Source organism: Rhopalosiphum padi, chromosome 3 (genome assembly GCF_020882245.1).
Source record: "Rhopalosiphum padi isolate XX-2018 chromosome 3, ASM2088224v1, whole genome shotgun sequence".
In the NCBI taxonomy this organism is placed as follows: Eukaryota; Metazoa; Arthropoda; class Insecta; order Hemiptera; family Aphididae; genus Rhopalosiphum; species Rhopalosiphum padi.
In genome coordinates, this window is record NC_083599.1 from 12372726 (window position 1) to 12444814 (window position 72089).

Below are 72089 nucleotides of genomic sequence, written 5' to 3' on the forward strand. Positions count from 1 at the left end.
TTTTGATCCTCAAACCCCCATCCCTCCGTTAGTACAACCATAACATAAAACATGGTAATAAAATTATATATGTCACACTTATAACAATATTTGACTTTATAATATATAAATATACATAATATGGTGTATAATATCATAACCTCATTCACACAACTACACGACACATATTATTTGAAAAATATTCAAACAGATAAGATGACCACGTGGGCGTACTCGTTGGGGGGTGGGGATTTTATATTAATATTATCTCATCATTGTGTCAGTGAGATATATATAAAAGCACGTGGATATTGTGTCTCGAAATTTATTGCATTTCGCGATCGTCTAGTGTGCTTCGACGGATTAAGTTTACTTAAATCTACAACAATATAGGTATGTAAATAGTATATTAATTTTTATTATGCATTTCAAAAATATTTATTAATGGTGAAACGTATTTTTATGCGAATCTTATATAATATAATAATAATATAATATATTTATTTTGCAAATAAGGAACACAATATTTTAAAAATAAGACAAATAAATAATATGCAATACTCCCTGTAAGCATAGCTTGTATCTGTGACCTTTGTTGTGGAGCTAAAATAAACTTGTATACCTATACGAATTAATGAATTTTTTAAAATGCATATTTCGTTTATTTTTTATTTGAATAATTTTCAGTAGCGTCATTATAGATATTCGTTATTCACAATTAATAATTTTTAAATACTTGCCCAATTTTTATTTTTGAGGTCAACTATGTGACACTTATTGCCGTCATAAAAACCACTCTCTCTAAGTTTAAGACTCTTCATAAGTTGTTTATACTGATACCTAAATATTTTATAAAATGTAAAAGCATTTAATTTAAATTTTAAGCAATTTTTCTTTTATAAATGTTAAAAGTTAAAGTTTAGTCAAATAAAATAACTGCTTTATGTTTATTTTGTTGTGATTCAAAAATACTATTCTTGGAACCTTATAACTTTAACATTTATTATTATATTTAATATAGGTACTACACAATGACATTCTTAAAGTATTTATATTAATTTTAAACAATTGTCTGTTTATACCATAGCCTAAGAACTTATTCACATTGTTCGACGGTAAGTCGGTTTTGACTTAAAACTTAAAAGTTAAATCAATTATATGATATACACGTAAATATCATATAATATTATGGTAATTAAATATTAATAATACAATGAATATGAATGCTATATTTTCATTGACAAAAAATTAATATAACATACCTTATTATTTATAGTTATTACTAAGGGTTTCTATGCATTTACACGTTTTTTCCTTAAGTCCAAATTGATCAGTTGTCAGATATGTCCACGATTTGGCTTATTCTTGATTAAATAGTAAAATTTTTTTTGCATATTTTGAACATAATGCATATAATTGCATATATATACATTTTTGAGAATCTTGTTAATTTGGTATTTATTTAATGAACGTCTACTATAATTATTTTATTGGTTTATTTGTCGAATTTCCGTAAAGGCGATATAATTGATAATTTCATTAAAATATTTACTTATATGTATTACTAAATAATAATTATAATTTAAGATATATGGTGGTGCCGTGATACTTTCACACACTTACGCAGCTACGCGTAGCACGTCCGAAATAATAAATAATATATGAATACTGATCAATGGTTAAATTAATGAAACTAATTTACACTGAACGTTACAATATTATCGTATATATTATCGTCATTATTCCACGAGGCTATAATATAACATCGATAAAGTCTTATCAACAATTTTACAGTAAATTGCGCTACGGTTTGTTTTTTCTAATATATCAGAGTTTAATAAAAATATGCTATCTATTCGTAAAATCGTAATCTACCTATTATAACATTGAAAACATGACAAACGACTGACATCCGTCTTCTCATCGTAACAAATATATTACTGGTGTTATTTATTTTATTCGTTAAGAGGACGTTATACCCGCATGTGTTGTCTCTGTCGTCTTACTAATGTAGGCCATAGCAAATTTTCGTTCAGCAGAACACATTTTTTGATGTTAGCTTTAATATTACGGTAAATTTACCTATTATCAAATTTAAAGGTAATAATATTATCTAGGGCACCTCATAGGCTTTTATTGATATCTTAATTTTTAAGTGAGTTATGGTTATGTAAAATATTAAAACTTTAAAATGCTCGTGGCTCGCTTAAAAATTAAAATATATCAATAAAAACCTATATGAAATGCCCTAGATAACATTATTACCTTTAAACTTGATAATAGGTAAATTGACTCTAATATTAAAGCTAACATCACAAAATGTGTTCTGCAAAACGAACATTTGCTATGATCTACTGATCTACATTAGTAAGACAGAGACAACGCATGCGGGTATAACGTCCTCTTAATGTAGAGCGTATATAGTCAAGCGTTAGTTTATTGGTTATATATTATTTTCCAAAAAATTATATAACTAAGATTTTCGGGGATTTTTAACGGAATATTATACGTCAAAAATGTGTGAGTTAAATCTAATAATTATTCCGACCTGTGTATCGGTTGTGCCTGCAGTATAAAAACTGTATTAATTTTTATTGTACAGCGTTTGTAATACATTTCGTTTTGGGGAGAACATCATCATATGAGTAAAAAAGGTATAAACGCATTGCCTCTCAACACATCAGCGATGAAATTCGTATATTTTAATCACGGGTTCCAACCAATTATTAAATAAATAATAAATTATAATATAATATACATAGTACTTATAATAACGCCGTACCTTATCAAGTATTTTATATCAGTTTGGTAGAACATATAAAGCCTAATCGATATGGTAGGTATATAATGTATAGACTTTGTAGCATAGCCGCGGGTTTTTAATAACCGCGATGATGATAAACAACGGCTTGTCGGCCAAGAATCGAAGAAATATGATCATATTTTTAATATTGCGTAATATATCGTTACATAGAAAAATAATAATATCAGAGCCCGTGAAAGCAATAATTCCACTACCTAACGAATACAGTGGGACGCAATTCGTTTATAGCTTTTTTACCGGACGCCACCAATGTGCCCCGCCCCGTTAGGTTTGATCCATTTTTATGTTACTCTCTTCATAAATAATATTATCTTACGGTTGTCGATTACATAATTGTTTTTCGCGGCAACTTATACGTTGCATATCTAACAGAATAACGCACTAATCTGACGGCAGAAAAAACATCATGACCAAATTATTGTACAAGCCGTCGACAATTTTAATTTTGGCATTTGTAATTATATTATTTATATTAAACTATACGAAGGTATAATTAACTACGAATATAAAATGATACAATAATATAATATAAATTCGCGTATGTTATGACTGTAAAACTCTTACTGAACGATAACTGAAACACGTGCTAATGTTCTAGGAAACCACTCTTTATCTATTTTTTTTTGCCTAGCAAAGTCAAAGTTAATACAACTACAGACGAATTTATTGTCAATATTGCATTAACTTGGTTTTTTTTTTTTTTTTAGTTGATTTTAAAATAATGATTATAAAAATCTATTAAAAACATCAGCGATTTACAAGTGAACTAATATTATTTTATATAGGTACACTAAAATCGAAGTACAGCGATGTAGCAGTGTAGCACCACGATTTCGATCGAGCGGAAAAGGTTTTACGCCCATTTCCGATTCTATATAAGTTAATTAACAGTGAAGTTATTAATTTTTTAAATAATCTACAAATGCGCACATAAATGTACAAAAGGAATTTTGCCAATTGGTCTGTAAACGACGAGTATAAATAACGAATTGAACAAAGTTGAACGTACATAAGAGGCTTAATTTTAATGGGCAACGAAGTGCACGGGGATAACTGCTATGTTGTTTTCTCCCGCATAAGCTCAGAAAACTATTTATTTTATACATATATAGACCTGATCATAAATACGAATAATATAGTTTACAAAGAAATATTAGAAAATCGATAACAACTTTGAACTTTTGAGGAATACTTTTTAACAAATATTTGGTCTGACACCGGTCATCCGTGCGAAAAAATATTTTTTTAAAAATGCTGCTTTTAAATAGTCAAAAATATTTGCACAGGCAACGCTGAGCGAAACAGCTTTGTAAAGTCGATACGCCGGAAACTCAGAAATATCGTGTATACACCAATACACCAAAAACAATTTTTACATACACGCGTTACGCTAAATGTTATTATTAGGTAACAAAATTTAACATGGATGCATTTTGTACGGGAATATTATATAGTATTTATATAAAAATCATGTACAAGTATTTTTTAAAAAAACTTAAAATAAACATTTTTAGTTTTTAAAAACTTCTAATTTTAAATCGAAAACACATGAAATATTATATATATATATATGTGTGTGTGTTACGGGAAATTTGGAATATACCGGTCAATGTGAACTGCAAGTACAAACATAATAATATTGATCATTTTATTTTTATTATTACCTATTTATTTGTACCACACTTGCATTTATATTTGTTTTGCAAAGCTGCGCACAACTTTACTGTACAAGTACGCCGATTATATCCTTGTCCTCCTAAATTAGAAAGGTTAGGTAAAAAGGATTTTAATACGTTGCGATTAGAGCAAGCCGCACTCAATTAATACTACCTACGCACGTACGAATTAGTGTCTTGTAAAGTACAAAATCTCGATTGGTTAGTTGAAAATATCAATGATTATCGTTCATAAATAACCTATAATCACGCGTAAAATTAACTCGGACACTAGTCTCCTAGATTTTTAGTCCAAGTGTAGTGTAAGTTAAATATTTGACTCGGACCACAAAATGTTTCGTTTTTAATTTTAAAATATGTATATTTTATTTCGACTATAATTCATTGCATGCCTTTCCGTTCGCCACTTTAATTGTACGGTATTATCAATAATTGTTACTTATTTTATTTAATTGTTGTCTTTAATATCTACTAACACTTGTGTGTTTTCTTTTTAAACTGCTGTCATGCGTAGAATTAAATATAAATATATTGTTGACTAGTTATATCAAGATAGCCATTACAGTATAGAACATCAATAATCCGGTCTGATTGTAGTGGGTAATGAAAGTGCGGATTAAACAAAATAACGAAGAATCGTAATTATAAATTTAAATACTTATTAAGCAAATTCTAGCTAGACTAGTCTAGACAAATGGGGTCAAATGAGGTTTTACTATACTTTTATCATTCCGATATGGCCATATGGGAAAACCTTAAATAGTATAATTGTTTCAAAATATGCGTAATATGTTAAAGTTTAATAAAACAAATAATTAATATCAATAATATCATAGTTTATTACTCTGTTTGTATTCGCGGTGAACATTGCCCGGGCAGGTCCACATTGGCCACATCGGCCGACGGCCGTAATATATTATATATACTTATAATAAATATGTATCGTAATGGTTGTGATAAACTGTTATGAGCTGATTGGACAGTTAAATCCTACGATTTTCAATCGCTATAATATAATAACAGCATTATGTAACTTCGGAAAACAAAATTAAATTAAATTTTATAATTAAAATCATATCTCTACTCTTACAGTAGTTCATAATAAAACAAAAAAATAAATTATTTTTTATATTAAATTTAAATACCTTTTTATAGTAAGATAAGGTATTGACTTGAATGGTTATAACAATGTTATGAATAAATATTATAACTCGTAATAAGACTGAAATATTAATAATATAATAAATACAATTTACACGGCAAAGATTAAATCAACCTACCATAATACTAGTAATTAAAATAAATTAAATACATATATAGATTTCTGGTCACTGTAATATAATGTAAAACGAACGAGCGGATAACGCTGTCAAACTCGCCTATCTTATACTCCTTAATGCTTTTACAACTAATCTCTATCGTGACATAAACAAAGTACCTAATCGCAATGGATATATTTTGTCAGTAGAAGAAAGAACGGAACAAAAAATTGTCTAAACTAAATTAAGTCAAAAGAACTATAAAAATCTGAGCATTCCTTGTTAACACTCCAAAAAAGTATATAACCCAATAGGTTATATACGCATATATATTCAATGATTTATAAATTTAAAAAAAGTAAGTAAGCGAGTATCACCAACTGTGTGCTAAAATTTAAAATTTAAAGTATTGTCACGTCCAATGGTCGTGGATCGATTTTAATTTAAAAATTTAACTTAAAAATATAAAAACGGCAGGCAAGTGGGTACCGTAGGTTTGCTGTACATTAAGTGTTGATTAGGACACTATTATGGCCATTATGGGCGTGTTAAATTCGAATTCAATGATAAATCATTGTATACGAAAAACGATTATGAGCGGAGTCAGACTGTCAACAATAATATCACAAACTATGTTTCATATGGTTTCTTGGTGTATCTACGTAACTATTTAAATAATTTATTTTATTTTATTTTATTTTTAACAATACGGTACGTTGATATAAATTTATCCAAAAAGAATGTATTTATTTTTTTATTACCTAATATTATTATACATATTTTTACCATATTATATAAACTTATAAAATAAAAAATGTAATAAAATATTTCTGTAAATACCGTAAACGGCGTAAACCAGTAAAAATAAGTTTATACTATAAATAGATAATATCTTAAATAAATTAATAATGTCATTGCGTGTAGTAAAATATATAATAATATAATATACAAAAAAAATTGATTCTCACAATTATGGTTTTAAAATTTTAAATTAAAACAAAATAATTAATATCTTCATTTACTTTTAAATAAGCAATTTCGTTCAAGTTTTAACTTCAAATACGTATAAAAAAATTGTGTATATTTTTTATGATTTTGTCAATATTTATTGAAAAAAAAAAATTGAAAATTTCTCATGCCTTTTTAAGCTTTTCGGTAGCTACCATGCCTTTACATAGCTTAAAAATATTGAAAATATTTTAAGAATGTTGCCGTAAAAAGAAAATTCTAGTATAAACATTTGATGAAAATTTCAAGTATATACGGTTTTTTGTTTTTGAGTTACGCTAAAGGTTAGATCAAACAACATTTTGTTGAAAGTTAGAAAAATTACTGAGAATTACTTCGACCGACCAAAATTGAAAATGCCGACAGCTAGTTCCAAATTTCTACCAGAATCAACCCCTACTTTTTAATTTCAAATCATTTTTATTATCCAAAATGTGATGGCAGATAATAGTTTAAAAAAAAAAACATCATTGCAAAATAAATGCTTTTGTCGCTCTATTCAGAATCTAAAACGTATCATGAAGTATACTTAGTGATATATGTATAAGTTGATAGACCGTCTCAGCTTATATAATCATTTTTCATGTAAGTGTTATTGGGTATGATAAATAATTATTGTAATTATTGTTAGTCGCCCAACATTCAATAACCCACCTACACCAAAATATAATATAAGACTTAGTATAATTGAACAAAATACGAGTATATACGAATCAGAATCTGCCGAATTCAAATATTATATTTTTAAACATCATATATTATTACCGGTAGATATAGCGGAGACCCATCAACCACACGTACTGCAAATTCGTCTATAAGAAATGACAATATATTATACGTCATCGTCAGCACTTAAAATGACCGATCAACCGGTCTTAGTGATTGAGTAAGTATAAAATGTTAATTAATAATTAATAGTTATTGTATAAGTGAGTAATATACAATATCATCATTACATCTCATTACCCATCACAGACATTATAATATAATATTACTATAATAACATACGATGATTATCATGATTAACTAACTAAAGGTATGTAAGCAACTTTACCGTTTCTATATAGTATATTAATACGCGAACCCAGATTATTCTAATAGAACGTGACGTCGGCCGCCAAGGATTTTATTTTTAGCGGGATTGCGGGTGTTTGGAATGTATTGAATACTGATAACGAATCCTCGGCGGATGACGTAGTACGCGACGCGTATCATTTGATTGCTGACATACCTAGTTATGATGATTATAATATGTTATTATAGCAATATATATGCTTTTAAGATATTTATTGAGTCGAAATATTATTAAATTATACAGCATGAAGCATGATGTATAAAAAATAATCATATAAATATTTGGTGAAAACTCAAAGTATTCGTTTTGCATTATTCGAGTTGCACAAAAAAAACCGAATTTGTTAAAAACTGAATTTGCGCAAAAATTCCAGTTTTTCCTTTATTCCATTTTTATGTTTTTTTAGTTATAATAAAAATTACTGACATTTTTTAATTTTGATTTCTTTAAAGAATAAACTAGAATCTTTATCTGACTTACTGTACAAAACCACTCTCAAAGTTGAAAATCAAAGAATTTTGTCTACTACTTATCGTGTATTCATACGTTAATAAAAACATATTATTATAAATTCAATACAATTGCTACGCAAATCGATTATATTTTTTTGATATATTTTAAAACGAACAATATTAGGTACTCAACATTTTCACCAAATGTTTATGTCGCTCTCAATTACAGTATAGTAACTCAATATTTGGGCTGTTATAAAATTTTTAATTTGTTTTGGTTTTTTTTTTTCTAAAAATGTAAATAAAAATTTTTTGCTGAGCCAAATTTCTATAATATGTCATATAAAATTCTTCAAAAATAGTTTTTCAACTAATTTAAAAATATCGAAAATTCTTTTTTATAATAAACATTTAAGTTAGAATTATGTAAAACATATAAAATCTCAAAAATTTGCAAATCATTGTATAGATAGAAAATCATAAAAAATGTATTTATTTCATTTTATATCTAAGATTACGATTTAAAAAATTAAAACAAGATAGAAGATATATTTTCTATTTTTTCTACATATAGTATAATTTAGCTATTTAAAGGAAAGTCCCATTAATTTTGATAAGCGTTTGAAGTTCAAATTTTTACATGGATTATTTTCTTTAAAAAATTATTGATATTTTGTTGTGATTCAAAAATGATTAAATGTAGAATCTGTAGATACTTGCAATTTTTACAAAATTCGTGAATATGATCAATGATCATTTTTAAATATTTTATATTAAATTTTTTTAATTGTTATAATGGTATATTGATATGTTATGAGAAATCTTGTACTCATTTTTTTATATTTCAACAAAAATTTATCGTACAGAAATTGAATAAAAATCGAATATCTGTTATTAATAAATTAATATTCATCAGTATATGTATAGAAACCTACTTACATCAAATATAACATTTGTTTATCTTAGACTAATGGATTTTCGTTCTGTTTCAGAAAACCGACATGGTGGAAGAGAAGGACGAACAAGGAACGATATCTGACCGTCGCCACCGCGGGAATGCTATTGGCGTCCGCTTTTCTAGCTTTGACCATGATGTACTTGAACCACGGCTGCAATAACACGGGTAAGATGAAAACAATTTAATGCTTAATTAATAAAACCCTGCAATAACATAACAAGCGCAAACAGTTATGGCGATAAAATAAGGTTTACCCGTGGGCTGTGGTTTAAAAGGCGGGTTTCCATTATACAGAGTAGCGTTCGCGTGAACGACCCCCCCCCCACACAAACATTTCACAATGGTTAAATTAGGTAACTATATAGTGTTATATTATTATTTATTTATGACGTGTACATAAAAAATGTTAAGCCAAGTTCAATAACACAGTAGCGTGGTTACTGGTTAATCGTGTGTGGTTAAATTGTATAATCACTCTGTTACATCTGCAGAGTTATCCGTGGATACCAAACGGTCACAGCAAAGAATTTTTATGTACGTACACGAACGCGTAAAGTGGAAACCCCCTTTAATACCATTAATCATTATTTCCCAAAAATCGTTATAAACTTTAAACTTTAAGTACCATTGACAAGTTACCGATTTTATCGGCCACGTTACTTACAGTCATATTGCCTACTCGCTAATCGTGTTAAGTAATAATTATTTGCATGTCGTTTATACTTTATTATTTTATTTGGATATTAATATTACATCAATAATTATTGTAATTTATTTTTATTATATTAAATTCAAAAAAATAAATAAATAAATATTTTTGAATTATTGTGATTAACAATTAACATTATTTAAATATAATATACTTGGGTAAATATACATATTTGGTATTAAATATATATAACGGACGGAAGACTACCTCTTGATATTTTTAATAATATACACATAGCAAAGGACATAATATATTTATATTGTAACATAGTATTTTACCATAACTTGGTTTATTGCTGGTGTATGTGTTGGTTGTACAAGTAGGGTCGAAATTGATAAACGAATATATGAACGAAAGTTCACAAATAAATATAAATTCTTCGTGTACGTATATTATATTTTCTTTTATTCTTTAACTTATCTTCACTCTCGTTTAAGTCGTATAATATTTGGTATTATTTCTGTTGAACCTATTTATGATTTTGTAAGTGCCTTATATTTTCTGGTTTGATTTACCATAAAACAATAATCTTGTGAATCATTTAATATACTACAAAATAATACATTTATAATCGTAAACAATATTCGTCATTAATAATATACATGTTTGAATCTTATCGATAATAGTATACCTATACAAATATTTTGAACGCTTTTTTTTTGTTGTACAAAATACACAGAAACCGGTTAAACCTCTATAGTCTTTATAATACATATGTCATATACATTTCTCAATGAAACATTTCATGTTTATTATTTTATTAAACAATAATTTATAACAATGCCAAAACTATATGTAATTATATAAAGAATTATTTTATTTTATTTATACAATTCTATAAAAAATATAATTTAGAGGTGTTAAAATCTAAATGTAAATATTATCTTTCTATTTTATTAATTAATTTCTAACTTCTATTCTAACTTCTAATTAACTTTTAACCCGTAGTGGTTCAAACTTTAAATCTTGAAAACTGATCATCGAAACTTATTTTGTACTTATTAATTGTTTGACTTGTAATCTGTATAAACTTTGGTAGGTTATAATGTAAAACTTGATTAAACTTGGGCGTTTAAATAATGAGACAAGTAAAGTTTGTAAAATATTCTACATAGGTGTTTTATATTTGAATTACTAAAAATAATGTTTAAATATACATATACTATAAAATTGTTATATTTTACTCATTAAGCTTTTTACCATTACATAATAATATTCTATAATTTCTATCCGTGTTACACTATTAGTAAATACAGGATTTTAGGTTTTTAGATTGTATTACCACTATTACGAAACTAGATTATGTAGTTTTAGACAATATAATTTTATGATTTTTTTTAGGTTATCATATTTTGAATTTTTAAAAATCTCAAGATACCTATTCAAACAGTACTTACTTTAAAAATTGAGCTAAGAATTTACTTAAGTGAAGTATTTTTTCAGTTTTCCAATTGAGATTTCATAAAGAAAACATAAAATATAGAATCTCAATGATTGTTTAATAAGCTTTGCTACACTTGGTTTTAGATGTTACTGTAATAGCTACTTATTAAAATAATAATAGTTTATGGTGAAATGCAAAAAGCAAAATATTTCCTATACTTTGTGCATCTGTGTATTTCACTATATAGGTAATATTTATTTTAATTTTTTAATTAACTTATTGCTTTTGCACACACACAAATATCATACACCATACATAATATGTAATATATTATATTATTATTACTATTTATTATCTACAGTTGAGACACAATAAATTACACTAAATATAAATAATTTTTTTTAATATGTTTATATTTATTTATACGTACAAATACGAGTGGTTGTTTAAAAAAAAAATAGAATTAATAAGGTTAGACGAAGAGTATAATACCGTGATGTAACAGTTTTCCATTTTTCAATAAAAGAACATGAGTATATGACGAACAGAAAAAAAGGAATTAAAAACAAATGAAAATGTATAAAATATAAATAAACTGTATATTTTTAAAATTTGAGTTTAAGTTGTGAGAAACATTGTAGGTAAATGGTACCTTCAATAGAACCGTTCTAAGGTGTGTTGGTGTGTTTGTTTTATTATTTTATAGAACATTGTATTTTTTTTTTTTTTAATTATTAATCTTTAAAAGATTTTGTTAAATATTTGAGTATTAGTTTTTCATTATATTTTTTTACAAAATAAAAAAATGTATTATACAACTATAATATTTTTTACTGATTCTATACGTCCGCAGAGAGCCTTCCGTCAATATCAGCTAAAAATAATGGTATCAATCGCAAAACAAGAAGTCTGTACGAGAATAAAGAATACGAAATAAATAACACCATTTGTGTCACCGCCGGCTGTGTAAAGGCTGGTAAACATAATTTATTTGCTATAAGATTCGATCGATTACGAACTTATAATAAATTGAACACATACAGTGTTTTTATTATTAAATTGGTAAAAATATTTCTATAATATGCTTTAAATGTATAACTTTATAGCGGCTTCTGTAATCAAAAATATGGATCTATCAGTAGATCCTTGTGATGATTTCTATCAGTTCGCCTGTGGTAATTTTAAAAAACATATTGCTATCGATTCCGGATTAACGTCACACTACACAAGGAACGACAACAATATGCGGAACAAGCTGCTAATGGTCATCACCGAACCCATTTATTGGAATGAACAGAAACCGTTTAAAATGGCAAAATTACTGTATAAGTTTTGCATGGACACAGGTAAAATGACGTAAAAATTAAAAAAGTTAATATTAAACAGTTGTTGGATTCACTTACGGTGACTAAATGTAATCGTATTTTTCATGAAATAGATATTCATTTCATATACGATATACCTACTATGTGTATCATATCGTGTAAGTCAAATTTAAGTTCATGAAATAGACACAAATTGTGTTTTACATTTTTTTGTAATTTTTAAATTTATTATATCATCAAATAGATATTTTTTCTTTGTATCGAAATAATAACATATGGAAACAATTACACGATTCTAATTTTTTTTTTGTCATTATAATTTGGAAAGTAAAAATATGTCTCGATTGTAACCCTTGTGACTCATTGAGATGTGATTTTTGGTAGCAAATTGAATATAGGTAATTGGTACTTTAGTGGGTCGGATAAAACAATTGTCCAGTACATTTCTTAATAATCGGGAAAATAAAAAAATAAAGAACAAATACGTAGTTACGCTAAACGTGTTTTTGAGATAATTTTTTTCTAATCGCTATAAAATGTATGTTAAAAGAAACCATAGAAGAAGATGATTTGGAATCGATCAAAAAAATAATAAAAAACCTCGGCGGATGGCCGGTGTTGGAAAGCTCAAAATGGGACGATACTAAGTTCACGTGGATGGAAAGCGTGTACAAGTTCAGAATGGTGGGCTATAGTATTGACTATTTTATAAGCTTCTACATCAATGAAGATTTAAAAAACAATACGATGAGAATTATTGAAGTAAGCTGGTTTACTTAATAATACAATATAATAAAATAAAATAAAAATATAGTATCATTATTTGACATCAAACAAAAACAATCATTAACGTTATGTGTAATAATGATTAAACGGATAATTTGTATGTTCCATTATTTATATTGCAAAAATGGGGGAAAAAATAAGAAACTTTGTACAGCCAAGTAAAAATGTGCATTTTAGAATGTGCAAACTTTTTACCATATAAAATATAATATGTTATGTATATAATATGTTGCTCATCATTACATTACTATAAAGTATATATTCATACAAATATGTCTGAATTCATGAAGAAATAACGTATGGAAACTTGTTGTTTATTTAATTTAATATTTAAATATTTTCTATTGGCATATTATTTTAAATGTCTACAGTTAAAATATTTCACAATCGAGTTTTCTCTGACTGATATAATTTCCACCACAGGTTACTGATTTCAATACATACACTATTATATTATGTTAAAAATACATATTTGAAAAATATATTAACTATGGGTATATTGGGTTTAACAAAGATTAAGATATGTAGAGAAGATATGTATTAATAATTAATGGAAATATAAGTGCAATATTTGAATTATTATCATGTTTAAACTTATATATTATGTTGTTTAAATTTTAAATTGTTCTTTGCTTTAAACTATTGTATAGGGCTTCGCCCGTTTATATAAATATTCAAATAAAAATGCTTACAACATAAACAAGTTATAATATTAAATACTTATAAGTTATAATCAACATTAGTAACAATAATTACATTTTTTTAAATTTAAATATTAAGAAATTACAATAACAATAAGCTTTTTGGGTTATAACCAAAATCATATCTCCTATTTGGAATTAAAATAGGAACTATTAGAAAACAAATAATTTTTAAATCTCATAGAACTTTATAATATTATTACTTTATTAGAAATAACATTAATAACTTATTACTTATATTAATATAATTTTTCTTGGCTTTTGACTGGCTCTTAAATTTTAGTATATACTTTATACTATATGTATGGCATAGCACAAAGTGGTCCACGTTCTGCAATCTAAATTTTTATCCTACCGTAAAAAATGTACAATACGTGACCTAACCTGATTTTTTAATATTTTTAATGTACCGTACAAGTTGACCTAAAACAATAATAATGGGTTTAACGGTATCTTTTGCATCTTAACAATATTTCAGCTGGACCAAGCGATTCTGGGTCTCCAACAAAAATACCTGGTGATGGGCATCTCGAACAAATTCGTGAATGCATACTATGAATACATGGTTGACATTGCGGAGCTGTTTGACGCTTACAGGCCACAGGCAATCACAGAGCTGAGAGAGTCATTGGATTTCGAGATAGAATTGGCCAAGATATCGCTGCCATCGGAAAAGCGCAAGAACGCCACTGAGCTTTACCACCCGATGAATATCTCCGATTTACAACAAAGGTTCCCAAGCATACCATGGCAAGAGTACCTGAACAATATTTTGAACCCGATGACTATACGACAGGACGAGATTATAGTTGTAACCTCGCCGAAATATTTGTCGGACCTCGAAATTCTACTAAGTAAAACACCCAAAAGGTAAATGTTATACAAGCAATAAGTTAGGTTTTAAGTTGATTTAATAAGGAGTAAAAATATGCTTTATTTATTTTTTCTTCGTATTACACATATATTGACATATTATTGTAATGATAATTCAGTATTATTGGATCATTAAAATGAATTAAGGAAGTAATATTTCCAAATATTTACTGTAAGAACTGTAGAAGAAAGGTAAAAACTTAATCAATCACAGCTACTTAGAAGAAAAGAAACAATTTAAACTTTCAAGTGGTTAATCAGTTCTTCGAATACGATATTATTTGTATTTAAAATAATATAAACGATAAAGTGGTTTAGAAAAAAAAAAAATTTAATTTTTGTTATTTGTTTGTAAATTCATATTAAATATTATTATATTTAAAAACAAATATGTGTTATTTTCTCCTAAGTAGTATTCTCATTCAATTGTATAATGAAAGCACTAATAATCAATTATCTACGCGTCAAAATATTTGAAAATAATTTCTTCTTCTTCTTTGGTTTCATATCAAATCATATTGCTAAATAAACATAGGCACTGCCAACATCTATCTTTTGCTATTTTTTGTCAACGACTATTTGGTTTCATTGTCTCAGCATCTTTTTGACGCAGTCTTCTCCTCTTAATCGTGATGTCTTTCCTACTGGATTTTCCTCAATAATTATTTTATTACCAAACCATGCTTTCTCCGGGCATGTACTGCCTAAACCAATCTTCTTTTTTTAAATCTCTTTCAGTATATTTGGTCGCTGAAAAATTAATCACAGTTCGTTGTTGTGTAGTTTCCGCCATTTATTTGTCTGAGTATGCCCCATAACTATTGTAATAACTATGAAATAGTGAATAATAATTTGAATAAATATTAAATTGTCCTCCAACATTTTATAAAAATATTCAATATATACACCAATTTAAAAATGCAGGAAATACCCCTTAACCGTACAGACTTAAATTTTATTTTACCGTCAGGGTCCAAGCAAATTACGTGTTTTGGAGAGCTATCATGGATTCTGTCTCACTTCTAACTAAAAAATTAAGAAAAAGACAGTTGGACTACGAGAATACAATAAACGATGGCAACAGTAACACACAATCCAGATGGAGGGAATGTTTGGATATAATTTATGAATATTTTCAATTTCCTGTTATGTCGTTGTACGTAAGACAGTTTTACGATGAACATTATAAAAACAATATTTTAGAAATGGTGAAGGGTATCAGGGAGGAAAAGTACAAAATATTATCGTCAATTGATTGGTTGGACGATGAAACGAGGTAAATTTTAACTTTAAAATCATAATATTTGTATCATTTTCGATAATACAAATGATTATGACAACTTAATAATTTTTTTTTTTGTTTTCATTACATAAAGAAAAAACGCGATAGATAAAGCAAAATCGATAACCAATCACATTGCATATCCTGATGAATTATTGGACGATAACAAGTTAAATGCGTATTATGAAAATGTAATTTATTATATAAAATCTAACTAGAACTAGAATGCATAGGAGATTATTATATGTTATAATATTATAATTAAACCTTTTAAAAATTATTTTATAAGCATTTAGTTAATAATTATGTGTGGTTATTTATTTCTTAGCTTGAATTCGACAACAAAGACTTTTTAACATCAATATTAAAAGTTTGTAAATTTGAAACCGATTTAATAATGAACAAATTAAGGCAACCTGTTAACAAATCAGAATGGATATCCCATAGTGATTTGGCAAATGTAAATGCGTTTCACTATTTTGAAGAAAACAGTATCGGTGAATACAATTTTTATTTATATTATAGTATTACGCGTATACCTTCTTAATTATTCAGTGTGAATCAGTAATGTCTAATTATTGAAAATTCAAACATAAATTTTAAATAAAAATCATGCATACAAATAATTTATTCAAATATCTAAAAAATATAACAACAACAAAGTTTAGTCGCAATTAAACAATTATTTTCTTAGTCCATCCGCAGTTTTTGATAGGCTTACTGGCTTATCAGGAACAAAGTTTACAAAACGGTTTATTTAAAATATGAAAGAAAACGTTATAGAGTTTACTAAACTTAATATGTATCGGATTTAAAAATAAATAAATTGTTTATACCTGATATTAAATACAATTTTATCACATTAAATTATATAATTAACTATTTGTGTATTTTAAAGAGATTTTTTTTGGAAAACCAATAGTTATAATTTATAAATTGTAATATTATACGTACATGATATGAGTACAATAAGTACATAAATATAGAAATTATTACAACCACTATAATACTGTAATATAAACGATTTTAAATTTGTAGAGATTCCCGTTGGTATCTTGCAAGACGTATTCTACTCCAGCGATCGTCCTCAGTACATGAATTACGGTGCAATTGGAACGATAATTGGGCACGAGATCAACCATGGTTTTGATACCAATGGCAGAAAGTACGATAAGCAGGGTAACTTGGTGGATTGGTGGACGAAGGAGGTGGAGAATCGCTACTTGGAGAAAGCGATGTGCATCCAAAATCAGTATGGAAATTACACGGCTCAAGAAGTCGGTCTCAAGGTACGTCTAATAAAAAAAGTTTCTTAAATAATGAAAGATAACGTTTTTGTGTCGAACATAACATTTCAATATATTTATCGTATATAGACTTTATCTTTTGGTATCTCGAAACCCCTTTAAACATAAATTATCATTGTTATTTTTTTAAATGACCTGAGACTTTATTATTTAAATGATCCAAAGAACTTTATAAAATATATTATTTTTAACAAATTACTATTTATTTTTACACATTAAATATTTAATAATATATATACAATACACGTTAATGAAGACGCGCTTCTAATGTAGTGGCGCCTGACGATTTCTGCGAATTTCATCGTCATATAACTGCATACAATTTCGTAATGGAACCGTGGATCCTTCATGGATCTCAGCCATTGTCACCTCGACCGTTATTATTATATATACTTACAATATAGAAACGACGAACATTTTCCGCAGTTGAATGGCAGCAATACGCAGGACGAGAATATCGCGGACAACAGTGGCTTCAAAGAAGCGTACAACGCGTACAACTCGTGGACCAAACAACACGGCGTTGAACCCCGGCTACCTGGTCTACAAAAGTACACGCCGAAGCAGATGTTTTGGTTGAGTACTGCTAATATGCGGTGCAACAAGTACTCACGGGAAACACTAAAATATGATGTCATCAACGGCAGTCACTCACCCAACCGTTTTCGGATCATCGGCCCACTTTCCAACCTGGAAGAATTCAGCAACGACTTCCAGTGTAAGCCAGGCTCCTACATGAATCCAGTCAAAAAGTGTCAGATATGGTGAAATTGGTTGGCCACCCTCTGACCGTGCGGATATTATAATTATTGTTTTTAAAGCGTTATTTGAATAGTACTTATGAGCATAAATAATCTGTTACATAATTATAATATAACATAATGTGAATTTGTATTTTTTACACATAATGAAAAGATTAAATTAGTGAAATTAACAATAAAAACAAAATATTGACATAATTAAGAAAACTTTTTTGTGATGATAACCTTAATAAGATTATATATTTTAATATTTACTCACGGCTTATTATGTAGCTGGGAATACTCCGATAACTTATTCGGCTGTTTTAAACCACTAGCCGTTGGACTTTCTGATGTGTATACAACGTCGTTTAAAACAATTACATACAACAGCAACAGTTACTCCAATAGCCAGTAGGTATGTCCCAAGATGAGTGAGTTCATACACATCCACACGACCCAGGTAGCAAAATAATAGTATTATAACATTATAATAAAGTTACAAATGTAATAAATAATATTACTCAATAACTATTAATTGAATATAAATACATTACAATAATATAATTGTATTATTATAGTATTATTATTTGGCAGGTTTGAAAATATTATAATAACATTTGAAATATATCATTTTTATAATGATATGAAAAAAATCATATTTTTAAATTTCAATTATAATATTTTTATAATGATATAAAAAAACACATATTTTATATTTTTTTTTAATATTATTATATTGTTATTCTTCTGACAAATATTTTAATAGATGCCAAAATAAAAACTCTTCTTAATTATTTTATAATTATTTTCTTCATATTTGCAATTAGTACAATATATTTTGTTGATAATTTATAATTACTAATTTTACATTACCTAGAAATATTTTGTTTGTTGTTTGAAGTACCGATTATATTAATAGTATTGATTATAATATCAGATATATTTAAATATAATAAGCATACATAAATTTCCTGTGTATTTTGATATGTATTATAATTATTGAATAATTTAGAATAAATAAATTCAACCAAATTTGAAATATGTTAACTAATATTTCTTTTAATTTTAGGTATTTCTTTAATTATTATCTTTTTACAAATACATTTTTTAAACATATAATATAACATAATTTTTTTACTGCCCTTAGTAAATTTATATAAAAAAAATAAAACAATAACAAATATAATATTATTTTTTTTCTAAATGCTGCCCCAGCTAAATATATTTTTATTTGCATTTCAATATCTGCATTTGTTACGTCTTGAAAGTTTCTTATTTTTCGTATGGCTTCTAAAAAAATTCAATAAAGATTATTATTTTAATAAACTGACTTATTACAATATATGATATAATAATGCTATCAGAGAAGAAGATATTTATTACAGGATAAATCACTAACAGAAGTATAGGTGTATAAATATTGTGGACCTACTATTAGAACTATATATGTTACCCAAAAGTACACGTAAGTATTAAAAGTAAATAGTGAACACAAAATGAACTTGTTTATCATATATTATTATATAGAGCCATATAGGTGTACATAAACGTCATAAACCACTTGTTCAAAGTATGCATACATTAACAGTCTCATTTTGTGGGAGTGCTGATAACATTTTACTCCCCATATTACTGACAAAAAAAACTTTATCATTTACATTCAGGTTTTAGTTGTTTTAAATTTTCACTTATTTTTATTTTAAGTTATAGCTACATGCTATATGGTAAATACATATCAAGTATATTTGGGACCAGTAGTCTATTTTAAAAGGAAAGTTACAAACATATAAATAAATTAATATTTCTTAAATTATTGATTGAGATGTTGTGTGGTTTGAATATTTAATAATCATGTTTAGCTAAATTAGTACACAAATTGACAGACTGTACATTATGATAAAATTGTTTATTATAATTTAGGAAATTAAGAAGAACGCAATCACATTTTATAAAATCCGAATGCTAATTTAAAAAAAAAGTAGATTACAAGAAAAATTTAAGATTTGTTAACTACTATTATTTTTAACATCTTAACTTGAGTTAATTATTTTCATTAATATGACCACTTTTGAAAAAATATTATATAACTTCAGATAATAAGATCTAATTAAAATATATATATTATTACCAAATATAATAGCACATGAAGCTAATGAAGAAAATATTTTTATTTTTCTTCTGACCAACATAACTAAATATTTGTAAAAATTCATCATCAAAAATAGTTCTCATCATTTGTCGTACTGTAGAAGTTAAAGATTTTTTTGCTAATCTTTTGAGACCATTAACCTGAAATAATAAAATTAATATTTAAATATTTATTTATAGCTGATTTATTATCATTTTTATTTAATATAATTATTAATATGTATTTATTTTAAAACAAATTAAAGGAAAATCATATAACATTTTATACGAGGAATATTAAGTGTCAATGATCAAATTTATCTTTTTAAAATCTATTTTTTAAATAGTACTTACAGCATTTTAGTCGACTATGATTACATTTTAATAATAAATTAAAATAATTGAATTATCTACATCCGTTGCTAATACATATACATGGGTAACAAAAATGGAGATATTTCCGATTTTTATAGATTATATAAGAATAACGATGGTAAAATAATAGGTAGTTAAATAATGTAATATGTAACAACTTTATAATTTAAAAAAAAACTCAATAAAATATAACGGTATAAAAATAATAATTCATTAACTGTTAGTGATAAAATATTTATCCGCCGTTAACTATATATAAAAAAAAGTTTTTCTAGTTGGCAAAATAAATATTTAAAGCAAATGTTTACAAATTTATCTGATTTAATTCTGTTGGTGTTTGCTTAATATAACAAGCAGGTGGACGGAGGAAAAGTTCTCGGAATACAAAATCGCGTTGGGTCATTTTATTTATAATTTTTTGTATGTAAATGTACCTTCAGATGGTCAATATAATATAAACTATTATTATTATAGCAAACCATGCAAATTCATTAAAAAACTTAATACAGACGAAAAACGAATTAACGCACTTTAGCTTAGTAATACTATAGTATTTGTTTATTCATTTTTTTTTTATCATTATTAATACTGAAGTAATGTTTAAATAGAATATGTATATTTAAGGATAGTTTAAAATGATTCACTTAGAGTCTTAGACAATTAAAATTAAAATGTTGTATGTAATTATTATGAAAATTCAAACTACAAAAAACGATTATAGTATATGAATTCAACATCTTAAACACAAAAGGTAATGGCATTACTTTCTTTTCAATGAACATTCAATCATTTCAATCAGAAAACATTTTAATGAATAATTTCATTTCAATCAGAAAACATTTGAATGAATAATTAGTGGTTTAAAGTTCAGAATATATTGAATTTTATGTTATCTGAAACATGGCTAGGTACTAGTTAATTATAGAGGGAACTTTGGTAAAGGTACAAGGTTATAATTGTAACAATTATTACTATCGCCCATTAAATTTATTTGATGGAATTATTGTTTATATCAAAAATTTAATTATAGTCTACACTAAATGTTGTGGAAATATAAATCACTATATTGTTCATTAGATTTCTCGAATTCTTATGATAATAAATATATTAATTAAATTAATAACTTAGATAATTTGTTTTTAAATAATTACCGCACACTTTAATCCCATACATCTGTGGAGATATAATTATATTATATAAATTTAAACAGGAAAAATAAAGCTCTAATAACGGCAATTAGTTATATTTATGATAAATTAGATAGTGTGATATCACCCTACAGGTGACACACAATTAAATCTACTGCCATGCGCGTTACCTTCGCACCTACTAGCTATTGCCATTCTCTAAAATAATTTAGAATGGCACTGTTAACTCGTTAACTGTTGTACAATGGTATGCGCTTGTCAATGTTTACGTTCGTTCCTAATCGGCTGGAATGGCTCAAAGATTACAATGTAATCTATAGGTATATGTCATATACCTTGGCACTATTCAGTTTTATTAAAACTTCATTGACACATAATAGTACGTATATCTCGGCGCTGTTCCTATCAAAGATAAGAACGTAAAAACGACTGAAATAAAAACTCAGACTTGGGTTTATTAGTCGGAAACACTTTTACTCGGGCGTAAAACAGACGTAAAATTTACACTAATTCAAAAACACTTTAAATGCACGATCGTCGCGCCTACGTCCTCGCCGAATCACTCAGCGACAACCGGGGCTCATGCCTGCGCGTGCGACGGCGGTCTTATTATAAAGCAAAATCTGTTGTTGCCTCGGCACATTTTGCTTCACCGGCCTGACCTATCTTAAAATTAATATATTCCCACCTATTTTGCATCTACATCAAATAATAATATTATACTTGCAATAACCGTCTACAGTATACGACAATTGAAATAAGCAGTTATAAGAATTTTGCTTTAGATATGTTAAAAAAGCCTTTGATTCCATAGACCATTCAATATTGCATGTCAAACTTAAAAAATAAGGTAGATATTGAGGGAAATGCAAATAATATATTATTGTGCTATTTTTTTAGAAAATGGTAATCAACAAGTAAGAGTCGGTAAATGGTAGGTGATTATCTAATTTCAAGTCACGAGATACCACAAGTAGGTATTGTATTGGGTCTCTTCTTTTATTGTGTATTAGTTTTTAATTTTCTGTTTTTATGATAATAATATATTAATTATTATTAATGATTTAAATAAAAATCATGTACATAATAAATCTACTCATGTAATCATGTATAATGTATATTAAGTACCTATCATTAAAACATGGAAACATGGTTTGATAATAAACTTTTTGAGTTAAATTTAACCAAAACTCGCTTTGTGAACTTATAAGTATAAATAAATTATCATTCTTTAAAACAACCACCTTATTAAGGCTTACCAAAAAAAAAATTGCAATGAATAATATAAATACAATGACCGCTATAAGAAATTGCCATAAGTGTAATTACCTACACTTCTATTTTTCAGTTTAAATAGTAAAATATCTAAGTATTACTATTGATGCTAACTTTAAATGGCAACATCATATTAATAATTATACTACTGATCAGATCAGATTATTATTAAATAAATATTTAAACCCCTTAGACATACTTTCAACCCACAACGCTGATAATACTTTTCATAACTCAATCTATCTAATATTCATACGGTATTAGGACTTGGACAATACTTACAGTATAATATAACTATAATATCACCATACATTTTTAAATTAAAATACCCTTTAAAAACTGTATACTACGAGAACTGCATTATTGTTATAATACAGAGAATGCAATTTATTAAATTTAAAACAATTATATGCGTAACATACATCTATTGTGTAATATATGTTTTTTTTTCTAAGATATACAAAGATTTAACTTTAAACATGACTATTGTACAAGAACGAGTCAATTTAATATTATGTATTTAATCTCTTGATATAATATGTACAGCAGAATTTGGAAAAATAAATCCCGTCAATGCTGACATTAAGTTAACTAAGCTAATTAACTTTGTTTACATTACTGTCGATAATTTGCGAAAACATCACAATTAGCATTTTTCTTGATAAACAATAAGACTGCAATGCGATATAACACTACGCATATAACCTACGTACAAAATTAATAAATTATTCCGACGCCTTTTAATAACTCCGTCTTATTGTTGTTGTTTTTTAATTAATAATCAAGAATTTTACTGCTGAGCAAGCGGCAGTCATAAAATATCAAAATGATTCTCATGTGATATAATGGTGCTGTAGGTGAATATGAAATAAATAATTCGTTTATCGCTTATTATATAATATAGTACTAATATAGATTCAGATATTATAAGTTATGTATTGAACAAAAACAATTAATGTAATTTCAATTTTAATTATTATAATAAAAATAATAATGTGTTTATGAAAAATCACATTATGATATTATATCTAGCTATAACCTATTACCTATTTAAGTATTTAACCTTGATACACGTGTATTTTATTGAAAGTTACCTACATTAAAGATAATAGTACCTAACGATTTTTTTTTTTTTTTTTTGATCTCACAAGAAATATTTTAACTGATTACAATTTACAAATGGTACTAAGTTACTAAACTTTGAAGCATGCCATTCATTACCGCTCAACCCAGTCTAGGGCCTATAAGTTTATAATATGTAGATATAGTAAATTAGCAACTAGTATAAGCGCAAGCTATTCCATAATAATAAACATGGCGATACCTATGAAATATATAAATACTATAATAAAGTTAAACTTTCACTTTAATTTTAAGTGCCAACATTTATATTATACTCAATAATTATTAAGAATATAATGTTTGAAAATGTTTTTTTCAATGACTGCAGTATATACGTTTATAACTGTATATATTCCAGACCAAAATATATTTCTTAAATAAAACTCAAATATTGTGTTTATAAATATTACGGTTATTTAATTATTACAACAATATATATTTATATTGTATTTTATTATTGTTATTGATTCTTGAGTCAATATCAATTCACCATAAAACAGATTGAATATATTCATCATACATTTAGGTATATATAATTATTATCTATAAATATTTAATCTACGTATTTTGAATATTTCGTAATATACGAGTAGGAGTACGTAAAAGTTTTAAGTTCTAGTTGTTAGTGTACACGATAAACGTTGATAACGTTTTGAATAGAAAATTGTTTCTAGTTTGTACTTTGAACAAGTCAAAATTCAAAATTCCTAATAATTTTGAAAATAATTTAGAAAAACAAACAAAACTAAGGAAAAACTGGAATTTTTACGCAAAACCAGTTTTCAACAAATTCGATTATGCTTTTTTTGTTTTAATTTAAAATAATATATTCATAAATACATTAAATTTTCATCAAATGTTTATATTATTATTAAACTAAATATATTGTAAAATTTTTAAAATGTTTTGACTCTATTGGAACTATTATAAAGGCATGAGAAATATTCGATTTTTATTTCAAAAACATTGATTAAAAATTATTCACAAGATAGAAGTGCTTTAAAATCTAATACAAATCATTTGTTATAAGTTCTCAATTTCTCAAAAATATTGGAAATCTATGCTCACAATATTTTTTTTTAAGCGTTTAAATATATAATCTCGAGGAAATTCGTAAAAATTTTGAAAATAAGCAAATTATTTTGTAGTTAGTAATTCATATAAAAAAATCTTCAATATTTTATAATATCTAAGATTTCAAAATTGTATACAAGTTTCTTTATTTTTTTATCTAAATCTATATATATATATAAATTTACTTTTTATAAATATTTGAAGTTCAAATTCATTCCTAAAATAACTATTTAAAAAAAAAAATAACGATAGATACTTGAAATTATTTTTACGAAATATTTAAATAATAATTTTTTATTAAATGATAAGATTTTCAGAATATTTTGAATCTTTTTGGGGTATTTGTAGACATTTGAGATTTGAATTTTTTAATTTAATTTTTATAAATGTTAATAAACATTATTTTGATAAAAAGTTTAGAAATTTAATAAAAAATCTAACATAAATTTTTTTATAGCAAGCTTTGTTAAAAATATTTTAAATATAATATATTATGCATAGTTCATATGTTTCATATGGTTTTTTTATGTATACCTACGTAACTATTAAAATAATTTATTTTACTTTTAATACTACGGTAAATTGATATAATTTTATCCAAAAATAATATATTTATTTTTTATTAGTATTATTATACATTATAATTAATATATATTTTTACCATATTATATAAACTGATAAAATAAAACATGTAATAAAATCTTTCTGTAAATACCGTAAACCAGTAAAAATAAGTTCATAATATAAATAGTAAATATCTTAAATAAATTAAAAATGTCATAAAATATTTTAATATTTAAAAAATATATTAATATAATAACATTATTTTTTTTTTTTATATTTATTTTAATATTTTTATGTAGTAAAATACATAATAATATAATATACGAAAAAATTGATTCTCACAATAGTGGTTTTAAATTAAAACAAAATAATTAACATCGTTATTTATCTTTAAATAGGTAATTTCGTTCAAATTCTAACTTCAAATGCGTATAATAAAAAAATTATTGTTAGTCGTCCAACATTCAATAACCTATCACCTATCGGCTGTAGCATGTAGGTACACAAAATTGTTATTAGATTTATTAGTATTGGTGAACAAAATACTTGTATATGACTCAGAATCTGCGGAATCAAATATTATATTTTTAAACATATATTATTAGTATATTATTTGTTACAGATAGATAGCGGAGACCACGTACTACAGCTAGTCTATAAGATATCGCAATATATAAATTAATCGTCATCGTCAGTTCTTAATAAACAATCAACTGACCTTGGCAAAGTAAATATAAAACGTTAATTAATTGTTAGTAGTTATTGTATAAGTGAATAATATACATCAGAATATATCATTATCTCAAACATCATAATATAATATTACTATAATAACATATATTATAATGATTATATAATATTGGAGTATTATAATACAAATTCATGCCATCAATTTATTAATGTAATAGTACAAAATCGTATGTTAATATCTTAATTTAACGATTTAGATATTGAGTCGAAATATTTTTTAAATTATACAGCATGAAGCATGATGTTTAAAAATTAATCATATAAATATTTGGTGAAAACTTAAAGTATCTATTGATTATTCGTTTTCCATTATTTTAGTTGCACAAAAGAAAACCGATTTTGTCAAAAACTGGATTTGCGCAAAAATTCTAGTTTTTCCTTTATTCTGTTTTTGTATTTTTTTGGTTATTGTAAAAGTTACTGACATTTTTTCATTTTGATTTCTTTAAAGAACAAACTGGAATCTAGATCTGACGATTCTGAGATTTGAATTGTTTTAATTTAATTTTTATAAATGTTATTAAAAACATTTTTTTGATCAAAAAGTTTAGAAATGTAATAAAAAATCTCACATAAAATGTTTTATAGCAAGTTTTGTAAAAAATATTTTAAATACTCGTACATATTATGCACAGTTCATTTTAATAAGCCTTTGAATTTGAAAATTTTGTAAAACCAAAAAATATGAAAAATAGATAATTATCATTTTTTTATATAGACATTTTATGTTTTAATAATACACAAAATTACATGGTTAAACTATGTATAGTGACATTCATTATTTTTTTTTATATTTCAAAAACATTATTTATTGAGAAGCATATAATTAGTATATTTTATAAACCTACAATGAAATTTTAAAATACAATGTTTTCGCAAAAAATAATTCAACTGAGTGTAATACTATTATGTAAAATAAATTACGTTGATAGCAATATCAAAAAACATATCATGAAACATACTTGGTAATATAGGTTGACAAACTGTCTCCGTTCAGAATTGTTTTTGTAGATATAATTATATAAAATTAAATTCAAATTTAACACATCCATCACAGTAATTCACTCGACACCCACAGTAGGTAACTTAGCCGAGTGGTACCCTCGTGACCACCTTTTTTTGTTATAGAAAAATATAATTATAACTATTAATTCATAATAGGTATTAACTAAAAAAAACAAGGACAAACATAATATAACATATTATAGGTTACTAAATAAATTATTTATACTTTTCTTGTATCATAATACTACCCTTATAACTGTTTTGTTTAATATCCATTATCCATAATAATATACATTCATCATATCATATTCTATGAATATGCAATTATTGTATTATTATTTATTAGTAATAAATTATTACTGTATAATGTATATAGTATACATTGTACCTTTACTTTTACAATTGTTTTACATTATTTTCTGTAAAAATTTATAATTGTACACGATATTTTGATCACTACTAACTATACAGTCCAGTCCAGTAATAGTGCTAAATATATATACTCGCTATTACGGTAACTTATTATATATTATTAGTAATGCCCGGATTTCAATGCAAAGTGCATATTTTTTTGGTTGATCTTACACAATGCTTTCTAAGTACATAATTCATTTCATGTAACGAGGGTTTCAAAGCTACAAATTGCATTTTGCATTTTTAGCATTATTGGGTCATTTTATTGGTTTTTAATGCATATTTGTTTAATATACGATAAATAGAAGATCTTTGGAGTTTGAACATATTAATATTAAACAATATATTATTGTTCAATGCAATGCTCAAAATTTAGTAAGTACAATAGGCTCTTAGAGTTTTAATTTTACATACATTTTAATCTATATTTTGGTATGTTTAGAATGAATAATATTTCCCTAAAACAGCCAAAACGTAAGCGTGTCAGCATCAAGTCATCATTTCAAATTTTCGGTTTTTTTTTTTTTTTAATAAAATAATAAATAATGATTATAGCTTATTTATAAATTAAAAATTAATTAAAAAAATATACGTAATTTTAAGGTCATTTTTGTGGTAAAATGGATTTTTTAAAGGTATTTTTGGCTTTCTATATCGTATTACTAATAATTTATTAGTAATACGATATAGAATAAATACATTTTAGCCGAAAAAAATTGCACTTATAATTATAATAATATTAAATTATTACAATGTAGTATAATATATTTATATCATATACCTATTATTGTTATTAATTGTTGAGTTAATGCCGACTTACCGTAGAACGGTGTGAATATTATTTTTAATAATAATTTATTGTATCAACATTTTTTTACATTAATTTTTACATTAACATTTGTTTATGAAAAATGTACGATACCTAATATTTTTATATTTTTGTACGTTAATTTGTTTGTATTTTCTGTACACGTTGTTTTAAAAATTGTAATTGAATTCATGTCCATATATTCAAATAAAGTTTTGACTCTAAAATTCAATCATCAAAAAATCATAAAACAAAAAAAATGAAAATAAATTTTAATTACAACTAATTAACTAAAATTGTTGTTCATGCGTATCACGTGTGAACATTTAAGATGGAAATTGAATTAAATTTCAAACATTAGCTATAAACATTGAATATTTCATAAAGTAAAAAAAAAAAAAACAATCATAAAATAGTTTATATAAGTTTTCGTAATTGGATATAAAAAAAATTCTGCGATCACAAGTTTGTTATGATAAAATTTGAACTTTAGAGGGCGTCTCACCCGCATGTGTTGTCTCCGTCTTACACACGTAGTACGACATAGTAAATTTTCGTTCACCAGTTTCAATAGTGTGCTTTTAGTTTTAATATTAGAGTGAATTGACCTATTATCAAACTTTTAGTTAAGAACATTATCTGTGTTTTCTCGTTGGCTTCTTACGATATTTCAATTCTTAAGCGATTCATGAGCATTTTCAAATATTTAACAATTTCATGCTCATAACTCATCTAAAAATTAAAACATCGTAAAAAGCCAACGAGAGAACACAGATAATGTTCTTACCTAAAAGTTTAAAAATAGGTCAACCCGCTCAAATATTAAAACTAAAATCACACCATTGAAACCGGCGAACGAAAATTTACTATGCCGTACGTGTGTAGGACGGAGACGACAACACACGTGTGGCTGAGACGTCCTCTTCAATGTAGGTGTATAGTATATTTTCTTTTAATTACCTGCGCAAAACATAATTAATAACAGTGCAACCAACGTTTTGAAATCAGCATTTGATCTTATCGTGTCAGCAAGGACTGAGACGTATGCTAAATAATCACGAGTTACAGTGTAATCAGCGAAATGTTTTGCGTGCTTTATCGTATAGTGCCTAATATTATATATAATGCCATGCGGATGTATTTCAAATAGTGTAGTGCATTTTGCGATCGTCATGAAAGTCGTGTACTTCGGCGGATTGACTTAAATCGACTACTCTATACTTTTTAGGTATGTAATATTATATTTTTTTTTTATATTTTTATTTTTGCATTTCAAGAATATTAATTAACTATGAAACGTATTTTTGTGCTAATCCTTTTCCCGGGAGCTACAATACTATAATATACTTTTACACGAATTATGGTAAAGTTTTTAAATGAATGTTTTTTTTTTTTATTATTATGATTTAAATAATCACTCATCTTAGTGCGCACCGTTCTATATTCACAACTGATAATTTTTACATATTTTTCCACTTTTGGGGTTTTGACCTCATAAATTTGCTGCCCCCATAAACCACCCTCGTCATTAAAAAATCAATACATTCGTCACATACATTTCGTCCGTTCAGAATCTAAAATTTTAAAAACACACTGAAATATATTCATTTTTTTTATTGAACAGATAAATAGTTTTTTATTACCAACCTTGTATAACATTATGCTTTACAATCAATATTATTTACCGTTCATCGATATAATACAAGTATAATGGCACAGAATATGCAAACAAAAAAATCAACGATAATATCTTTATTATTATGTTAAATTTTAAATATATTGTTTTTTTTCCCCATTTGTTTCATCAAACAAATCATATAAAACATAATTTATTATATTTTTCTATAATTCATGTTTAAATATTCTTTTAAAGCAAAAAATAATCTATACATATACAAATAACGTATGTGCTCTACATTTTGATACATAAATTAATACATTAGAAACGGTATTGGTTTAAAAGTGAATGACAATATTGAATAATATACATATTAGGTAAATAATATAAATAATAAATGTATTTCTACTTATGTAATAATTTAATATTATCAATATAATGGATGCAAAAAAATTAATTCAATTTATACCGTATTACTATAATAGTAAAATTAATTACTTTAATAGCAATTTAATATAATATCATAAAATATTCTTCGTAATATAGGTAACCTGAGAGATAGTTTTCGCTCAGAATCATTTTTCGTTTACAATAATTTATCATTCAATTTAAACTTAACTCATACATTACAGTGAGTTATTCTTCAATACCGAAGTACACTCCTCCTCTACTATACATCAGAGCGATTACCTATTTTACACCTTTTTTTTATTGAATTAAAACAAAAAAAATTGTTATACCTACTACATTTAAGCAGAGCTTGTGTTAATACAAACTTAAATTACATATATTACAATAGCATATTGATTATTAAAAATTAATTAAACATTGTATAATATAACGGTGTAAAGAAAAAAGATATTATAAATAAAAATAGGAAATACTTAAGTAACAAATTAGAATACATTTATTAACTGAAACATAGGATTGTTATATATTAAATATACATTAATTATATTTCTTGTATAAGCCAAATAGAAATAATTATTTTGTGATTTGATTTAATATTACATCTTAAAGTTTTTTTTTATATATAATAATATGAAAGGCATTGAGTTAAAAAAAGTAGGTCCCAAGTAGTCAACGAAACTTTGTTCAATATTTTTATTAGTGTAATTTATTGAGATGTTATATGTTCTGTTACGTTTTGAATATATTTTTTTATTTATGGGAATCTTTTTAACAATAAACAGAATTGCAAATTGTTTGTATAAAGTAAATTAATAAGTAGAACGCCAAAATGTTTATAATTTAGTTTAGTTGATCCGACTAACGTGTTTTTGTCAAGACACATACGAACGATTTTATTTTGTTGGATAGTTAAAGGTTTAATAGCATTTTCATAGGTACCACTCCAGCAATTATACCATACTGAAATATAGCCTGATAAAGAGATAAATACACGATACGCATAATATCTAGTGAAATTATTTTCCTCAAACAATATATTTTGTACTTATAATGTTCTTAGGCGCATTGTCACGTGGTTTATGTAGAGTTGCCATTTCATTTTTTGGTCAAATATTAGGCCTATGTATCTCACCCTAGATACTCTTTTTATTGTACAACCATTAGGATTGTGTAAATTATCATTTTAAATTATAAATTTACATTTGACTTAAGTTTAATCGGAATATTTATGTTAAGAATCATTTAATGAATAATTTAACATTATTAATATAACAGTTTATTCTCGTAAGAATAACTTATGAGCAACATTGTATTAAATTTTAAAACTTTAACTATAAAAATTAATGATTTTTAAAGTAAAAAATACTTCCAAATAATTTGTATATTTTTGTAATTTGGACTAATGTTAGTTTGAACTTCAAATGCATGTAAAAAAAAAATTGTGTCTATATATTTTTATGCAGCTTTAAAAATGTGTGTGGGATCTTGTATTCAATTCTCACACTTTTAACCCCACAAAAAGTTTTTATCTAGCTCAGATTCTAAAATAGAACTTATATATTATCATACTGAAAATATACTTGCACTACCTATAATAATATATGGTAAACGGACAGTTTGTACTATCTATTGTTTGAGTTGTATATCGCGTACACTTTGTACGGTGATAATAAATTGGTAAAATTCGATTACGGACGTTTTGTACTGTATGTAAATAATGGTGTTTTTATTTTGCATGTTTTTGCATATTTTGGATAAAATGAATATTATTGCGAAAAATGCATGTTTTTTAGTATATTTCGTAATTAATATTTATAATTTAATATTAATATTTCGCATTTAATTCTAGCTTTGCTGATTAAAGTTTAAAACTTGGTATTGTCAAACATGAATTTTCCAATTTTTCAAACATAAAATTAAAAATATTTCCACTATTGAATGTGAATTATAAATTTTATTTCTCAATTATATTATATTAAGACCAAAGCAGCCAATCACTGATGTATTTCAATAAATAAATATTTTTTTTGTAACTATATTTTTATGTTTATCTTATAGCAATTTAAATGCATATTTTTGCATATTTTGGTAAATAAAATGCATATTTTACAATTTTTTATTGCATACAAATCCTAGCCCTGATTATTATTTTTATTTACGTATGTTAACATTGTTAACTACCTGTGTTTTGTAATAACAAATTATGTCTAACATTTCATGTCTCAACATTTTTTTTTACCTAAAATAGTACAAACTGTCCGCAGTTTTCATTTTTTCTGGGTGACCGTACAAAGAGTCCTACAACCTAATATATATGTAAAAATTGACAGTCTGCTAAAATGTGATTTAATTAATTACAATCACATATTATTTGATAATAAATGATAATATAATATATTATTATTATATCTATGCATAACAACAATACTTATAAGTTATAACTATAAGACTAGGATTTCTATGCATTTGCATGTATTTTTTTTAAGTCCAAATTGATTGGTTGTCAGATATATCCACAATTCGGTTTATTTTTGATTAAATAGTACAATTCGTACATTTCGTATTAGTCACGTGCTTCGATGGTTTGAGTTAACTTTAGATCTACAGCTGTTATAGGTATGTAAAATGTAAATGTAATATTCTTTTAAATTTTATTATACGTTTCAATAATATTAATTGATAAAAAAGCTTATTGTACATTTGTACACAAATATTCACAAAAAACTTGTTTATGATTTCGAGAAATTTGTAAATACCTACATATTTTTAATTTAATTAAATCGCTCTTAATATGCATTCTTAAGTTGATTCAAAATTAATAATTGCGTAATCATTTTCAAAATTTATTTTTTGTTTCCCGAGTCGGATAAAGATTTAAATTTGGCACAACAATATTAAATCTGTAAATAAGTCAGCACTTTGACTTTTATAAGTTAAAGATACCTCATAAGTCTCATCCACTGACACCTGACCATAAAAAAAAAAATATAAAAAAAATTTTTTTTTAGAAAGTTTAAAATTTAAATTTAACCAAACAATAATAACGATATAGTTATATACATTTTATTGTGATTCAAATCTATTATTTGTTGGGACTTAAAACTTTATTATTTATACAAATAATATAATATTTGTGTAAACAATAAGATTTTCAAAATAATAAGATTAATTTTAAGCTATTGCCTATAGGTTTTTGGTATAACCTATTCGCACTTTTCTTACATAATTTGGTATTGATTTAAAGATTATAACAATGTAATATAATAGTTACTACAATAGTAATAGCATAACATAATATGTACTATGATTAATAAATACTAATAATTTAATTAATGCAATTTTTTGAAAACATTTATTTAGCGATATAAACTAAAATTTTCATGAAATTAGATAAAGTAACAGATATGCGCATTTTTTTTGGATACTAAGTAGCAGAGGCGGCTTTAGTTCTTTTCCTGTGGGAGGAGGGGGCAATATTTTTTACATTAATATTATACAAATTACACATAATCAAATCAATGAAAATATTTGAGAAGATAAAGAGTAAGATGTCTTGGGGGGGCATAGCCCCTATGCCCCCACCCTAGAAGCCGCCCCTGCTGAGAGGAACGATGAATGTTTTCAATAATTGTGAATAAAAAATGTTTACAGTTCAAAAGCTTAAAATGTAATAAAAATATAATAATAATTTATATAGAGAATAATTTATTAGAGTAAAGGTATAATAAATAATTGTTTGTCAACAAACACCCAATCACTTGCACACTCGCCAAAAAGCAACACATACTATGGGACATAACAATAAGATATTTTGCACTACTGCCTGTTATAAATATTAAATATTTTATAAACGTTATATATTATTATTATTAGGTAGCGAAAATCCATCGACCGTTTTCTACAACAAGTTTATTATATTATAATATTTTATACCGGCAGCTCTCAAAATGACTAATCCATCCATAGTGATCAAGTAAATATAAAATGTGTATAATTAATAGTTTTGTACCTATAAGTAGGTACTGGATAGTATATAACATATACAGGGTGATTCTTTTATTATTAAACACTCATTATTTCAAAAATTTCAAAATTCATAAAAAAATAGCCCTACTACCTATTTTATGACATTTTAAATACTCGTATAGGTTGATTTGAAAATCAAAAGTCGATAGTGATTTCACTATTAAAATATATAAGAGTGAAAAAAATAAAAATGTTATAAATAATTTTAGAAAACCATGACATTTTTGCAAAAAGTTTAAAAAACTGTATACTTTTTGAAATAATGAGTGTTTAATGATAAATAATCACCGTTTATATCTTTATTAAAACTATACAGTGTTGCAATTATATGTTATTATTATTATTATTATTATTTTGTTCTTAAGACTTATTTAAAGGTAATAACTGTAATAAGCTATAGTTACTAAAAATGTTTACGATCATTTTTGCATGATTTAATATTAATGACATATTTCTCAATTACACGATTTTTTTTAGAGCGTACGTTTAGATTTTTGGTCAAATTTTGTTATGACGAATATAAGTTTTTATGGTTTTTTAACGGATTAAAAACTTTGCAATTATACAAATTAATTAATTTAACTTAAAATTTTAATCATTTGACGATCACGTTAAATTTATGGCCAACAATATATTTCGTATTACAAAGCACATTTTTATTTTTTAATGATACATTCAACATTGTATAGAAAAATGTAAAGAGCAAATAATTATATTAATACTTACAAATAATTAAAAGTATTAAACTGAATAATTGTAATGTAATTTTAATATCAGCAACAAATAACGATAATCGGCAATTAAAACATAACATTGCAATATTATAATATGATAAATATTGACATGTTTGACAGCAGTCGATTGCGTATAACTTACATTTTTATATTTTATTACTTCAGAATAATTAGTTTTTGCTTCGTTTCAGAAAACCGACATGGTGGAAGAGAAGGACGAACGCGGAACGGAATCTGATCATCTTCGCCGGCGGAATGGTATTGGCGTCCACGCTCCTGGTCCTAACTCTAACTATGTACTTGAACGTCTCGAACAGCTGCATTAATGCTGGTAAAATGAAATACAATTTATGTTTAATATTAATAAAACCATGTAATAAAATTACGAGAGCAATCGGTAGTGGTGATAAATTAAGTATACAACACTAATAGTGTACACCAAAAAAAACCACTGATTTTTACAATCATAAACAGATGTTACCAATTTTATCAACTTCAAATGCTTCAATATGTATAAAAAATCATATTATTCATGAATATTTGTAATGGTAATAACTACTTGCATAGTTGCAAACTTGCATGTCGTTGATATGTTTTTTTAAATACAAATATTATATTAATGATTATTATTATTAGTAGTAGTATTAGTATTATTCATTATTCCTGTCACTGATCACAGAACGTCATATTACTGTAGTCCAATGTGCACTCGTCTAAATTTCATATTTATAAATGTTATATAGGTACTCTTATTGTAAGTGACCAATTCCCAAGTCATAACTGATATAAGTTACAACTTTTATTTAATGTCGTTATTCATTAAAAGGACGCGACACGCGACATCTGTGTGTTATGTTGTCTCTGTCTTATGTTCATAGAACATAGCATATTATATTTTGTTTTTAATAATTCCAATTTTTACCAACCTATAATAATAAGGTGAATCGATATAATATCAAACCTTAAGATAAGAAGATTATATGTTTTTTCTGATGTGTATTTTCATGATATTTTAATTTTTAAGCTAGCTAATTTTTTAATTGTTATATTTTACGGCCGTACATCGTTCGTGAATCGCTATTGTTCATTTTGACTATATGTTGTAAGGCAGTAGTGCATTGCTCATTGCTTGAATTTTAGGATTTGTTTCATTTGCGCATCAGCATACTTAACAATAGAACCGAGAAAAATTAGGAATACCAAAAAGCGCAAGTTGTTTGCTATAATAATTATAGGACGCATTATAATAAATACTCGATTATATCGTTATAATATTTTTAACCGATTCTGTACATCCACAGACAGTCATAAATTAACCAAAAATAATAGTTCAATTCGCAAATCAAGAAGTGTGTTCGAGTATAGAGAAAACGAAAAAGATAACACCATTTGTCTCACTCCCGGTTGTGTGATAGCTGGTAAGCATAATTTATTGGTATACGACTCGATTAATAATAAATTACTGATTTATAAGAAATTTAATAAAATATTTTATCGTTTAATGGGTAAATATATTTCTGTGTGCGTTAAGTAATATTAAAATTTATCAACATTTTAGCGGATTCCATAATTCAATATATGGATCAATCAGTAGATCCGTGTGATGATTTCTATCAGTTTGCATGTGGTAATTATATGAAATACGATAATGTAGTCCATGACGAATATTATACGCAGTTTGATGAGATGAAATATAGTGTATTGAACAAGGTACGAATGATCGTCGACGAACCCATTCAACCGGATGAACAAAAACCGTTTAAAATGGCGAAATTACTGTATAAATCTTGCATGGACACAGGTATAAATATCTCAAATTATATTAATTATAATAATATATATTATATATTATCATAAAAACGCTAAAATCTTTATGTAAAAAAAAGAAAATATCGAAAAACAAGGATTGAGCCGGATCAAGGAAATGTTGAAAGGATTCGGCGGATGGCCAGTGCTGGAAGGCAATAATTGGAACGACACGGGGTTCACGTGGACGGAAAGCGTTTACAAGTTTAGAATGGCGGGCTTAACCATAAGACACATCATCGACATCAGCACTTCGTTTATAAACGATACGACTAGAACTATATTTGTAAGCTGATCTATACAGTACAATGTGGTTATTTAGCATAAAACAAAAACAATTATTATCACTATGTGAATAATAAGTAAACGGTCACTAAGTACGGCCAGATAAATATGTACATTATATAGGTACATTGTTTTTTAAAAAAAATACATTATATCTACGGACATTTGTCTTTATACCTGCACTATAATATACATGTTACATACAAATATATTATGTGTATATTGCTGTATATATTATGTTCAATATAGGTACATAATATAAACAAGTCTGAATTCATGACCAATTATACAAAAATTATATTAAGTAGAATAACTTAACCGAAACATAACCTAACTATAGGTTCACACGGGATTAGCTAAGACAACATATATTATATGATGTCCCTGAAGCTTTGAACTATTTTCGGATTAATTATTATACGATAAATTATTTAATTATGGGCCTCGGTAGGTTTTGTCTCCGTAAAGTTGTATTTACTCAAATTATATACATAATAATAAGATACAAGAATTGATTATAAAATTATAACTGTAAATACAACTCCAATAATATATTTACCGATAACTATTATTTTAAATTGTAATTATTATCATAATATTAATATTATCCTCAACAATTATAAAAATAAATCTGGATTTCTGAAAAGTTCATCTTATTAAATAAACTTTATCAAAACAACATATTTTGATAGGTACCTACCTAGAATAAAATAAATTAAATCATAGGCTTGATTTCATGACAAATCTGGAAAACGGACTGGATTACCTATATCCTTATGCGTTTATGCTAAAACCGAAGTCTGCGCCTATGTCTAATAATACATATTATATAAAATATAAAATCACGAGTTATGATAGATTATTTATTGTTATAAGATTTATAACATAAGCAAGTTATAATATTAAACATTTCTAATCAAAACTTACATGAAGTCAATTTAAAAAAAAAATTTTAATTTAAAAACCACTAATAATACATACAGTTTATAAATATATATTTGAACTAAACCAAATAATGTTTAAATCTCATCGAATTTAACAACGGTTTTAATATAATTAAAGCTTTGCCATTAACTTAGACTTGTTTATATTATACTCGTAAAAATAATGTTTAAACGAGTATAATGTAAAGAATAATGTAATATTATATACTTTATAATATTATGATTGGTGATTGGTTACAGTACAATAAAATGTCCTCGTTCTGCAAACTAGATGTTAATCTAATCCTACAAAGGATACCTACACATCTCGAGTTTTAAATAATTTTAATATTCGACTATTCAAAGTTACCTAGAATCGTAATAATGTGTATTTGGGTAATTTTTTTACTCAAACAAATTTCAGTTGGATAAACCTTTACTGGGATTTAGTCGAGAGCAAATAGTGAAGAACAATAATGTGCTTGCATACTACGAATACATGGTGGACATTGCGGAGCTGTTCGGCGCTAATCGATCGGAATCTCTCATAACAGAGCTAGGAAAATCATTGGCTTTCGAGTTAAAATTGGCCAAAATATCGCAGTCATCGGAAGAGAATTTGGACGACACTACGAAAGAAAGCCGGATGAAAGTTGCGGATCTACAACAAAAATTTCCGAGCATACCATGGCAAGAGTACTTGAACAAACTGTTAAATCCGTTTACCATACAGGAAGATGATATTATAACTGTAGACTCGCCGAAATACTTGTCGGACCTCGAAACCCTACTCAGCATTACGCCCAAAAGGTAAATGTCTTATAAATAATGGGTACGGCTTTAGGTCAAGTTCGTGAAGATTAAAAATGTATTTTTAAATTTTTTTTCTCTTCATGTTCGTGTTATATATCGTTGTAATTAAAAGGAAGTAATATTTTCAAATTTTTATTGTAAAAGAAAAATATGATTACTTCTTTTAATATAATGAAAAAGGTTATAGGCATACATTCTTAGAATGTGATGATATATCTGTTTTTTTAAATAATGAACAAGTTACAGATTTTTATGAAAAGTATGAATGAACTCAATTTTTATTCGTAAAATAATTGTACATATATTTAATATTATTATATCCATAAAGGAATGTGTCATTTTCTCCAAAATATTATCTTCATTCGGTTTTAAAATAGAAACAGGAATATTCGATGATTTCCAGCGTCGACATGTTTGAAATTAGTTTTCTATATAATTTTCGTAATTACGTACAAAAATATTATTTTTTTACGTTTTTTTTAATTATAAGTTAATATTTTTCAAAATGCCATTCAAATTTTCTATATAAACCCACTGAAAATCGTAGGTGATATATCTTTAACATTACAATATTAATTTTATTTTGTCGTCAGGGTCCAAGCAAATTACGTGTTTTGGAGAGCTATCATGAGTTCTGTGAAACTTCTGACTGAAGAATTGAGAATGAAAAGGTTGAATTACTATATCAAAATAGGCGATACAACTTCATTAGAGAGATGGAAGGAATGTTTGCATACAAGTGTTCTTTATTTTGACTGGGCTATTTCATCAATGTACGTTAAACGGTTTATTGACGAAAACGCTAAAAAGAACGTTTCAGAAATTGCAAATGGCATCAGGGAGGAAAAGTACAAAATATTATCAACAATTGATTGGATGGACGATGAAACAAAGTAATAAAATTTAATTTTTAAATCATATACGCATAAATATGTATATTTCGAAGTTAAAAATAATCATAACAACTTAATAATTTCTATTTTTTTTTCATTATAGAAAAAACGCGATAGATAAAGCAAAATTGATGCTTCATCACATTGCATATCCTGATGAAATATTGGACGATAACAAGTTAAATGCATATTATGAAAATGTAATTTATTATACGTTATAGTATTATGATTACCCACATAATTTAAAAATTGTCTTATAAATATTTGGTTACTAATTATATGTTATTATTTTTTTTTTTAGATTGAAATTGATAACAACACAGACTATTATACATCAGTATTAAAAATGAATAAATTCTATAGTGACAACTTTTTTTCTAAGTTAAGACAACCTGTTAACAAATCAGATTGGATTAATTACAGTGATCTTTTGTCTAAGCATACGAGTTACAGTTTATCTAAAAACATTATAAGTAAATAATATTGCAGTAGTATATACATACACTATACCTATTATTGAGTATCAAACCATTTAGTGTAATTACTGAAATTTAAAACATAAAAGTCATGTGTACAAATAATTAATTTAAAACGTCTGCAGAAATCAAACATCTTCTAGACCTGTCCCCAATGTCTAACTATTTATTTAACTCAACACTTAATGTATCAGATATTAAATTCAATTATTTATAATATTAAATTATTAAACGCAATTTTTTTTTTCTTTTTTAATATACGTTGAATTATAGTTACGCGCACGAATACTTCAAAAAAGGTTTTATAAAAATCTTATACCTACTTATAATTTGTAAATTTGAAATAATATAGGTACTTTTATAATTTAATAGATAAGTATATCAAATAATCAACTATAATTATCAACTAGAATATAAACGAATTTAAATGCATAGTGGTTCCCGCTGGTATCTTTCAAGACCCATTCTTCTCCAACGATCGCCCTCAATACATGAATTACGGTGCCATTGGATCGTTAATTGGGATCGATGTCAACAGTGATGTTATGAAGTTTGGCAAATGGTACGATAAGCATGGTAACAATAATGTGCAATGGTGGACAAATGTGACAAAGAATAACTACTCAAAAAAAATGGGGTGCATCGCCCAACAACATTATATTTACATGGATAGGGAATTCAGAACCAAGGTGTGTGTAATACAATATGTTTCTTAAAAATAATTGACAATGTTATTGCGTGGAATAATTTCGTGTTTGAATTTGTCATCTGTGAGTTAAAAAAAAAGAACACGCACTACCTATTAAATATTTACAACTATATCTGTTGACAAAAACAGAGAAGGTGTAAGACTTGCCTAGTTCTGCGAAAAAAAATATACCAAACCGAACAGTGGGAGGTTAATAGCTTACGGTATATGTGTGTCTATTGTCTATACTATTGTAGCCCGCACAAACTTCCGCATTATTATCCGTTTCAACAAATACATTAAAATGTTGGATTAAACGTGAGATCAAGTAATAACGAGTAACGACATTCGCCACATCGTTCATTTGAAATTTTATTTTTCTTGAACTTCAAATAGGTACCTGGATCTCCAAATATCTAAGGATTTAGGGATGTAGGTAGCTATATAAAATAAAAGCACATTATTACAATAGGTAGGTACCTATTTTATCAAAAATTTTAATTTTATTTTGTCCTTTGGCATTTCACAATCCCTTAATACTTATAAATAGATAATTTAAAATCGTATCCACGCTGAAAACATATTGTTATCTGATCGTCGTTGTAATGAAGTCAACTAAATTTTATTTTTAAATTATTTACTTATTTACGATTTCCGCAAATTTCATCATACTTGTAGACAATTCTGTATTTAAACCATCTCACCCGTAGATCTCAACCACCACCGCATCGATCATCATATACCTATACAATCTAACCTAATAACGTATTTTTCACAGTGGAATAGCAATGACAAGGCCATATCTGAGGGGGGTCCAAGAAGTCTGGACCCCCCCCCCCTCATCCCAAAATGTCTTAGATAGTTTATAAATGTATACATTTATTTTTAATACCAACATAAATAATAAATATATAAATGTTTTCAGTCATAAATGGCTAAACTCCTATCTATTAAATTGACTATTATTAACCATAAATATATTATTATCTATATATGTGCTATTGACTGTTCTTTATCATAATAGCATATGCAAATTATTATAGCGATTAATAATAGATTGTTATTGATTGACAACGACCGCTATCGGTACCGGTCGACTTCTCGACGATTGGCGACAATTGACAACAACATTATTATATATTTTATCATCAATTTATATATAAATTACAAATATTATTATAATAATATATTATATATATACCGTCGTCCGCCAGTTTGTGACAAACACATCGAATTATTTTATTAAATTCTTCATAATGAGTAAACAAGATAACAAAAATGTACTGTTTAATTACTTTTTTAAACTTCCAAAGGTACGCCATATTATTTCATATCATATTAGGTATGTGTGCTTTGATATTAGAGTAAATTTACCTATTATCAATTTTAAAGGTAAAAATAATAGGTACCTAGGCATGGCGTATGCTTTTATTGATATTATCATTTTAAAGTGGGTTATTGCTATGTAAAATATTACAACTTTAAAATGATTATACCAAATGAAGCATATGACATTTTTTAGATAGTATTCTTACCTTTCAAATTGATAATGGGTAAATTTACTTTAATATTAAAGTTAATAGGTATCAGAAAATATTGTGTTTTTCTGAACGCAAATTTGTTATGATGTACATTAGTAAGACAGAGACAACACATGCGGGTGTAGCGTACTCTTAACATTATTTTAATTCATATACTTCATTTTATACCGATAATATTCCTATTCTTCTGCCACAAATAGACAAAGACACATCATATATTTTAATAAAATAAGCTTAATATATATATGTTACGCCGAATTCATGAAATCAGCAACGTTGTCGCCGAATACGTGAAATCGGCAATTTGGCTACCAAATTCACGTAATCGGCAAATTTTGATTGCCGATTTCGTGAATTGGGCAGATTTTTTTCTGTCGATTGCATGAATTCGGTAACATATTATTATGACATAATTACAAATAGTGGATTATAAATAAACAATAATTGCACGCGTGCTGATCGGCATTACCACGCCGTAATCTTTATTACCTATGATGATAGATGCTATGTTACGTACAACTTACAAGCATTTTATCTTGGTCATTGAGGTCTTTTTATTGCACGTACATGTCCTAAATCATGGAAAAAATAAAAAACTTAGGGTGGGGCTGGAGACACATTTCCCCAGCCCCACCAATATCATTGAAATCATATTTATTATCATATTATAACTTTTTTAACTTTTAAACTCTTTTTATATACATATACTATTTATTATTACAATTTGATTTTATTATATTTCTGGCGTTTTATACATTTATTTAAATTAAATTATGTTTTATAATTTTTTAAGAAGGGTCTTGCCGATTTCACGCAATCGGCAGTATTATGCTTTTTAAGTTGCCGATTTCACGTAATCGGTGACAACGTTGCTGATTTCATGAATCGCAATTTTATAAATTCGGCGTAACATATATACTATATATATATATATATTGTCTGATTTTTAACCAAATGTCAAACCCTAAATTCAGTAAATATTCAATATACATTATACGTTTCGGAACAGGACTTTTTAGATAAAGCCACGAGTACTGTGAACGATATCGTTATGTTATATGGTGGCCTCAAGGAGGCGTATTATGCGTACAACTCATGGACCAAACAACACGGCGTTGAACAGCGGTTGCCCGGGCTTCAAGAGTACACGCCACAACAGATGTTCTGGGTGAGCGCCATCACACGTTATGCTTCAAAGATGGAAAAAATCTCGACACAGACTCTCGCAACCAGATTATCAGCTCATTATTAAACCTGGAAGACTTCAGTAACGACTTTCAGTGTCCGCTAGACTCCGTAATGAACCCGATCAAGATATGTAAGGTATGGTGAGATCACCCTCCGACCATGAACATATTATTTTAATTATTCAATTGTTTTTAAAGTGTACGACATTGTAACTATGAGTACCAAAAATTATTGAACAATAACATAACATAATAAAATTATAATATAACATATAATGTTCATTTTTAAAAAAAAAATAAATGATTTTTAAACACACTGAAAAAATTGATGTAACAATAAAAACCTTAGCGCCAAATCCAAAAACTGCACACTTGAATCAAATAAAATCGTAGACTTTAAGTAGGTTAAAATCACATAAACTCCTCACAAAGAGTGTTTTGTAAACTTATGTTACCAATAAACAATGGCAGCAATAGAGTACCTAGTGGGGAATTCAGTCTCATCCACTGCTACCGGGGAAAAAACGGTACCTGTATAATAAATAATGATTTTACCATTTATAATTTATACCTAACATTATTCTTTTATTTGAGTTCATTATCCTGTGGTAACCTTAAAAGCGGTTAGTTGCATATATAAAGAAATATACAATAAAGATATCTCATAAGTATTTTATCTTAAATTACAATGCATTATAATGATTGATTTTCTGTCAAATACATTAACGCTGTCACGAATATTTGTTTTATTTGAACTGACAAGTGGCAATCATAAATCAGCATACCCATATGGCTATTATTTAGGTATGTAAAATTTATAACAACCTTTGAAGTTGATGATACTTCAATTTTTATTTATATTCAGTCGTCCGTGAACATTACAATTATTTACGAAGTTAAGTTTTATTATACTGTGTTACCTGTAATCGGTAGAATGTTTTTTTTGTTTGGACTGACTCTTTCGGCGTATTTTCATCAACGATTGCTATTTAGTTTTTCATTTGCAATATAGAAAGCTATCTTATATTAATATTATTGTCGAACCAATTTTTAAAATAGCTTGGCTTAAAGTATTTGAATAATACCTAAAGATTTGTTCTCGAATATAGACTATTATAGACAAATAATTGTCGATGATAAATAATCAAATAAGTATTTTATTCTTTTACATTTAATGTTTAAGAATAAACCATTTATAATAACATAGAAATATAGAATATAGATTACTCGCTGCGTGGAAACTATTTCCGAAAAATAGGTATAAAGAATTTTGTATATAATAAGAATTAATTAATTAATATTATTTTTAATCGTATATGGTAGTGTGGGTCTATCAGTAACATCAAGCTCCGTCGTGAGTATTTATAACTAATGATATTATATTATATTATATTAGACTACAAAACTCTTTGCTATAATTGTGGCATAAACTGAGAATCATAAACAACAAAGACCGTTTAGTTATTTTTTTTGTGTACACAGTTACTCATCAGTACCATCCGGCCACCTAGAAGATGGTTAAACAAAACAACTACTAGATATAACATTATTATTTATTAATTTTCAAAAGAAAAAACAAATTAACTCAATGTATCTGACAACGACAAATGATGTTGGAGTAAACACCCAGTTGATCAATACTCAGCATAACATAGCATTAAATTTTGTCACCCAAAATGCACCAAAAACTATGCCTTTTAAACTAAATCCAGACATATTGATACTTGAATGGGAATGTTTCTCCTTGGTAATGATGGACAGCAGTTTTAATACTTATACTCACAAATGCATTGTGTAATACATAAAGTTACATGAGATTCAATGTGGATGTTGTGAAGTAAAAATAAATGAAAATTGTTTGTGTTTACAATGTTTGTTCATATTTTACAGTTTATCATAAAAAATGAATTGCTTTTGTGTGATATCTACTATTGTGTGCTGAAATTATCTTGCATAAGCTATGTTTACGAAAATCCCTATACTTACCGTTTATATCTTAATATGTATAGGTATTCTGAATACCTAAGTATTAGTATAGTTTAAAATGTATTTAGTCCTACGTTTAGCTACTGGTTTACCATTTTTTCATTTTTTCTGCAACAGACATGCGCAGACATCAAAATGTATGTTCAAATTTTGGAGCAAGAGCTATCTCCATTACTTCTTATTGAAAATACAAACTGATAACGGGGTAAAGAATATTTCTTGAGTAATTATCATATGTTAATTTTTAATTTTATTGATCCATCTAATCTTTAGGAATTTCTTCTACAAATGCCTTAATATATAATGATAAGCGTTTGATGTTTTTATAAATTAAAAATTTGTATGATAAAAAATATATTATAGTCATATTTTTTTTTATTTGCAATATTATTTCACTTATTGTCAACTAAGTATCACAACCAAAACAAGCAAAATCATATTATTAATTATTATACTGGTTTATCTAGTATTTTTCTCATTTTCACCGATAAATTATAATGTTATATTTAAAATTTTTATTTATAACTATATTTGCCTGTTGCCCTGTTATTGCACTCGGAGAATAGATATATGAGAATAGGTTTATGCGTACGGAAATATACTCATTGTCAAAGTTTAGCATATTCCATATAAAATTAAACATAGTTAAATGTAAAAAAGATATTATTTCATTTATGTAAAACATGTAAATGGAATCACACATTTTACTCATTTTTAAAAAATAAATAAATATCCAAAGAGTTGGAGATTAGTTACAGGACATAAATAATTAGAAACACTTTATTGCAACTAAAAGAAAGAGGATGGTTATTGTATTATTAGATAAATAAATGTAATTATTAATATTCAAAATGATAGATATTTATTTACCAATCAGAGATAATAATTATTTAAGTCAATCAATATTTTATGATTCTACAGGCTCTTCAAACATATCACGACTGTATTTTTTTAATTTTAAATGTATGACAAATATAACATAAGAAGTTTTTGGAATTCTACAACATCGACATCTTGAATAATTTCTACATTTTTTGGTTTATGAGTTATTCCTGAATAATCAATAAGTAATCCACCACGAGCTTCACCTGACATAATTGGTGTTAAATTTGTAACAAAAGATTTTGTAATCAATTTTGGCCACAACATTGCAGCTACAGTTAATGAATCACAAGGTTGCCAAGTTGGTAATTTCTTAATTTTTGATTCTGCTTGATTTAAAAATTTCATAAATTCTGAATCAATACCACCAAGTACATTTATTCTCCATGACTAAAACAACAAAATAAATTATTGGTAAATTATTTAAAGTAGTTTTTTTTTATACATTTTACCGATAATATGTTAATTGATAAATTAGTCTCCCAAGGTATTAAACTAATTTCTCCTTGAGTTGAGTTAAAAAATATAAAATTACTCTCTGGATCCGAGCCAAAATTAAATTCAACACCTGGATTTATATTCCCATAGCCATTAACACTTCCACCCATGACATAAAAATGTTTGACTTTATGAACAAAATTTGGATCCAACGATATTGCAAGCGCGACATTTGTTGTAGGTCCAAGTACAAGTATACTCAATTCACCAGGATATTTATTAGCTAAATCAACTAATGCAACTGCTGCGTGCTTTGATCTATCAATATAACTAGTAATATCTTGATTAAATTTGAAATCGCCAAATCCGTCATTTCCAAAGAAATTATCAGATGTATGATTCTGGATCAATGGTTTGTAAGCACCAGCATAAACTGGTATCTATTAAAAAAAAAAATTAATTCTTGGTTTAAAATACATGACAATAAATAAAAAAAATGTTTTCTTGTCAAAATTACTTTTGTTTCGTTTGCGATTGCCAATGTCTTGAGCACATTATTTTCGACGTTGCTCAAACCGGAGTTACCATAAGTGCAAGTTATTGCCACAATATCGAAATGTGTGTTGTTGTTAGCACACACTGATAGTAAAAGCAAAAGGGCCATTGCATCATCACCACCAGCATCCGTATCAACCACAAGTTTATCACTTTTCACTCTAGAAGAATCAATCAAATTTTGTTCATACATGTTTATAGTTAAAATACGGTAACAATTCTTATATTTACTTTAGAAAAAATATTTTAAATATTTAAATCTACATTTTTAATTTAAAATTTATAAAAGTTAATTTACCCTGTTAAAATTGTCATCAAAATTAATCCAAGAGAGATTAATAGTTCTTTTTTCCCCATCATTTTTGAATGTTTCTTATTGAACCTAAAGGCTAAAACATAATACGTATGAGAGAAATTATATACTTATTTAAATTAAAGATTATACCTACACGTGTACCTAATAGTTTCTAGACTTTTAAACTTATGTTGAATGTCCGTAACTGGATCTGATTGTATATAAAACTAAAATAAACGTTTTTTTTATATTTAACTTCTAATATTTAATTTTATTTGACGATGGCACGACTCCTTAGTATTAGAAATAATTGTTTCGTTTCTAGTTTAAATAATGTTTTTGGATTCGGCGATCAAATTGGAATTAGGTACCAATTATAACCTGGGGTATTGACCTAATAAAATAAATAATGAATATTATTTAAGGTTGTCTAATATATGTCTATTCACGTATGTAATGAACAGGTAATTTTTTTATATGGATGAAATGCAATTATCAGAAGATCAACATTGACATTTGACTTTATAATCTATAATGTTAATTATTATTTTTATTTATTTATTTTATTTATTAATTAATTTATTCTTTTTTTAAATAAATTATGTGTGTAATTTTAAATTGATCATATACCTAATCAATAATCATATATATTACTACCATAGACGTAACTAAAAGGGTCTTGGATGGGCTTCTGCTCCATCAGAATTTCTTAAAACACTACCTATACTTTTTTTATGAAAAGAAAAAGTTATGATTTTTGTTTAAAAATTGCAAAATAAAGAAGTATACTGAATGGCGAATACTGTATACGTATACCATTTTTGATGTTGAATAGTATTAATTATTAAATCAATCTAAATTTGAATTATCATTTTCTAGATAATTCATAAAAATTATAGCTTATAAAGTTATAACTATGTGGGGGTAATTATGTTCTCATAAATATTGTACTATAAAACATTTTAAGAAACCCTCCTCTCAATAACTCAAAAAATCCATATACTTATTTGCTTATTTCATATCTAATACCAAATACTAAATAGTAATTTTCTAATTACTTTAAAAATAATTACTCGTTATTCTACAATATTAGAAACTATTGTCAGTAAATTATAAGGTATACCTAAATATCAATCTCCATATTACTGTGCACATCTTTGTTAAACTGAAATTTGAAAAATATTGAAAAAACACAGAGAAAACACTGAAAAATATTTTTGGAGAGATAAATAAACCAGTCAATCATTTTCATATAAAACCTAACCTACCCTGAACAGTCAGTCATCAAAATCAGCGGCCAAATTATAATTCTACATCTATTGAATATTATTACCGCGTGTCCATATTTTTAACTAAAGACCGGATTTTTGTGGAACCAACACCTAAAAAAACGGGCAAATAAAATTATGAAAAGTGCAAAATCGTGCAAAAACAAATTTTTTTCAGGAATTATATGTGACAAATTTTTCTTTATAAATTATAGGTACTTCCTTTATTGCTATTTATTTTTTAAAACATTATTTTTTATTAGTTGGCATTTACTATTGAGTATTATATAAAAAAATAAAGTTAAAAAAAATGTAATTTAATTTAAATAAAATAATAATAAACTGATTAACAATATTTGATTAAAATTTATTATCATGCACATTTCCAAGTTTTTTCTGTAAAATGTTGTCTTCTATCACCTAATATATGTTTTAATTGTGAAAACACGAGTTAATCACGGCTGCTGCGGCCTGCAGGTTAGTACCAGTCAGTATATGTGTATAATATGTAATCGACAATCGTACAAGTATCGTCATTATCTTAATTACGTCGCGCGTATATTATAAATGTATAAATCGATATATTTATATTATATAAATTATAATTCTATTATTCAATACAAAATTCATATACTTCATATAACAATGATAAAGTAGATCGATGTTATTATAGATCATAGGACATAGAGCAATAATTTTTGTACAAAAGTACAAATTAGTACCTACATTTTTATAAAAAAAAACCGAAAGCTAATGTTTACCTTTCTATATAAACCCTTTCTTCGTCATTCCGTTTCAGGAAATACAAACATAGTATTTAGGTGTATGCTATAAAAAAAGTTTTTGGAATCTAGTTTCATTTTGTCCTCCTCCCCCCTGAAAATTATGCACACTTACAAAGAGATCCAATAACTATTGCAATATAATTTAAGTTTTATACAATATGTATATAAAAAAATCAAAGACATTTTTACGTAAAATAAGATTTTATTAAAATATATTTCGTTTTTTGTAATAACTTAATGTAATGACTGTATAAATTTAAATTATTGATAATACAACACATTTTATAACAAAAAATAAATTAGTTAGTTATAAAATTACGATATTAAATACGTTACTCGTGTGCCATAATTTACTTAGATATTTAAAATATTTGAATGTTGAATGTTGATATATTAGTTTATTTTAAATTTAAATAGTTATGATGGAATTGTCTTTAACGTGTGTACAATTTAATACAAATTCCCTTAAAGTTATGAATATTTTTTTTTCTTTTTTATCACGTAATAGAACAAATCAAAAATAGTTGCATTTTTTTATAAACGTTTGACGAAATCACAAACAATTGTAAATTATTTTGGTGTGAGAAATTAATAAATCTTTTAATTATAAATTTTAATGGTTAGAAATTTAAAAAATCTAGGTTCCTTTCAATGATGAATTATACACAAAACACTCGACACCAACTGTGCACAGTATAGCAAAGCTACACGGCCAAATACCAAATTGCCTTACTTTTTTACTAACGTTATCTTTGCTATGGATAATCATATATCTATGAATATTAATAAATATAATTTGTATAATTACACTTTGTTTGAGTAATAAATTTTAACTAATGAAAATACCCGTTGCAGCCAACCTCACAGTTGTAAGTCAAGCATCAAGTCCATTTTGTAAAAAAACAAAATTTGATATATTTTCAAAAAGACCGAAAACCACTGAATAAAAGGATATTTCACCCCTCTTCACTCGATAATAAAATTTATACTTGTATTGTTATTAAATATTTTATTATAATCGTTGATTTTTGCAACAAAAACAATTTTTTAAAAAAATTCCTATTTTTATAATGAGTAGATAGATATAAAGAATATCACGTTCAGAGTCATGCCGGTCATGGGTTAACTTAATATATGAATTCTACATATTTTTTATTTCTACGTATAGGTAATAAATCTTTCCCCATAGCCATAGGCGTAACTAGTCATTTAAGTGAAGGGGGCTATGGAGTTCTAAAAATGTTTTATAACTTTATAAGGTCTATTATGGTAACATACAATTGCCCCCTCACAATAATAAGTTATAATTTATTTGAATTATCTAGAAAAATGATGAGTGCAATTTAGATTGATTAATAATTAATAACACATAACAATTCTTTGTTTTACCTGAATTTCATAAAAATATAAAATGTATATTATAACAATAATATAATGATTATAATAATTAATAATATTCAACATAAAAAACCGTACGTATACGCAGTATAGGGTATAATTCTTTAATTTGACTATTTGACATTCTTAAACATAAATCGTAAATTTTTATTTTCATAAAAAATAGTATAGGGCTTTAAGAAATTCTAGCGGAACTGAAGCCTACCTAAGACCCCTCCCCTAGTTACGCCAATGCCCATAGCCTCGTTTGCCATACAATATATTTTTATAAACTCGAATGAACACTTTGGGTGGTCTCAATATTTATAAGAAAGTACGTCACAATTCGCGTAAGAGAGCTAGACGGTACTCGTCCGGACCGACTCGTCTTCCCGTCCCGCCCGGTGCCTTTGCGACGTGGGCGTTGAGTCGGCGGTGTTGCCCGCGATGGCAGTTGGTAAGGCGCAAACCGGTCGCTGCGATGCCTACTTAGTACCGGCGACCGTCGCGTACCGCGTCAACATGTTAAGCATTTGGGTATAATAAAATAAATTCCTCGGTATTTGTAGTAGGACCTATACAATAGGTCAATATGGCAATATAACGTTATATAGCGTTAAGAAATTTAACTTTATACCTTAACCCATATAATAATATAATATGCATACGACAAATAAAATACTCGTAATACGTATACTATAATATGCACCTGTACGGTTTAAAAAAACATAATTTGGTCATAATGTATAAATATGGACATATTATATATGAATTAGAATGATGTAAATTATTAACAATACATATGTATTATATACAGCTAAACAATACAGCACAGGGTTATATGTCTAACGATATAGGTATAATGTAATAAATTTCCAATCACGACAAAAAATTAAAAAAATTAAATAAAAATACTATAATTCCATAGCCGTTCGATCTGCCATTTGGTACCTATGAGAAATTACCGATCGATTTATAATAAAATGCAAAATATGCTATGTATGAGCTGATTTTCAGATAACAAGTAAACAGTACAATAATATTAATAATAATAATGATAAATTATAAATAAATAGATAAATAAAGATATAATACTCACGAAAAACAATAGTAGGTAGTATCCAATATTATACGCAGTGCAGACTGGACTGCAGTGGCATAGAAACGATAAACTCGTGAACCAATATGTTTATAATGCCGTTTGCAGTGTACGGACAAAATGAATGTTTTCAAGAGTGTGTGCGTAAATAATAATTGACTTCTGCTTTATTCTCTACCTGTAGCTCTGCTGGGTGGCGACATTTATTACTAAAAAGGGACAGCATTCGAAGGACGGCGGCTCGGATCCGGGGTGGGGGTGAAAATTCACCCAATGAATATTTTGTACAGCGTTTTCGAGCAAAATCGAAAATAAAACGTATGACCACTTAACCATGAATATAATGATAAATTATATTGCTAACGTCAAACAAAAGCCGTGTATGCTGCGTCTATAATACAATAATACCGCAAAACTTGTGAATAGATCATTATATTTTATTTTTGTGTTTATATATAATTACGGCTTATTAAAGTTTTGTTTTATTAACGATTAGAATATTTATGCATTACGCTGATAAAATGTGTATGCGAGCCACACAATCGTTGACCGTTGACCCTGAATAATGTGGCGAACAACTGTTCTAAATTTTTAAATAATAATAAATAAAAACTAATCCTTTAATCTAAGATATGTATGCATCAAAATAAAAAAAAGGTAAAACTTAGTAATATATTGTACTTAAGGGTAGTCGTAATTTTCAAATTATTGTTGTCCATCTCGCTCTCCTCATTTTTTAGATGACATGTTGTAGCCTATCCATTATTAAATATTGGTGATAAACTTGGTAACGTAGTACTGTAGTAGCAATAGTGACAGTCTTGTTTTTTTTTATTAATATGTGCACAGTTCAGGTGCAGTTAATATAAATATAAGATACAATATTGATATGGGTCATCGTTTACTGTCTTCTACATTTTCACATATTATAATAATTATGACAACAAATCCATCAAATCAGTCTGTAAAAGTTGTTTTCTAGTCTAAAATAATAGCACTTACCTTAAGTTGATTTAGTTCCAAGTTTTTATCAAGGTTATAATCAAATTTTACAGAAAAATACATTATCTTTATAGTTTATTGTAAACATACTTATAGTCTAAATGCAAAATCTTTGGTAATACCAAAGTACGAAGTATTATGATATTAATAATGTAAAAGTAATAAATAGGAAATTCAAAAATCCAATGTGAATACTGAATAATACACCTCTGTCCTCTGTGATTATCTATAAAATAAAAAATAGTATGAAATCTAATGTTCAAGTAATTGTTGTCATCTATATGTACAGCTTCGTATTGAAATAGATTGTTCACCTGTTTATCAAAAGTTTAAAATAACATCTATTTGAATTAATATAGTTAACATTTTCTACCTGGGATATTTAAAATTTAAAAATCTAAGTTTTATAATGAGATATCTAATATATAAATATATAATTATGTCAGGGAAAATCTGAAACACATTTGAAAAATGTCTAAGTTCTTATCTAATTTTTTTATGAAGATACATAAAAAAAATGTCCAACAAAGATTAATTAATTTGATATTAAAGCACACAATAAACTTATTTATTTTTTACAATTTAAGTCAATATTAATATAAAAGCTATAATCAGCACCTGTGTAGATTTACTCACTATAAGTGGACGACTATATAATTTACAAAATGATACTGGATTCAAAATCATTATTATTATTAATCATATTATCCTGATTTTAGATGATGTAAAAAAAAGTTATATGAGTTTCAAAAAATTTATCTTTTTATTAATTATTAATTACAAGAAGTGGGTACCTGAAGAATCCCTTTTTGTAACTTACATTAATAATTATTTATGGTTATAACTTATATTATTATGTATTATATTGCATGAACGTTTAAAACAAGTTGTCAAAATATTAAATTAAATTAATTCATTTAAGTCTAACACTGCAACTAAAGAAAAGTGTAATCTAATTTCATACTTGTGGATTTATATTGTTAAGTTCAATAAAAGGTACCTAATTTATTTATTTCTTACATATTAAAAACTTAAAAGCCAGCCTATTAAAACATAAGTGGTAAAATATACATACTTCTTGACACAAAGTAAAACAATATTAAAAATGTTCAACATAAATTAGAAAGCAAATTCCATAGAAGTCAATATACTTAACCATCAATATTTATAATTATAATTTAGACAAAAGAACATTGTCATTTTTATAAGTGCTTAATTTTTATTAGTATTTTTATTTACTAATTTTATATTATACCTATTTTATAGAAACATATATAAAGGATAACATTTAAAAAATATATATTGTTTTTTGTGCAGGCCAAATAATTTTTTAAGTTAGTTACTTTATAATTTTGCTAAATTTGAAAGATTTCTTTAGTTTCTTTGCATATTTTAATGCAAAAGTATATATTATGTATTCATAAACTTATAGTTACTAAGAATACCAACAAAGATTCATATGTATTTCCCCAAGGGGTGTATTCTAATATTTTTCAAGTTAATTGATATAGAAAACAATGTGAGTATTTAATATTTATTGATAAAATTATAAATAACAAACCAATTTTAAAATTAAATTTAATACTAATATTTTTTTATTCTATTTTACTAAATTAAAGAACTACATAATCAGCATTATATGGGATAAAATATTATGTATATAAAATATTGTATAATACACTAGATATCATACAATTAATTTTATATGTATTTTATAAATAAAATTAAAAAAACATTTAATTTGATAGGTAAAATTATACAATTACTAATCTAATACAATTGTAAAAGAATTAACACTATATTTTAAGTATTATAGAATAGTTATAATTTTAACAGTTGATTTCAAGGTACTCCATTTCTTGGTATAGAAGTATCTTCAACAAGATTCACTTTTGGTACTAAAGTATAACCTTTAAATATTTTTAAATTATTTAATTCATATCAAATATTTGTACTTTTTGCAATTTTTTTCTTACTTAAATAATCAGGTTCTTCGCTTTCGTCATCTATTTCACAATCAATGATTGGTCCAACACCTAGTAAAAGAAAATCAAATAATAAAATAGTAAAAACTAAGCAAAAATTGTTATAAATATGTTAATGCTTACCATATGGCAGAAATATTTTGTTATCTGGTGATGATCTAGATTGTTCGGGTTTTTGAGTACATAAGCTACAAAATAAAAATATTTATCAAAATTACTACTTGAATTTTTTGATTAAAAATATCTGGTATAATAGTTAACAATTTAAGAGCTGAAATTCAATTGATTTTATGATCATTTCTAAAAAAAAATAAATAATACGAGTATTTTAACTGTTTTCCAAATCTTATTTGTTATTAGGTATTAGAGTAAATTGAATGATTAAAAAAATATTAACTCAACATAACCACTGATTATAGCAAAATAGTAAATACATTATGTCACTACGTAATATGTAAACATTATTGTGTATAACAATATTTTTAAGTAATTGAATTGAATAAATATTTTATTTTTAAATGAATACAGAATTTGTAGTCTAGTAAATGTGATAAGCATATAGTTTAAGTTTGACAATAAATCAGTTAAAACTAATAAATCAATATGGCAACACAAGAATCAGCATTGATATCCAGCTTTAATTAGATGATGCTAAATATTATATTCAAATTTTTTGAACGATTTAAAATTGTAATACTCTACATACTTAACAAGTGACTAACACATGCAGGTATGGTGTTCGCAAAATTGCAAAATATTGCAAATAGTATGTGAGTTCCGCTTAATGTGATCACTGGTTTATAGAATGTACCATTTATTTGAATCAAAATTGAAAATCCCAAACCAGATCTTATGTTACTAATGTTAAATTAAACTTTTATTAGAATCACCAAGTATCGGATAATTGAATCATTTTTAAGAACATTCTTATCATTTTAATGGTATTTCCAACTTTCACAAAAAAGAAACAAGAATTTTTTTGAAAAAGTTAAAAGAAGCTATTCAAAAATATGTCAAAAACAATATTTTTCAGTTGTTCCAAAAGTTATAGGTACAATGTACATATATTATTATTTATTTATTTTAAATAATTAAAAATCATGTATATATTATATTAATTGAATATGGATTTTAATTTCAGTCTAATATGAAAATGAAATTAGTAGATTATCAAGTACATTCAAAAATAGATAGTTTCTTTACTTTATTTTATTTTAATTTAAACATACATATAAATATAAACTCATCAATAAAAAAAATATTTTATGGAATCAACTGGTTAATAGAATCAAAATTATCTGAACCAATGTGATCACATTAAGCGAAACTCACTAGTTATTTTATTCATTGAACAGTAACATTATTATGATCAATACAATTATTACTACGTAGTTGCAACAATAACATTTTAAAATTAAAACAATTACCTGAATACCTGACTGTGTTCATTGATTTCTGTAATTTCATCCAAACTGGATTTAGAATCTTTTTCGGCCATAATATTATCTTAATTTATAAGACCTGAGAAACAAATACAAATCAAAATAATATATTTTTAATACTCATATAAACAATAAAGGTTATGTAAAAATTATAATTTTTTAAATGTTTCATTATATTTTATTTGATAGTTACTTAAAGCAATAAATTCCATTATTAAATTAAAGATATTTTCCTATCTTTTGCAGTAATACAAATGCTATTAAGAAAATTTAAGTTTACAAAAATACTTATACAATACACAGTGAATCTATAAATGCATATATTACACAAAAATACAATTATATTTGTTACTAAACAGCAATTATTGCACTCAAGTAGGTATACATATAAATAGGAATATCTTTTATGAAAACACTATATTATAATATTAGCATATTCAAGATAAATATGAGCTTCGTATATCAAACAATATCTTCTACATTAAGTAGGTACTTCAAATTGAGTATAATACTATATTACTATAATAATGTTCAACTACAGAAGTATTATTTACTTACTGGCTAAATATTTAACTAATGATTTGACCAAAGTCCAAAAGTTTGATGGGAGTAGGTAGTGGAAGAAGTACACGCCCTTACGTAGTCCTCAATATTGACATAAAATAGGGCGTTTCAATAATGGCCTTCGATAAACCTCGTCTATCGAAAACCAAAATAACCCAGCTTAATTAAAAAATTATTAACTAAAAATGAATTGGATCATAATTGGATTACGTAGTACGGTCGTACAAAACCAATACCTGCCTTAGACCTTACCGTCCTTACTTGTAAGTTAATAAGCTATTATCAGAATTAAATGAAGCATAATAATATTATCATATAAATATTTAATATCACAGACACTACAGAAGTGGCAGTCAAACAGCTGATCGATTTGTTTTCATTTTGCCGGAGGCTCTGTATGACCATAGAAAATGATTTAATACGGATTTAAAACAAAAACATAGACCTATGAACTACACCTGTGATTTAAAATTACGTTATGGTTACAAATTTACAACATCATGCCAAGCCTCAGCTGCCTAAATGCCGAGACTGCGGAACAATTTCAAGGTCAAATGAAATATTTATCAGTGAATAACGGGATTTTGATGATGGCTATTATACCTATTATGTTAAATGTCCTATGACAATATCTATCATAATAGCAAGTAGGTAAGAAAACTATGTTCTGGTTCACCTCGCCCTTAAATTTACATGTAAAATTGTAAAAGCCTAGGACTTTTTTAAAGGCAACGCGGTTGGTGCGCAGACTCGTTTCCGATATTTCTGTGCTTCTTGGTAGTACACAGGCAAACGAGAACCCGATCAGCTGATCGAGTGTCATTTTAATATTGTTCTGTGATAATAGCGTGTTTGGCTTGACGATTTATTTGTGCACCGAGTATATTATATTCCTATCACTCCACTGTGGTTACACTACTTCTGCACCAGTTTTGATAAAATCGAATACAAAAACAAAATTGCAGTGTTATCTAAGTGCGCCTAAAAAATCGGCATTCGGCAGTGCTGTACTGCTGTTTGACGTTCGTAGTGTTCGTACCATTGGGCATTGACTTTATACTAAAATAAAGTATAAAGTATAAAGTCAATGGTTCGTACACACGAGACACGAGTCATAGGCATAGAGATAGAGTCATTGCAATGTTGACTGGCACAGTCACAGAATTAATAATTTTATTCTGTGGTACATTGGTGCATTGAAATCGAACATAAAAAAAAAAAAAAACGGCACCAGTTCACTTGTTAATGTTGATCAAAACAAATAAGTTTTTGTACTACTCGGTTAAAATTTAAGTCAAATCAAAAACGCTATAATATGTTATTGGAAATTTGGAAATAAAAATGCTTAAAAAAAATACACGTATGATAGAGTAAACGGGTAAGAATTATGCTTTTCGTAATTCCATAAGAGTTAAAATCTCACGAATAATATCAATGTATCCATGATAAAATAACTAGGTAGGTATGTTGTCATGTTGACAACCAACTGAAATCGGATACTGAATGGCATGTCATCATATTATGTTTGCCGTACCTTCATAAATGCAACTAGAATCGAGTTTCGTAATAATTTAATCATGAATATTATTATCGTTGACAAAAGACATTAACATTTCACATTTTCGTGCTGTCGAGTATCTCGTAAGTTCAAAGCACAGCTGTAGATATTAATATATTATTAGTATATGTCTGTCAATAGACTACAGCTAATGCTATAATTGTTAGTTGTAATTAGTAATAGTAAACAGTTCACCAGTTCATCACAAATTCATAATACACATTACACTATAGCCACTAGGTAATGAAAAGCGGTGAACCGGGTATTGATGGTAGGTGAGTTAAGAGGCGGGGTATCATTCGTATCATTAAATTGCCATCATAATTTATTATTTTATCATAAAGTATGGACTATGGATCACGATTTAAGATAGATACTATATTACTATCTTAAATCGTGGTATGGATTGAACTTATTTCGTTGTAACGTAGCTCAGTTGCTCAAACTAGTATATACCATATTTTTTAATCAATGCTCAAACGAAGATTGGTTCACTGTTGAGCATAGAAAACAATTAATAAGATAGAATGGTAACTTCATAAAAGTAGGTACCTATACAGTTAAACTTCTGAATTCTGATTATTTATGTTGATATTAGTTTATTGTTTGTTTTTCCTAAGTGAAATAAAGTTGATTGAATACTAGATTTTTAAAGTGAGTATATAAACATTTGAACACAGTTAACAAATGTGTTGTTAAATATTGTACAATTACTTCTATCAAATGACTTATTACAATACTGATCACTCTTTGGATACCCTCAAACTCTGCTAAGTATGCAAATTGTTACTTTTAAATTATGTCTGTCACTCATGGGTTCAAGCTGTAGAAGAATTTTATCTAAATATGACAACTCGGTGCTGAGTTACATGTAGCTTACTCATATAACTCAGAATCAGAACCATCTTAATACTTTGTTAAAGAAATTAAATAAACGATAGATAAGTGTTTCAATTACAAGTAAATTATTTTAATTGTTTCGTAATTGTGAAACATATAACTAATTTAGTATGATAAAATTATAAATTATGAAGTTCTCAAACATGTTTATTTCCTGCTGCACAGCCTGAAGATGAAAATGAAATAAAAATGCAATCACCTGAAGTTTTACACTTAATTTTAATTTTTATCCTCTGTTCTAGGACTATGTTTCAATAAGTGAGTTGTAGTTCCATCACTATGGTTGAAACAGAGAATATAAATAAGGTTAAAGCAGATAATTATAGTTGAACAACAAAGAAACAATCCTAAAATATCTAAAACAAATACTATAGGCATTTTTAAAACATTAAAGTCATTCAATCTGTGATTACTATTTAAAGAGTATAAAATCTTCAATTAGATCTAGCAATACTTAGTTCACGCTACCGTTTTGTTTAATTTTATAATTTATTTATTTACATAATAGGACGAAGCCCATAGTATAATTATAACTAAGTACAATTTATAATAATATGTACTGAACCCTTTGAAAAGTAAAGACATATTTTATATTTTAGTGATTTTAACAAATCTTTAATAAAAGCCTGTTTATATTACCACTACATGTGTGTGTTTGAAGATTGTGCTACCATTTATTGGCTGTCATAAGAAACTTTTTTTTTATATATATATAATTCATTTTTGACTAAAGAATTTAATCTTATATTAAATAATATTACGTTAAATTTTTATTTCTTTGTAAATTTCTATGCATACTAACTATTCAACAGCAAAATTGTTTTAAATATTTTATAGAATAAAAGCTAATCTAAGATAACAATATCATCAGAAAGGGTCATAAGTAGGACTTGGAAGTTGTAGGATCTAAAAAAGGCAAAATATGTACGAAAAATGTTAAATATGCAAAAAGATTATTCTAAATTCCAAAAATAAAATACACCAAATATTACTAATAAATTAATAATATATATAAAAACTATTTATAATTGAAAAAAAAATTATATATCTGGTTGGCATTTTGACATCTTATTGAGCTGAAAATAATTTATTGTTAAATTAAAAAAATAAATGTTTTCTAATACCTGTTAAGTTTAATTTAATATAAATTTAAATATACAGGTTAAGAAAAAAAAATCAATTTTTTTAGAAAAATATGAAATAATATACATATGCGTATAAAATCAATAAAATATGCACTGTTTTAGCTAAAATTGGCAAGATATGCATTTTTAATTTTCAATTTTTTAACTTGCCATTGTATATTTCAGATTTCTAGCTAGATCTACTATAAATGGAAAGCATACAGAGCAATATGCAATTCCTACAACTACCAAGCCCTAGTCATAAGTAAAGCTATATTAAACATAGAGTCCTCCGTCTACTATCACTAAACATTTTAAGTATGAATATAACCAATACAATATTTGATGGTATTCAATCAATAAAATAATTTACCTATCACTATACTGAGTAGTGAGTACAATTACTATTACAGAAGTGACAGTTGGTTTAATTACCTGTCTGGGTCTGTATTAAATTTTGTTTTATACACAGTCGCACAGATGTTCTTTATAATATCAAGTTTTTCTTGTACTTTCTTCATTTAATATTTAATGGTCATTAATTGATCTCAGTTTATGCATTTTTTCAAAATTATTAAATACATAAGCTTTATTATAAAACAGGTAGGTATTAATGTCCAATAGATGCAAAACTCAATTAAATATTGTTTTTAAAATCAAAAGATAAATTTGACTACAAAAAATGCATGTCTATAATGTCTGAGTTGTCTGACCATGACTATATATTATAATTATTATTGACCACATATTCTTATGGTACAAAAGTAAGTAGTACCCTACTACCTATCAACCTATCTTATAATAAATTTTATATATTTTTTTGAAATAAAATATTTAAATATAACTATTTAAATTGGTAAAAAGCTAAACAGTATTTCTACTATTCAGAAAAAAAAATCCAATTTTTAATATGCTTGAATGATTATAATTGTTTGAGCAATAGCAGTTCTTATATATAAATCGTTATGAGAGTGAAATTGTAAAATTATGTATTAATATACAATTGAAACGGCATTGCATACAATAAATTGCCTATACAAACGCCTTTAAAAAATAATATTAGACTAGAAAATATTCTATTTATATTTTATTGTTTTAAGGTAGTATATTAGTATACAATGTGTTACCTTTTAAAAATAATACTAAATATTTCAGTCCAGCGACCTCAGATTGATATAGAGTTTTCGGAAGAAGATAGGGAATACTAAAAAAACATTTTTTGATAATTTTCAAATTTTTATATCTTTCGGTATACGCATGTCCAAATGTGCAATACAACTTGCATTTTTTTAAATAGCAATAGATGTTTTCATTGCGAAATTCGAAAATTTATTGAATGACAACAAGCAAATATTTTAATTTAAATCATTGAATTTTTCGACGATTATTCTATAATTTTATAAATTTCCATGCGATTTTCCATATTTTTTTCACTCATAATATATTTTTAGACATTACATCAATTGTTTTAAAGACTTACTTTACTGGTTACCTCAAATTTTGTTTTATGTACCTACTATGGATAGTGTAAATAATGAGACACGACATTTTTCATTTCTATTATTTATTTAAAAAATCAATTAATACCAATACTTATCTTACAAATTGTTCAATTTCAATTTTAAAAATTTTCTCATTTTTCAATTAGGTTGTGGAATCGATAGATTGTTTTTAGACTATACCAATAATTAAAATTTAACAACTTAATAATTTTAAATAATAATATTTTAAGCAACTACTTGTTAGAGAACTGATCAGTGATCAATATCGATTCGTTGAGAAACAAAGACATGAGAAATGAATCGGTACACAATAATGATTAAATATGGCTTTGCAATTATAATAGTTTAATTTCAACTTGGTTTTACACCGATAAAGTGATATTTTAATTTATTTTATGGCATGCGGTCATTTGGTGTTAAATATATTTTTATTTATACGGTCATACGGAGCTACGGTGCGTCCATATTATAGTTCAATAGGAATTAAGTAATTAACATATGTATTTGCTTTTACCTGACACTTGCTAGATCTCATGTAAGAACTATATAATATGTATAAACATAGGAGTGCACACGAGGGTGTCGAGTGTGTCTGGGCATTCCCCGACATGTTATTAGGGCAATGGGGCCCTAAACTTTAAGCCCTGACTGTATATATATATATATATATATATATATATATGGACCTGTATTTTAATTTATGTTTAAATATGTGGTAAACAAATTATGTTCAGAATAAAAAAATAATAAGACATAAAATATTTTAAATTTGCATGGAAAAAACTTATTATAAATTATAACTACAACGGCTAGATGTTATTGAAAACGAAAATATAACTTCAAACTTATGGTACTAGAAATATTATACATCACTGATTAACATAATGTGATGTAATTCCCGAATTCCATGATACGATTAGAGACCATCATTAAATATTTAGTGAAGTGGAAAATAAATACAACCAACTGATATCTGTTATTTGCCTGCATGGAACTATTATAAGTTGACTCTTTACTAAATATTAATTACGAGTATTTCTACAACTCAGCCAACGTTGTTATATAAAGTATTTTTTTTTTTTTTTTAATTAAAATCATGTCACTTTTAAAAGTGGTTCTCAAAAACGGAAAAAAAATTTAAAAACAATTTTGAATTGAAGAAAATACGAGGTTCTTTTGGTAAATGTATTCTACTCAGAACTAATCATAAGTAAACAATAGTAATAGTATGTAATGTTTAAATGCATATACTTATAGACACTATTAATACTATAAATGTAAAAAATAACTAAAATATGTTTTTATTGGGTATCACATCGTCAAAACCGCTAATCCAAAAAAGCGAATGTCAAAATAACGATGGAAAAATAGCTAAGCATAAAATAGCTTAAGACATAATAGCGATAAATGTTCAAAACAGCTAAAGTATATTATTTTAAAATTATTATTATGCCTTTTAATTAATTAACAATATTTCTTTCCGTACATTGTTTTTGAATTTTTAAAATTCTTAATGCTGTATCTTGATATTTTTTTTATTGAGTTTTGTCCGCTCTACTTTAATTTCTGTATGGGTCTGTTCTTGTTTGAACCCTTCTATAAGTTTACAAAATGTTGGATGACACAATCCAAGTAAATGATTAAAACCACTATAAATCTGATTGTAATTATCTGTATCTTTATAACTTATAAGTAATACTATTATTACTATAGAGATATAAAGTATAGATAAATAATAAGAATAATAATTTTAAAATAATATTCTTTAGCTATTTTGAACATTCGCTATTACGTCTTTTAGGTAATTTATGCTTAGCTATTTTGCCGTCGCTTTTTTGGATTCGCGGTTATGATGGAGAATCGTTTATTGTTATTTCTCTACCATTATACATTAAATATTATTATTGAATTGAAAAGTGAGTTATCTAATTAATAAAAATGGACGAATAAACAATCTAAATAACTTGAATTATGAAAAAAAAAACAATTTAAAAATAACACAAAAACACGAACATAATGATAATTACCTAAAGTAAAAAATATAAATTATAATTAATTAAATAACAATAAATGATCAAGTAGAAACTAGTAGTTGCAATATACTTTTAACACTACTAAGTACTAAGCCTGTATTTTATTAATTATTTTCTATTAAACAAGATAAGTGCAACATAAATATTAGAATATAATTAGAATGATGCGTATGGCAAATAGTGATCCATCATTATTTTAGCATTTGTTTTTAATTTAAGTATAATTAGGATTGCACTATTGTTATTGTTGTTATTCATTGTAAAAATTTTAATTAGTATTACCATATTATGTATAATTGGGCGGTTATAAATATTATATTCTAGCTGTAGTTGGTGACAAAAAGAAAAATTGTAAGTAATGTTTATTCGTACATAATAATTTATTAAATGTAGGTAGTAGGTACCTACATGTATTATTAAGAGAGGGCCCGAATTAAGAAAAGGGTTCAATAATATTGTAGACACCTCCCGAAATTCAGGTCTGCGCACGACTGTGTAAAAATATATACGTAAAAGAAGTTATATTATATAACTGACTGGTAATTAACGTACACTTAAATATAATATAATATTTAAAAACTAGACATTTTAACGGTAAATAATTAATTTTATCATGTATAGAGGTTGGATTTATTTAAATTCGCATTAAAAAAGGGATTCTTTGGTCGTGAATAACAAATATTTTTTGTCTGTATAGTGTTATTGTTGCCTTGTTATGGTTACAAAAAATAAAATAATTTTTATAATTGTTAATAATTTTAGACTTAGCCTTTATTTTTTTTACTATGTTGAACATAATATACATAACTTACATTTAACAATGTTTAGAATAGGGTAAATATATTGACATTTTTAATTTGTGACGGTCAGTACCATACAGGCTACAGGATCCTATATTATGTTAGTACCTATATTATATTATATTATTATTTATTTTCATGACACTGAGAAACTGATAGTATATTTTTTCGGAACATCAAATTTATTATAGAATTTAGAGCATCTATTTAAGTAATGCAATCATATTAAAAACTGTTAAGGCTGACCTTCATCGCTAAGTAGTCAATAATAGACTATTGTAAACAAACGCAGACCTTGTTAGCTTTATTAATTTTAAAATTTAATTGAAATGATCTAGACGTGTTGTAGGGGGAAGAGGGATGTAGGTAGTTCAAAACTCGTCAAACGATAACTTTACAAATATCATGTTTCTGAGGCACAATAGGTACTTAGTATATACATAGTAATAATATTAGTATAATAATATGTTACACAAATTACAAACTAATAAGATAATAACTAAAAATATTTGAAAAGTATTCAAAATAAGTTTTATAAATACTTGAAATATTTTAAGGAAAGAATATTTGAGTAATATTTTAAACACATGAAAGAAGTATTTTTACAATACTCCATTTATAAAATATCAACTAAAATTTGATAAACTACTATTTAAGAATTTATATTATTTATATGTTAATTAGGGAAGCGTGGGTAAAAACAGAGAAGCTGACAGGTAACCTGAGGTTTGCATGAGGCTAAATTGTTTATATTGTTATATTTTATGATAATTGTCTGCTTATAATTAAAAAATATATATTATTATAATAATATGATATTTAATATTATCATTAATCATAAGACAATTACAATAATAAAAATATTTTTGATTTTCTAAAAAGTAAAAAGTCAATTTCATACCATTTTGAACCGCATATGAGGAAAAATTTAGATGTCTAACAAATATTAAATTCACATAAAAACAAATACTTTTTACTTTTATTCAATTCAATTAATTAACTTTAATTAGTTTTTATTGAAATAACTTATATACCTATATGCATACCAACTCAATATATACACAAACAATCAAATATTAATAAAATAATCAGTAATTGTAAAATAATTAAGAAAAATAACCGTTTGAAATTTTAAAATATTTTATGTGATAAATAAAATTTACATATACAACATTAATTGTATATTAATTTATATAGATTTTATGCATATACATTATACTTACAACTTAATATTCATATAGGGTAATACACATAGACGTGCGCACGGGGCGAGCCAGATGAGCCCAGACTTGACCGGAATTTTTTTAAGGGCATAGTAAAATTTCAAATTTGTGTATATTAAATTTAACTCTTCATTATATTCGTGGAGACTAGAGATCATGAAAATTGTATTTATCGTAATAGTGAAATAAAATAAAAATATTTGTGTACCACCACATACTTTTTATTGATTTATTTATCTGACTAAAACATTGTGCACTGAATGTCAAAGTATATACCTATAGTATGACTAAAAAAATACTAAAGTCTATACTCTATAGTATAGACAATGGCCTATCGCTTATAGAAAATAAGAAAATTCATTTATCAATTATTACATAATTACACATTTATATATTACCTACTAAGTTTATATGTATAGTTAGATATAAAAACATGCATTAGGTATGTATTAATATAATATGTAATTTTATTTTTAACTTAAAAAATATACAAGTACTTATGTCAAGCACATTAATGTCGTATTCACATTGCGCATAAAATTTGATTCTATTTATATAGGTAATAGGTATATACATATTATACAGTTTTTAATTTACAATTATTACAATTTACAATGTATGTATTTAGTATGTTAATGTGTCCAAAAAAATTAGGGGCACTGTTCAAGTATTGGGGCACTAATTCTTCCAAGCTCGACTGGAAATTAAAGTCTGTGCACGCCTATGGACTAATACACAAAACGGTATGGTTATATTTTGTATACAAGATGATCATTTTAGCATGCTCACTCCATTTTTATGCTCAAACTATGCATATATTCAAATTCTGATTTTTGGAATTTTTTAATAAAATTTAAGACTATATTATTTTCGAGTAGGTACTTAGATTTTTCACAACATTTAAGGAGTATCATGTGGCGATACCAATTTTGGTTTTTCAAATGAGAACATATATGTTTTAAAGCAAAATGTGAATCAGGTAACTTTTTTGAAAGTTTTAACTTATTGTAATCAAAACTTGTATGAAAACTTACAGTTATTCTACTTTAAATACTAATAAATAAAAATGGGATGAGTATGCTTAAAATACCACCTTGTATATCCAAAATTCAGTTTTTACCGGTACAAGACATAAATATTGAATTTCTCTATTTGCCACATGACCACTAATGTTCCACGTGTCATTACCTACCCATAATCTAAAATGAAATGGTTGCTGTGGTTCTATGAAGAAGGTGGGATCATACGAATACTCTTATGAGACAAGCACATAATATAATAGATAATAAAATAAATCATACACTCATATCATGCTAATGTTTGTGATTGTAATAATCCTTTACATCCTTTTACATAAATCTCAATATAAAAATATCCAAATTAAAAAAAACTTTATGCTATAATACATCTATTACTATAGACAGTAGTCATAATAATATATTGTTATACTTACATAACATGACGTACAACCATCTTTGAATAAGGTACCTACATAAATTATAGATGTACTTTATAATACAAAAATCCAAATATTATACACTAACAAGTAACTATATTTACTATGTATCAATACTTGTCAGTGCAATGGATAATGTATATTATAGTTATATGTACTAAATAGATATACAATACTTCAATATTAAATTTTCTATCAACAAATATGACAAAGGTATGCAGTATGCACCTATATACAGCATACATATTATATTTATATGAGATGTATATCACACATTTTTTAAACACCTACTTGATTTTGCATTGATACATATTGATATACCAACATGATATTTTCCAAGAAAATATTGAATGTTGCTGAGCTATTATAAAAATTAATTTAATTCTTAAATAGGCATATCAATAAAAAATATTTTGTATAATATTATGTATACTAACACTTGTGTTTTCGTTTTATACCAACTCACGGGCTACTTGGCTTTGCAATTTAAACACTCACTAAACAGGATACAATTAATTGAATTAATAAAATATATTAACTTCTGTCAAACGATAGTGAAATAGAGTATTTACAATGTTACGCTGCTACAATGCGAATTCGGAATTAATATCAAATAATATTAAATTTAATGTTTACTTTTTTAGGTTGTAATAAAAATTAAATTTTTTAAAGGTAGACAAGAATACGTGGTTGGAGGATAAATATGATAATGAAAATAATATGATAACAGATAAGCTAATTTTATCAGTGTTCGACTTGCGTGATAAATAATAATCAATGATAAAATATAGTATGAGTAGCGACATGATCCGAATGAACTGACGATGGTTCGATTTATTACGGTTTTTAGTTTTTACCCGTTTACTTAATTTCTTTTTATTATTAACTGTGAAGTATTAGTTTAAGCTATAAGTTCTATTGAATTTCTGTACTAAATTATAGTACTAATTTTATTAGCAACTTGGTTAAACTTATTCATATACTTTTTTTAAATCTCTTGCGCTTAATATGTATTTATATACTTTTATATTTTAATCATCAGAGTTAAGTTTAGTTCCACAGCTAAGCTTTTTAGTTGACTTCATTGGAAAATATGGACTACTCAATACATTAATACATCTTAATTCAACAATTAAAAGAGTATTATTCTTCTGATGTGAGTGTTAACTATTAATAATTTGTACAAATAGTATATTAGGCGTACATAAATACCTATTTTAATATACTTAAGACTACTTAAGCTCATTAACTATGCATAAAATCTGATTGATTAAATTCTTTCTCGTGTTTCAAAGTAGTGTCTTGTGTTGTAGATAATATTTACATATACATTAAATAATAAATCTATTTACTAAGTTTTATGATAATACAAAATCATTATTACTTAGTTTATTTTATGAAACATCTATTTTATTAATTACAATGTGTAGTGTTAAGTATATAATTAATTCCTAAGTCTTAATTAAAGGGATTATATGTCTTACTTTTATTAAGTGTCTTAATTATAACCACACCCTTTGATTATATTCCAAATTTATAAATTTCATTATTCAATTTTCTTATTGAATTTAAAATTATTTATTGTACAAGAATTAAAAACTAGATAAAAGTTTTTATTTTGCTTTGATTGGTAACTAAGTTAAAAAAATTAAGAGGATGTCTCGCCCTCATGTATTGTCTCCGTCTTATACACGTACTACATAGTAAATTTTCGTTCACCAGTTTCAATAGTGTGCTTTTAGTTTTAATATTAGAGCGAATTGACCTATTATCAAACTTTTAGGTAAGAACGTTATCTGTGTTCTCTCATTGGCTTTATACGATATTTTAATTTTTAGGTGAGTTATGAGTATGAAATTATTAAATATTGGAAAATGATCATAATTCACTTAAAAATTAAAATATCGTAAAAAGCCAAAGAGTGAACACAGATAATGTTCTTACCTAAAAGTTTGATAATAGGTCAATTAACTCTAATATTAAAACTAAAAGCACACTATTGAAACTGGTGAACGAAAATTTACTATGTCGTACGTTTGTAACACAGAGACAACACATGCGGATGAAAGACCTCTTAATTTAATATTTTATAATCTTATTTTTTTTTTTTTTCAAGTACAAAAGTATAAAAGTACATTCATTATTAGAGTATTTTAATTTTTCCTCAAAAAATTAAAATACACATAATTTATCTTCAATAGAAGATGTTAATGTTAGAAAAATATTACCTCTGAGATAAAATTATATTTATATTCACATCCATCTTATTTCCCAAGTACAGTCAAAAACTATGTTGTGCAATATTAATTATACTCGTAAAATGATTTAATTTACCTAACTATAAAAATATAAACAAAGAACACTTAGTATATACTATTTATATAATTACATTTAATTACACTCTCTGGGGGTATCTCTGTCTTATAAGCGCACTGTATAGGAAATATGCATTCAGCATAATCAATTTGGTAGTATTAGTATAGTGAAACTTCCATATAACGAACTTTCATTTTATGAAATTTTCTGTTTAACGAAATATTTTTAAGAATTATGACCTTCATTGTTAATGAATACATAATTCTATTTAACGAATTCCTCCATATTACGAATTATTTTTGTTGCTTATTCAACTCCGTTATATTTTAAATACATATATATATATTATTATTATTATCGTGAATACTTGTTACTCAATTCTATTTTATTTATTTAATTATTTTTTTTTAGTGTTTTTTTGAAAAAATTATGTAAATGCTATAATACATATTGCTAAAGTATTGTATTGAGGGTAGTCACATTAAAATAAAATATTGAAATTATAACTATTTTATATAACTGCAACTCACAATTTAAATCTACTATAATATTATACACCAGCGGTTCCCAAACTGTGCTCCGCAATGGCTTATCAAGGGCTCCATTCGTAATACCATAATAAATTTACACAGAACACAGATAGATAAAAATTTATATTAAATATTTCTTGGGAAGAAACTTTTACTCAAAAAAGGCTCCAAGGCTAAGAAAGTATGGGAGTAAGTACCTCTGTTATACTATTCTTTTTATAAGTGTATAATAGTTAGTGGTTATATTTTAAGCATTGACAATAAAAATTCCTAGTCGATAACATTTTAAAGATTTTTAGGCAGTAACATTGATTTTTAGTCATATTTCAATCTTTACTTGTTTTTTGTTATTTATTAATTAAATTTTATTTACATAATTTATAAATTCTAAAATGTAGCATATAATACTTTTGTACTAAATATTTTAGTAAAAAAAAAAGAAATTTTGAGTATGAATAATAAATTCTAGTTTCAAATTGTTAAATCGTATTTTTAACTTTAGGATATTATAGGTAAATTGGATATCTATTTAAAATTAATTTGCAGTATTATTAATTACTGATAC

The 72089-nt window shown here is 25.9% G+C and overlaps 4 protein-coding genes across 4 annotated transcripts in view; 3 read left to right on the forward strand and 1 right to left on the reverse strand.

Annotated features, from left to right (window-relative positions):
• The first annotated feature begins 258 nt into the window (after positions 1–258).
• Positions 259–18557, forward strand: LOC132926844 (neprilysin-2-like). Its single transcript, XM_060991252.1, has 12 exons — positions 259–372; positions 7518–7632; positions 9266–9396; positions 12178–12300; positions 12431–12670; positions 13200–13411; positions 14615–15006; positions 15980–16285; positions 16386–16482; positions 16620–16788; positions 17330–17580; positions 18025–18557. Exons 2-12 carry the CDS (start codon positions 7568–7570, stop codon positions 18364–18366), a joined length of 2328 nt encoding a protein of 775 aa, XP_060847235.1. The 5' UTR covers positions 259–372; positions 7518–7567; the 3' UTR covers positions 18367–18557.
• Positions 18558–30083: 11526 nt separating this feature from the next.
• On the forward strand, positions 30084–44729 carry LOC132926645 (neprilysin-2-like). Its single transcript, XM_060991018.1, has 12 exons — positions 30084–30231; positions 34906–35005; positions 35984–36123; positions 37094–37210; positions 37351–37593; positions 37679–37884; positions 39231–39616; positions 40213–40512; positions 40616–40712; positions 40814–40985; positions 41424–41677; positions 44227–44729. The coding sequence occupies exons 2-12, from the start codon at positions 34980–34982 to the stop codon at positions 44467–44469; spliced, it is 2184 nt and encodes a 727-aa protein (XP_060847001.1). The 5' UTR covers positions 30084–30231; positions 34906–34979; the 3' UTR covers positions 44470–44729.
• Positions 44730–47290: 2561 nt separating this feature from the next.
• LOC132926884 (uncharacterized) lies at positions 47291–48808 on the reverse strand. Its single transcript, XM_060991306.1, has 5 exons — positions 48715–48808; positions 48564–48654; positions 48228–48426; positions 47725–48150; positions 47291–47662 (listed from the first exon to the last, which is right to left on the reverse strand). The coding sequence occupies exons 2-5, from the start codon at positions 48623–48625 to the stop codon at positions 47348–47350; spliced, it is 1002 nt and encodes a 333-aa protein (XP_060847289.1). The 5' UTR covers positions 48626–48654; positions 48715–48808; the 3' UTR covers positions 47291–47347.
• Positions 48809–69464: 20656 nt separating this feature from the next.
• Positions 69465–72089, forward strand: part of LOC132927492 (tumor suppressor candidate 2-like) — a 10025-nt gene continuing 7400 nt past the window's right edge. Inside the window, exon 1 of the mRNA XM_060992030.1 lies at positions 69465–69834. The gene's annotated coding sequence lies outside the window, so the exon portion shown is untranslated. The remainder of the gene's footprint in view (positions 69835–72089) is intronic.

Coding starts and splice junctions, on each gene's coding strand:
- LOC132926844 (XM_060991252.1), top strand. CDS start 7,568: ATGACAATATATTATACGTCATCGTCAGCACTTAAAATGACCGATCAA. Junction 7,633..9,265: donor CAACCGGTCTTAGTGATTGA/GTAAGTATAAAA, acceptor GTTCTGTTTCAG/AAAACCGACATGGTGGAAGA. Junction 9,397..12,177: donor CCACGGCTGCAATAACACGG/GTAAGATGAAAA, acceptor ATACGTCCGCAG/AGAGCCTTCCGTCAATATCA.
- LOC132926645 (XM_060991018.1), top strand. CDS start 34,980: ATGACTAATCCATCCATAGTGATCAA. Junction 36,124..37,093: donor GAACAGCTGCATTAATGCTG/GTAAAATGAAAT, acceptor GTACATCCACAG/ACAGTCATAAATTAACCAAA. Junction 37,211..37,350: donor TCCCGGTTGTGTGATAGCTG/GTAAGCATAATT, acceptor TCAACATTTTAG/CGGATTCCATAATTCAATAT.
- LOC132926884 (XM_060991306.1), bottom strand. CDS start 48,625: ATGATGGGGAAAAAAGAACTATTAATCTCTCTTGGATTAATTTTGATG. Junction 48,427..48,563: donor TTGATGACAATTTTAACAGG/GTAAATTAACTT, acceptor TGATTCTTCTAG/AGTGAAAAGTGATAAACTTG. Junction 47,663..47,724: donor TATCAATTAACATATTATCG/GTAAAATGTATA, acceptor TTGTTGTTTTAG/TCATGGAGAATAAATGTACT.